At 36.8% G+C, this 72,089-nt stretch overlaps 4 protein-coding genes and 1 long non-coding RNA gene across 12 annotated transcripts; 1 reads left to right on the plus strand and 4 right to left on the minus strand.

Moving 5' to 3' along the window:
* Positions 1-2,833: 2,833 nt before the first annotated feature.
* Positions 2,834-5,648, minus strand: LOC112750805 (uncharacterized). 3 transcript variants are annotated; one of them, XM_072216840.1, is made up of 9 exons: positions 5,510-5,648; positions 5,091-5,406; positions 4,908-4,992; positions 4,685-4,820; positions 4,443-4,606; positions 4,217-4,328; positions 3,620-3,817; positions 3,440-3,506; positions 2,834-3,344 (listed from the first exon to the last, which is right to left on the minus strand). In XM_072216840.1, exons 2-7 carry the CDS (start codon positions 5,179-5,181, stop codon positions 3,722-3,724), a joined length of 684 nt encoding a protein of 227 aa, XP_072072941.1. In that variant the 5' UTR covers positions 5,182-5,406; positions 5,510-5,648; the 3' UTR covers positions 2,834-3,344; positions 3,440-3,506; positions 3,620-3,721. The 3 variants fall into 3 exon arrangements, with proteins under 3 accessions (XP_072072941.1, XP_072072940.1, XP_025655448.2); XM_072216839.1 differs by having other exon boundaries at positions 3,440-3,520; XM_025799663.3 differs by having other exon boundaries at positions 3,440-3,543.
* On the minus strand, positions 5,644-9,630 carry LOC112750803 (2-methylene-furan-3-one reductase). Of its 6 annotated transcripts, none has more exons than XM_072216838.1 (5): positions 9,303-9,630; positions 8,117-8,440; positions 6,522-6,681; positions 5,871-5,932; positions 5,644-5,781 (listed from the first exon to the last, which is right to left on the minus strand). In XM_072216838.1, the coding sequence occupies exons 1-5, from the start codon at positions 9,531-9,533 to the stop codon at positions 5,644-5,646; spliced, it is 915 nt and encodes a 304-aa protein (XP_072072939.1). In that variant the 5' UTR covers positions 9,534-9,630. The 6 variants fall into 6 exon arrangements, with proteins under 6 accessions (XP_072072939.1, XP_025655442.1, XP_025655444.1 ...); XM_025799657.3 differs by having other exon boundaries at positions 5,647-5,781; positions 5,871-5,922; XM_025799659.2 differs by having other exon boundaries at positions 5,647-5,781; positions 5,871-5,957.
* A 5,189-nt stretch (positions 9,631-14,819) lies between these two features.
* Positions 14,820-18,578, minus strand: LOC112747168 (2-methylene-furan-3-one reductase). The gene is made up of 4 exons (XM_025795164.2): positions 18,238-18,578; positions 17,027-17,350; positions 16,477-16,636; positions 14,820-15,449 (listed from the first exon to the last, which is right to left on the minus strand). Exons 1-4 carry the CDS (start codon positions 18,466-18,468, stop codon positions 15,184-15,186), a joined length of 981 nt encoding a protein of 326 aa, XP_025650949.1. The 5' UTR covers positions 18,469-18,578; the 3' UTR covers positions 14,820-15,183.
* LOC140178983 (uncharacterized) lies at positions 15,252-16,744 on the plus strand. Its single transcript, XR_011872298.1, has 2 exons — positions 15,252-15,389; positions 16,546-16,744. It is a non-coding gene; the product is annotated as an uncharacterized lncRNA (long non-coding RNA).
* A 12,740-nt stretch (positions 18,579-31,318) lies between the features above and the next one.
* On the minus strand, positions 31,319-32,614 carry LOC112748973 (uncharacterized). The gene has a single exon (XM_025797235.1). The coding sequence runs from the start codon at positions 32,612-32,614 to the stop codon at positions 31,319-31,321; it is 1,296 nt and encodes a 431-aa protein (XP_025653020.1).
* Positions 32,615-72,089: the final 39,475 nt, after the last annotated feature.

The raw sequence follows: 72,089 nt of genomic DNA on the forward strand, positions 1-72,089 counted from the left end.
TAATATATTAATTAAATTTAGATTGTCTTTAGCATGCAATCAAAATAAAGTTCATCGCCTAAGGGAATTGGAAATGACCAAATAAGACTTTATTCAATTGATAGGTTTTGCCCCACCATCTGAAATATTTTTTCCGTTATTAAATATATTCCTGAAATTATATTATTTGATATTATCCCTGTCAACTAATATGATTACATTAGAGTGTTTATTTTTTATGTTTAATAAATAAAAAACTCAACAATGTATTAAAAATTGTATTAATCTAGTAGGGGTAAGTTCAAATATTTATATATAGTGACTAAGATAAATCTCTTTTGTTATTGCTAAAGATAATTATTGCATACATTTATATCAGACCTATATTTTTATATGTCTCTGATTATGAATTCAACACGTTATACTTAAGATTTTGAGCGTATTGGTAATGATGAGACTTACTTCTATTTAGCTAGGTTTTGATATATGCATTAGTAGGACCTGCATATATAGTATTTTATGCATAAACTTTATATGTAATGACCTAATACAAATATTTCAAAAATCTTAAAAGCCATAAATAATTGCTATAATCCAACGGTCAAAATTGATGTTTTTAAGTGATTGTAGTTATGATCTCTGTTCATTTTACTAATCATGTATGACATTGTTGGTGATGGAAGCTATTAATCAATCCTAACACATTAGTGGTGGGTTCTAAACATTGTAAATGGTTTGATTTTTTGTTTTACTGATGCAAGTTTTTAAAATTCCTCTTGCTTAATAATTAATTACTGGGTGAAATATCTTTGATGAGTGTGCCTTAAGATTTCTTTTCCCGATCTTTTTTGGGCGAATACTCAACCTAGCATTAGTCAATTATCTATCTATCATATCTACCTAGATATCAGTCTTGTGAGAAAAGACAATTAACAATTTGGTATTAAAAATTTTTTGAGTATCCAAAAGAGTGTACGGCGTTTATGTGATATATGCTATGGTCAAAGCGTATTATCCTATTGCTTATCTATCCTATTTACCCGGATCTCAATCTTTTGAAATCACACAATTAGCAATTTGGTGCAAAAAAACTTTACAGTATGAAAAAGGGTGCACAAAGTTTATCTAATATATGCTATAGGTCAAAGTATACCATCTATCTTGGTTTTGATAATGGTATAAAATCTCTAGATAAGATTTTTTCTTGTTATTATACAAATTAGTCAAAAACTTTCTATCCTAGCAGCATGTATGTTTGACAATTCACAAATAAGTTCAACTCCACTTTTGGGAGTTCATTAGGGTGTATTTCATTTTAATTTTTAGGCTATTGATACAGTCTATACAACATATGCTGAAAGTGGAGACTCTTTAGGCCAAAAAAAGCAGACATGTAGGTTTGACATTCTTCGAAAAAGTTCAAATTGACTTTTGAAAGTTAGTTAAGGTGTTTGTCATTTGAAATTATTTCAATATTTTTTGTGTGTTGAAAATGAAAAAAATTCAGAGATCTTTTGTTCTTACCCACAATTTATGCCAACATGTTTCACAATATATTAGGCCTTCTTGATCTTTCAAAAGGAGGTTAGTCCCTCATCGGTGACAATCAGATTTTATATATTAAAATAAAAATAGTATTGCTAAAAATAGATGCCTGCCTCTGTTTCTCTTAGTCTGTGATTGATATCCATATATTTCTTGTTCCAAATAAATCTCTAGCCCCATCCACTGAGGGATTCTATCTAAAAAAATATGAAATAGTTATCCAAAATTTTTTATAACAAAGAAGGTATTTAGATTTCAAGAGACTCACCCATTTACCCTTGTTCTTTTATCCAGATTCCTATTATCTAAAGTCATTACTAATTTATTAAAACATATATTTATTTCTACCAAACCCTATTTTTTTAGTAATACTCTCATTGGGCAAGGTGATGGCATATCATGATCTGTAATAATATTATATGGAATATATTGTATGAATGAATTATATGATGAATCTTCCTTTCTTTTCTCCGAATAAGTTTTCATAAAGTAGTTAAAAGATAGCCCCTTCAATGAGTCAAAGTATTTGAAGATATCTTGCTTCTTAAAACGGATAAAAATTCAAATTTAAAAAAACTGTCCTTCTTGTTATACGGTTTCATGGCAACACCTTCCATGATGTACCATTCTTTCTACAATTTTTAGAAAGTGCTTAGTACCTCTTTTTGGACCAATATATTTTTTTGAATAAAAAAATTCTTATACCGTTATTCAACCATCTATGGATCCAATGTATTTAAATTCATTAATATTTTGAACTTTGATGTCTCATGCTACTTTTCCTTGGTCGAAGCTTCACTTATTGATTCAACCTAGTAGATACAGAAAAAATCTATTATTTGTAGCTATTAGGGACTATATAGCATTGATTTATAATGAATATATTTTTTTAAAATCATATATCAGAATTACTTGTTTATTGCCTCAATAAATTATATAATGAATATTCCTTAATTTTTCTTGAAGTAAGTTTTGATAAAGTTTGGCTAAGTAAGACATTTTGTTTTACTTAATAACTGCAGCAAATAAAATAGGATAACCAAGATTGTCATTGAGCTCCCCTTGTGAGGGCAGATACATCAGTTACAGGTAATAAAATTATTTGACTTATGTTAAAGGTTATTTAGCATGTCCAAAATGTGAAAAGTGGTACTATCTAGTTACAGTCTAAATAAAAAAATCCTTTAAAATTCTATATAGATCCCATTAAGCTAAATGCTTATCCATCACATTTAATTGGATATCAAGCTTGTGAGATTAGAATATTAACAACTATAGTCTAAATTCACAAATATATTGCTAATGAAGCTTAATATAAATACTGCATTGGAATTAAAAATAATATATTGCTACACTGTTCACATGAAAGTCACATATAAAATTTACCTTAAAATGCATTAGCCTAATAATTTCATACCAAAGTCATTCACCATACTTCGAAATAACCAAGTACCATAAATTAGCATACTTATGGCTGAACTAATACAAAAACAAAAGTACTACACATATCAAAATGCAGAAACCTCTAAACATTGTCAATTTGATTCCATAACTGTATCAAAATATAGGAACCAAAATAATCCGCATACCAAACAACATACTAAGATCCAACCATGCTATTAATCATGCATTATGCCTAATTATCACTCCCACTAATTTGCATCTTCTGCCTCTTTCCACCCTTGCGACTGAACTTGTTCGTGGAAAATCTCAATTCATCTTCATTGTCAACATTTATAGGCAAAGACTGTTTCATCCCCATGGTATCTCTTTTAGCTGGGGTTTTCTTTGAGGCTGGTGACACTGTCCTCAATACCATCCTGAGAACAGCAACATTATAATTCCACCTTTATGTATATAAAAAATACTTGTAAAAAAAAGATGCCTTATTAGCAATGATATTATATGAGCTCACCATAGAAAAAATAGAATCAGTATCATTTTGCATATTGGCCAAAACTGCCGACACGTTGATCGAGTCACTGCACCCATTGTCCTATAAATGAGCACACAATAATCCTACTTATACATTATAATATACATGCTAGCATAGTTAATATTCCAATTGTCAAAATGAAATAACTAAAGCACATACAGTTATAGCATCAAAGGGGAGATTATGCACTTCCTTGGGGTGATTCATCTCTATAATCTCCTCATCATCACATATTTTCATGATAGTATAGACCTGGTCATACTATCTAATGTTCGATGATTTAACGTTAATCTTGAAAAGTAACTTCCTACCCATCATGGTTTCCAAAGCCGGGGGGTATCCATCTCCATCAAAAGCCTAGGGTGTTTATAGATATCAATCAATATACTTGTTAAAAAAAAATAAAGATCAACTGCATATCTTACATAATATACTTGATAAAGTTCAACAAACATTTTAAAAAAAACAAAGGGGTTACGCATCTTAAGTATAACTGCATATCTTACAAAATCATATAATGAATTTTCCTTAATTTTTCTTTGAATAAGCATGATAAAGTTTGGCTAAGTTACACATTTTATTTTACTTGATAACTGCAACAAATAAAATAGGATAATCTAAACTGTCATTGAGCTCCACTTGTGAGGGATTGATACATCAGTTACATTGGATAAAATTATTTTACTTACATTGAAGGTTAATTAGCAAGTCGACAATGTGAAAAGTAGTACTATCCAATTATAGTCTAAATAATACCTCGTTCTTGCCCTGGTCAGCTTGCCTCCCGCATAGCTGTACCATTTCCCTATCCCACATTAACAATGTTATGCTACCCGTTCTGTCACATGCCATCACCTCAACTTTGAACCTGAATCAAACACGTCAAAACATCAATGACACGAAGTAGGAACCCAAAATAACATTAATAAACTTGAAACAGAAAACATGCATTTTATAATTTTAACATATATGTCATACACACCTAAGTGATGCAGCTCCATGGGTGTGACCACATCTACCACACTCATATCTGTTTCCAATAGGGGTTTCTACTTTCTTTAGACATTTTCGGCATGATTTGTAATACCAATCATCCTTGCCAGAGTTAATTGAAATTATTGTACCGGCAATCCATATAGGCCCTTCCTGCAAATAATAACATGGAAATGTTAATATATAGCAATGAAAATAGACTAAGTAGATTCTTGTACTAATTGTCCTCGCCTGTGTTGAGCTGATGGCTTCTTCTATAGTTTTAACAGCAACATCTCCCTTTTTTAGCTCGTCGGCACCAGATCGCGGGCCATGGGATGAAACTTGACTAATTCTGGCCGAGTTTGCCGGTTTTTCAGAAAGCCTCCTTCAAAATTAATAAATACCGACATCATAATCTATACACACAAAAATTTTCTTCTCGCATAATCACTCATTGTGGATGTTAACTAACCTGTTATGGAAATCTCTAACCTCTTCCAAATCAGGATTAATACGTAACTTAGAATACTCAAAGTGACTCTGCACTGATGTTTTTTCTATAAGAGAATATAGATTATTGTGAGCTACATGTTCTTGAATTGTTAATGCCATTAATAGTAAGCACAACAACAACCCATTTGGTGTAAACACATACCATTCCACCTGCTCGGTTTAAAGCATTGAGCTATAACTATCAGAGGCTCCACCCTTTCTCCCTCGAGATATGGTAGAATTTGGTCTACCATGTCTCCAAACAACACACACCCAATGCTGTTATTTCTGCATCACAATGTTAGAAGAATAAAAATTTTGTTACTAAGTGCAGTCATAACAAAAGTGAACAAATCAAATTACTATAGAGAAATCTTATTCAAGGTCTTCGATCAAAATAGCCAAACGCTTTGTCTCTCTGCCTTTGCTGGTAATCAACTCTCTTGGATCCTCTTTTTCAACAACTTCACCAATGACATCTACACAACAATGAAAGGTCCAAAACAAATTAATTTGCTCACATGACACGTTTGTTAGATAAATCCACCACTGGTATCATTTTTTTTTTTAAATTTGCATTACCTATGAGTATTGAATCATCGATCTTGTCAACTCGAAGCAACTCCACAATAGGCTTAAAAGAAAATGCCTCTAGAGGAAAACTGGGATGAGGTACCAGAAGAATAGTGGTCTTCTATGAAAAATTGATGGTCCATCTATTTGTAGTTATCTTGATTTTCTCTTTTTTTTTCCACCACTATAAAGTTAGACATCACGTACATGCTAAACTCCAAAATATTACCTCTCCACTTCTTGATCAATGGTTTTGGGATTGAAGCACGGATCCTACAACCCTAGAAATTTTGAAAACAGCATGTCTGTTGTAGAAATACTATTAGAAGCCAGAAAATAATTAGGTATACTATATATCCAACACACTTACTTTGATATCTTGAAGAACCATCTCAATGCCATTGATTTCTTTGTCGTTGAACCTGTTTGGAACTTCCCATAAATGCATAACATAAACCTTGAAATTCCATTGAAGTTTTGTTGGATTAACATCCATTAACATATCATATATTTCTGCCATGTTTATGCAGGTTTGGAACAAAAAAGCTCACTATTTTTGAGTAGAGAACATTCTTAAATAGTTTCAGGGGTAATGGTTGAAGATGTGTCCTGAGCAACATTTTATAGGCAAGTTTGATTTTTGAAGATGAGAACATGTTTTTACCACGGCAGTCCATTATTTAATTCACACAACTGTCTACTATTTAATTTCCACGTGTCAGCCAGTAAAGTTATGCACTTGTCAAGCATTGAGAGCACCACTTGTCGAGCAGCAACCTATCCACTACATTCTTATAATATAGTAATAGATTGTGGTGTTTTTAATCATTGATTGATAAAGTAGTCATTGACATGGGGTCTACAAGAATATTCGATTTTTATTTTTTATCACTAATAAAGATTAACATTTAGCATGATTTTTTAATTAAGAAAACTCCCTCTCATTTCCATACTAATCTATTTAAGTTTTGAATTGCAGTTATTCACTGTTCCATACGGTAGTTAAGTTTAGAGGCCTTACCTACTGTATCGTAGACTAGATCAAACTTTTCTGACAGCTCTTCAAAGTTCTCCTTTGTGTAATCAATAGGGAAGTCAACTCCCAGTTTTCTCAATAATTCGAGTTTTCCAGTGCTTGATGTTGCTGCTATCCTTGATGCGCCATACACATGCTTCGCAAGCTGCACGCAAACGTTATATACGATAGTAATTAATTTACTATTATTAATATGTTTGTTATTAGTTATGGACTGCATCTATAAGTATATACAGGTTTAAATTAATGTTTATGTTAATAAGTGTGGGAATCTTGGTGAAGAAGAAATAGAGAGAGGGAAGAATGGTGAAGAACTCAGAATTCAGAGAGGGGATCGGAGAGTGTGATTATTCATGCATTGATCAAGGGAGGGAATCAGTTTTCTCAATCTCTTTGGGGAGAGGGAGAAGACTTATATACAACCTGAGTCACACACACTTCACATGCATCTAACTAACTTCAACGGTCAAATAACCTTATAACTAACTATTGCTACAAGAGCCTAACTACTTGCTGCTACTGTGACTAACTTATATCAGTCACAGTTTATTTCGGTTTCTGTTATATATACTTATATATCTGTGAATTATTTTCGATTTTGTAAGTTTTCTTAGATTAAAATATTTCATATAAGTGACCAATACATGTCGAATTGAATTATTCATAAAGTGATTCATAATACTTTATTTACTGGAATTGTTTTGATTTATTAAGAACTCAACAAAAGTAGCATATATATATATCTATATATTAAATGAAGGATTGATCACTTTTAAATTAAGATAATAAAATTTATATATGATAAGAGTTACAAATTTAATAATAATTAATTTCTTATTTATTAATTAATTTTCTCACTTTAAAAAAATCTAAAATTTATATAAACATTGGTGGTTATAGTATTGACAAATAAAAAGATATAAAATTCATGAGACAACAAATATAAATTGTTTTAATTTTAGAGAAAGTTTAAAAAATTAGTATTTTTATTAAAATTTGGCCATCACTAAACCAGTAAAAAAAAAGTGAATAATTATTCTTTTTAATTTTAATGCATTATCAGAATAAATCAATTTTACACCTACTTTTAATCATATAAGATCATGTTAATAAAAATAATTATTTTTTAGCATCTCATTTGGTAGATCAATTTTAAACTCTATAGTTAATTATTAGATACACTAACTTTCTCAAAACTTAGTTGTTAATGCATATGAGTATGAGACTACAAGTAAAATAATTAATTATCGGGGAGTGTTAGGTAAACAATGATCATCTTAAATAACATGAACAACTATCAATCAAATAAAAATATATTACATCTTAATTTAATGCTACTAATTAAATTTAAGATTAATTTACTTTTTTAACCTTATTCATTCACATTGTTTACATATTGTTCAAAACTGTTGTTGTTTACACATTGTTTACCATTAGATAAATATATTGTCAAGATTAGTATGAGACTGAATTAACCGAGAGATTAGTACGCATTATGTTTCATGTGAAATTAATATTGTAAAGGTTAGATAAATATATTTGACCGAACTCTTTAATTAATAGTACCATAAAATAATTACCTGAATAACTTGGGTTCCAACACCGCCAGCACCTCCAAGAACAAGAATAGATTTGCCAGCAGAAAAGTCAGCTCTCTCAAGTCCTTCATAAGCAGTCTCAACTGCCGCAGGAAAGCTAGCAGCTTCAACAAAGCTGAGATTTGGAGGCTTGTGAGCCAAAAGCCTCTCCTCAGCAATAGTATACTCGGACAATGTTCCAAGTTTCTTCAGATTTTCTATGCCTCCCTCTTGAATGTCACCGTAAACTTCGTCACCAACCTTAAATTTCGTGACTTGATTTCCCAATTTTACCACTATACCGGCAACATCAAACCCTGGAACAATCTTCACATCATTCCCACCCACAATGCAAACAATTAAGAATGACAACGTTAGTTTGACATATGCATTCAAAATGTGTTCAAAAAAAATAAATATTTGACAAGAAATATATATACAAGAGTGGGATCAAATTGTATAATAAGGAAAATCAAATTAATTGCCTAGTAATATATCTAGCTAGGGAGCATTGGGTATGATCAAACTAGATGAGTGATCTTAATTAAGAACAATGCATATATTAGATATATGGGTTAATGTTGAAAGAGCAATGCTAGGGGATCAGCAACTTTTGTGATTGGTAGCCATCAAATAGCTATCAATGATGATTTAATGGTATGAGATTGGTGTGAGATTTCATTTAATGACTCCCCTTTCTCTGCTGGTTACATGCTGGCCAAAATTCAATAAAATTGCTGACCCCTAAATTTTTTCATGTTGAAATTAGTCTAATCTCTAAAGGATAACGGGAATTAAATTGGTCTTTCTATTAAATTTTTGCTGATGTAATATTGTTTAAGAACGTAAAATCTAGCAGATTTAACCTCCCACGTTAATGAAAAGCTAATAAATAGTCAATTTAACTCATGTTCGTATCTTTTAAAGATCAAATTGAGGTGTTGAGTCCTAAGAGATTAAATAAACATATATATAGGCCTTTAAAGCACCAGTAATGGTTGCTAATAATTGTGTTAATGTGTTATGTAATCTATATTTTTCTATACACTAAAATATGATCCATGTTTTAAAGAAACTAATGTATAATTTTATAAATAGAAAGTGTTATATATAACATCATCTAATTTCGATGGAGGTGAATATAATTTATCCAAAATTAATCAACAAGAGAATATAGAGTAGTACATACAGGAAGAAGTGGATCAGGGTTGTTAATGTCTTTGTAGAAGTCGGTAATTCTTTTATTATCAACTGGATTAAGGGATGCAGCCACAACTTTGATGAGAACTTGGTCCTCATTGAGTTCTGGTATTGGCCAATTTGGATGTACCTTTAGAACATCACCTGGATTCCCATGTTTCGAATAGAACCATGCTTTTGTGTGACTTGGAATGGTGGAATAATCATCTGAAGAAGCCATCACCGATATATATTAATAATTACTTTGGAAGATAGAAGAATAATGAAACAAAACTTTATTAGTTTGATGAGTTTACTTTGTTTGGTTGATGGAGAGAGAGGAGCAAATTGATCGCATATTTATAGTCTGTCGTCATCTGCTTCTTAGCTTGTTAAGTTAAATTCTCCTTTCGAAAAAGTATATAATTGATTAAAAATAGAATTACTAATTAGAAGCTAAAGCAAAATGGTAATATTCATGAAGACGCAGGCAATTACGTCTAGTTTTGAATTTTCAGAAAACACTTTCAGGTGTTTCGAGAAGAGGAATGCTAGGGGCAGCAATTTTTGTGATTTGTAGCCATCAAATAGCCATCAATGATAGTTTTAATGGTGTGAGATTGGTGTGAGATTTTATCCAATGGCTCATTTTTCTTTGCTGGTTACATGTTGGCCAGAATTTAACAAAGTTGCTAGCCCCTAGACTTTTCTGTTATGAGAATATAATGAGTAAAGTACATCAAAATATAAAATTCTAAAGATTTTAACATCAATTTTTGTTTGTAAGTGTAGAAGTTTCAGAAAATCTTTGAAGATTAAATCTAAACTTGTTGCATGCCATTATGTTGAAATAGGAACAATACTTAGCTTGACAAATCAACAAGAAAAAGAAGCAGCCATGTTTGAAAGTACAAACCAAGAATAAATAGTTGAAAAATCGTGTTTATACTAGCTTGGATTGATTAGTACTTGTTTTGTCGATTTTTAATTCGATGGTGGTTCGATTCTAATGGTTTGAGAGTGAAATCTACTCCTCTTTTGCAGGTACCGATTTTTCTATGAATGCATCAAAAGTTTTCGAATTAGACGAGCATTAAAAAGGAAATGAGTTCAAAAGGTGTAAAAGACTGAAAAAATGTAAAATAAAGATTTCGAAAAGTAAAACTTATTAAAATCAAAATGTTTTGCATCGAATTTAAACCAAAGCGATAAAAAGACCTCCAATTAAATCAAAGGACTTTTGACTTGAAAATTAAAGGTACTGAAATGTAAATCTGACAATGAAATTTAAAGATACTTTAAAGATAAATTGAACAAGAAAAGTAAAGTTTGCTGAAATTGTAAATTGAAAAGATAAAGACATGGAAGAAACCCTACAGAAATCGAACTCGATCGCAGACTCAGAAATTCGCTGGGATATGAGTGTGCTTGAGTGTATTTCTGAAGAAAAGTTCTAACCCCTGTGCCGTACTGCTTCCTGTTATTTATAGCCTTCTTTCCATAACTAATCATTAAAGAATTCGTGCCCCTTTGCGTGTAGAGATTAAGATAACCGATAAGTTTGGAAAACTTTAAATTATTGTGATGATCAAACATTGTTAAAAATATTAATTACAAAAATTATTAATTTGATTTTTGCTACAAATTGATTGTTTAATGATTTTATTTAGATGCGTTCTTCGGTGCTTAAATATTTTTGCCGAAATATTGCCGAAAAGATGTGGTAAATTATAATATTGACAAGTGGATATGAAACTGTCAGGGGTAATAGTAAGTTTTGCAGAGTTAACAAAACGGCGTTAACTTGATTTCTTCATTCTCTCTAACCCAGCCACTGTTTACCCAAAACTTTTATTTGCTCCTCCTTCCTTTGTTTGCTGACAATACTTTAATCTGTGTTATTGCATTTCTTTCATTCACGAGTCATTATCCTTTCTCTACTCCTCCATTGAAAGTAAATCGAAGACCCACGAACCGAGGTGTGGCATCTTCTTCTATCACTGTTGGTGTTACGATTGCTCTCACTGTGCCTCCATTGCTGTTGTGGACAGTGACATTGTGGCCCTCCTCTCACACCCCTTTACATTGTTCGCATCCCCCATTGTCTACCTAACAGAACTCATTAATAGTTGATTCTACTTTATGGTGTCATTATTTGTATTATAAAATTTCAGAATTAGCATTAATATGTATGATGATTTGATTTGATTTAGATAGAATCAACCATTAAGAGCAAGATATGAAAGAGATTAATACCGCCAAATAAAAAAGAAAACAATTATGACAATTATGAGAGAGATTAGACAACAAACAATTAGTGTGTATAAAAAAGTATTGATTTGATTATATTTGAAAATATTTAATGAACTAGTAAGGGTAAAATATGAAGAGAATATAGAAATTTGTACTGTTACATAAAGGAAGAAAAGTATCAAGTCTTTATAAAGATTGATTTATTGCAACGACTAACAAAAAACTAGGCTTATGATATAAGAAGAAGAATAAGGTTTCAAGGTTCGGAAAGAAAAAAATTCAGACATCAAAGATAGTACATTGGGTGTCTTCTTTTTCATCTTGATGTATTCAGTTTTGTTTGAGTCTTCCTAATATAAAAGGCTTATGATTCATTGAGAGATTATCTGAAAAAGCCTATGAATGCATAGTCATAAACTAGAAAGAAAATATCATACTTTTTCATATTTAGTTTGTTTTGTTTTTTTTTTTTTTTTTTTTTGTCTTGGCAATTTGGTTTGATCATGGCATTACTTTGTGAAGCACAGAATTATTGCTTCGTTTGTCTTGGTGTAGAACTGATTTGGTTCGATTTGTCTTTGTCTTGGTCTTAGTCTTGGCATTGGTGATTGTAATATCTTGAATTGGATATCGTGAAATTTTGTTGTTATATATTGTTGTGGAGACTAGACATAGACCTCATTGCACTTCGAAATTAAATAAGAATACATATTGATGTCGTTCTCTCTACTCTTTTTTCTTTTATCTTTTATTGTTGGAAGAGAGTAAACCAAAAAAATATGTTGCTTAGCTTGCTCTGTTACATGCTTCAAGTTTTAGAAGAGTATCTTGATTCAAATTTCCTCCCTTTCTCAAAGTCTGTAAAATCTTCAAAAAGATGGAAAAAATAAAATAATGAAAATAAGGAAGGAAAAAATACGAGATCAAAGAAAAAGAAAAAACAAAACAAAAAAAGTTTGAAGAAAACAAAAATAAAGAAAAAAGAAAAAAATTTAAAAAAACCACAAGAAAAAGAAAAAAAATAATAATAAAATAAAAATATAAAAGAGAGGAGAGGGAGACCGCCGTCTTGCAAGAATGCAAGGTTAGCGGCCACAACGTTTCTTTAAAGTAACAACAAAGATAAAAAAAAAGAGAGAGAACAAGTTAAAACTCTAGCTAAAAAAAGAGAATGGATGAAATGACCTAATAAGTCCAAAAATATAGTTCTTATACAAAAAGTTTTGAAATTTTAAAACATGTTTTTCTTTTCTCTTTTCTAATACAAAAAGATTTGAATTCTTTAAACAAAATATTTTTTATTACAAAATATCTTTAAATTTTGTGATATACAATTATTTTGCTACAAAATACATTAAATTTTGTGATAAATATTTTTTTGTTACAAAACATTATGTACGTCTTAAAAAAATAATATTTTATTATAAAATTTTTTTGTTTTAAAATATTTTAAATTTTTACAATAAATTAACTTTTTGTTATAAAGTATTTTGAACTTTTGTATTAGAACAACTTATTGTTACAAAAAACAATACATTTTGTAAAAAAAAAAAAATCGCTACAGAAACTTGAAAACTTGAAATAAATTTTCATGTTGTTACAAAAAAATATTTTGCAACAATGACAAAATTTTATTAAAACAGCAATATTTTGTAACAATTTTAGAATATAATGCAACAGTTTTGTTACAAATACTGTTTTCTTCTGGTAGGATGTTAAAGTTTAGTTCCATAGGTAAGTACACATTCTTCTTGTTCCAAACTTCCAATACTCAACACACTACACAACGTGTATCTTATTAATTAATTGGGTTAAGTACGGTTTTGGTCTCTAAAGTTGACCGTGAAAATCGAAACCGTTCCTCATCTAATTTTGGATTTAGAATCGTCCTTAACGTTTTTTTTCGTATTAAAATTGTCTTTTTTAATAAATTTTTTTAAATGACAAAAATACCCCCTTTATTTCTACCATTTCATTCTTCTTGTTCTTCTTCTTCTTCCATTAACAAATTCTTCAATTTCTTCTTCCATTAACAAATTCTTCAATTACAGATTCAGAACAATTTCAGAAGAATAAATTCTTCTTCCATTAACAAAACTCAAAATTTTAAAATTTTAAATACAGTTAACAAAATCCAATTACAAGAATTAAAAATATCCAAATTCATCTTCAATTACAAAAATAAAAAATCTATAAATTTAGGAAAATAAGAAACAGATTAGGAAACAAGAACAGATTAGGAAAATAAGAAATAAGAACAGATTAGGAAAATCCAGAACAACATCAAATTCAATGGCAAAAGAAAAAATAGAAGAATCAGAAACAGATGCAGAAAAAGAAACAAATTCAATAACAAATTCAACAGATGCAGAAGAAGAAGCAAAATTCAAATGCAACAGCAAAAACAGATGCAGAAACAACAAATTTAATAGCAAATTCAACAGCAAATTCAACAGCAAATTTTTCAGCAAAAACAGCAAATTCAACGACAAAATTCAACAGCAAAATTAGAAACAGATGCAGAAGAAGAAGCAGATGCAAAATCCGAAGCAGAAGAAGAAGCCGAAGAAGAAGGAGATGCAGATGCAAATGCAGAAATAGAATCAGAAGCAGATGCAGGAGAAGAAGCAGATGCGGAAGCCGAAGCAGACCCACTCGCGCATCTCCTCTTTTCGCTGTTCTGCTTCCCCGACGGCAGCTCGTGGGCGAATCGGCGGTGACGACTTAGCGGCGTGGTCTCCCTCCAAGGCCCGATGACGACGCGACGGCGGCGGCGAGCCCTAGCAACGCCGGCATCTCCTTTCCCTCTTCTCTTCTCCCCATGTCGCAGCCCCTCTCTCGTTTCTTCTTTTTTTTCTTTCTTTTGGGTTTCCTGACGGCGACGGCGGCTTCAAGCTTCGCCGCCGACGCCGTCCCCCCTCCCCCCTTCCCCCTCTTCCTTGCCCTTTTTCCTCCTCCCCCCTCCCCTTTTCCTTTCTCCCCTCCCCTGCGTTCTTTTCCTTTTTTTTAATTTTACTTATTTTTATTTATTAGAATAGGAGTATTTTTGTAATTAAAAAAATTATTAAAAATGACGATTTTAATACGAAAAAAAATGTTAAGAACGATTCTAAATCGAAAATTAGATGAGAAATGATTTTGATTTTCACGTTTGACTTTAGGGACTAAAATTGTACTTAATCCTAATTAGTTCTATAAACTAGACCAGGAATTATTTATGAACATACACATGAATATTGGTCATCATCACCAATCATTATCGTTCAGCAGAAGATAGAATTAATTATCGGCATACATAGAAACAGATAACATAGAAAATGATGACAAGGTCTTATGACACAATAATAATACAAGCCTCAATTATTTACTACCACACACATCCTTAAATATATTAATCCACCGTATTAGGATGTTGACCCTATTTACATTTATTCTATTAATCATGTTAAGTATACACTAAAATTAATTATTAAAATCAGTCAATAATATAAAATATATATTAAAATATAAATACATATTAAAAATAATTTAAATAATATATATATATATATATATATATATATTAGTAACTGATTTTAATAGTTAATTTTAAAGTACATATAATATTTTTAATATATATTAAGTAGTAATAATAATATTCATGGGATGGGATAAACGACCACCTTTCCTGTGGCTTTTGCAGTTTGAATGTAAGAAAGAGCATGAATGACTTGAGAAAATGGCACTGGAGTGAGAGGATCCAGAACTGGCTTGACCTTGCCGCTCTCAAAGAAAGGCCTTAATTTGTCTAAGATAGATCCTTTGGAAGTGAGAACGAAAAAGATAGCTGGTGGAACTCCAGGAGGTACTATTGTCACTACTTTCCCACCTTCTTTTACACCTTTCAAGGCTCTTTCAGTTTGCCCTGTTTGCATTGTTTTGGTTATTACAATTACAAAATCACTACTATTTAGAAAGAAAAACAATTGAAAAACACACTAGTACACTACCACTAAGAAATGAACATTCTTAATCATCACAAAAAAGAAAAAAAAAAACATTTTATACAATAATTAGTTATAAAATGAAATTATCTCGTAGTATATTTTTTCAGTCAATAATTGTTAAAAATTTAACAATAATTTATTATTGATATTTAGTAATTATTGGTGGCAAAAAAGTATTCATTAAAATGTTGTCAAAATCTTTTAACTGATCTTAAAAAAATATATACAAACTTTTATATATATAATAAGTTTCACAAATATAATTTGTATATTAAAATTAACTACTAAAATTAGTTATTATGTATTTGTGTATAAATATATATTATTTAATTTATTTTTAATATATAATTTATATTTTAATATATATTTAATACTAATAACAAATTTTAATAATTAATTTTATTATACATTTAATATGGTATTGGTTTTAACTAAAAAATATTTATTTATTTTTTCATGTTAGTACGTGTACTTCGCTATATTAAATTGTGGTATTTTTAATCATTGATAAATAAAGTAGTCATTGTCATGGACTTCACAAAAATATTAAAATTTTATATAGAAGAGTATATATTTAAATAAATTTTTAAAAAGATTTTGAATAAGACATTTTTTGTTTTTAAAAAATTTTATTATATTAAAATTTTTACATTTTATAAAAATAAGATATATAAATTTTTTAATTTTTTTTTAAAAATTTATTTATTTAAATAAAAACAATAAAATTGACTAAAATAAAAATTTATACATCTTGTTTTCGTAAAGTTCAAAACTTTAACATAATAAAATTTTATGAAAAACAAAAATATTCAATACAAAATTTTTTAAAAATCTATTTGAATATATATTCTTTTATCTATAATAAAAATTCACATTTAGCATATTTTTTAATTAAGAAAACTCATTCCCACTCCTCCCCACTGTGGTTAACTTTGAAGACCTTACCAACTGTATCGTAGACTAGATCAAACTTTTCTGACAGCTCCTCAAAGTTCTCCTTTGTGTAATCAATAGGAAAGTCAACTCCCAGTTTTCTTAAGAATTCAAGTTTTCCAGTGCTTGATGTTGCTGCTATCCTTGATGCGCCCCACACATGCTTCGCAAGCTGCACACAAATAAATGTTTGTAATTAATTAATTTACTGTTATTAATTCGGTGAATTCTATGATTTTTATTTAATTTAATTTTTAAAATAAATTTCACATATTAAAAATTATTTATTTTTATATTTTTTAAATTAAATATTAATTTTTAATTTTTTTAACAAATTAGACAATATAACAATCATCTAAAATTTTATAATAGACACGTATATGTGTAGATTAGATCTAATGAGATTATTAATATGGTTTACCTAAACAATTAGAACCACCAGTAAAGTGGTTACCTAAACAGTAAAATTTTATAAAAATGTTTCATGTGAAATTAATATTGTAAAGGTTAGATAAATATATTTGACCGAACTCTTTAATTAATAGTACCATAAAATAATTACCTGAATAACTTGGGTTCCAACACCGCCAGCACCTCCAAGAACAAGAATAGATTTGCCAGCAGAAAAGTCAGCTCTCTCAAGTCCTTCATAAGCAGTCTCAACTGCCGCAGGAAAGCTAGCAGCTTCAACAAAGCTGAGATTTGGAGGCTTGTGAGCCAAAAGCCTCTCTTCAGCAATAGTATACTCTGACAATGTTCCAAGAATCTTAAGGTTTTGTATGCCATCCTCGTTAATGTCGCCGTAAACTTCATCACCAACTTTAAATTTCTTGACTTGAACACCCACTTTCACCACTATACCTGCAACATCAAGCCCTGGAACAATCTTCACATCATTCCCACCCACAGTGCAAACAATTATGAATGGAAAAAGTTAGTTTAATTTTATATATGCATGCATGAAAAAAGCATATATAGAAAAAGTGAAAAAATAAATATTTGACAAGAAATATGTATACAAGAGTGCGATCAAATCAAATTGTATAAAAAAAATTCGTACAATGTACAAGCATCTTATTTTAATGCACAGAATCCAAAAAAAATTACACTAAAAAAGTATAATATATGCAACCCAATCTAATAATTATATCAATGACTATTTTTACCATTTGAACATGTGATCTTAAGATTAAATTATATGTATATCAAGAAAAATTACATTTAACTATCTAAAAATATTGGTGGGTTCTCACATACTAAGTGAGAAAGTACATAAAAGACATCTCTGCACATTTTGAATATGTATAAGAGTAATCACCGGAAAATTAAAATTAGGGATTATCGGGTATGATCAAACTAGAAGTGTGTGTGATCTTAAGGACAATATATACCTTTAAAAAATATGAGTCAAATTGTTTTTTCTATTAAATTTTTACTAACGTAATAAAATATAGGCTTACCTTGCATGTTAGTCAAAAATTAACGGACAAACAATTCGACTCATGTTGATATTTTTTAAGGATTAAATTGAAGTGTTGAATCTTTGAAAGACCAAATTAACTTATATATGTTAAAACACCAAATTGAACATTAATACAAATTATTTATCTCACTTTAATTTTTAATACTCCCCAAATTGACCAAATTAAGTGCCATGCATGTAATCTATAGCTTTTTTATAAATAGAAAGTGTCATATATAATATCATCTAATTTCGATGAAGGTGAATATAATTTAGCCTAAATGAACAAGGGAATATAGAGTAGTGCATACAGGGAGATGAGGATCAGGAGTGTAAATGTCCTTGTAGAAGTCAGTGATTCTTTTATTATCAACTGGATTAAGTGATGCAGCCACAACTTTGATGAGCACTTGGTCCTCTTTGAGTTCTGGTATTGGCCAATTTGGATGTATCTTTAGAACATCACCTGGATTCCCATGCTCTGAATAGAACCATGCTTTTGTGTGACTTGGAATGGTGGAATCATCTGATGAAGCCATCATAGATATATATTAATTACTTTGGAAGATAGAAGAATGATGAAACACAACTTTGATTTGATGGGTTTACTTTGTTAGGTTGATGGAGATGGAGAGCAAATTTATCACATATTTATAGCCTGTCATCTGATCCTTGTTAAATTAAAACGAGGAAATATAGAGAGCTAATGGAGTATGAGTATGAGGAGACTATGCCATTTGAACTATAACTCATTGGCTTTAAATTTGGAAAGATAGGAGACTCGAACCCGCAACCTCTTAATTGAGTATGGGGAGTCTATGCCATTTGAGCTATTACTCATTGGCTAAATTTGGAAAGATAGGAAACTCGAACCCGCAACCTCTTAATTGAGTACGAGGAGTCTATGCCATTTGACTTTCTATTAGCTTTCTAGCAACATTCAATTAAAATTACCCATCGAAAAAGGACATAATTGATTAAAATTAAAATAGAATAATTAAGTAGAAGCTAAAGCAAAAGAGCGATACTACATGTATAACCAACAAAACATTTATTATTTTGAACTATTTAGTCAACAAATATATTTTTATATATAATGTCTAAAAAATACGGTAATGGTTAAATCGTAATTTATTAAATTGTCATGTTTGCATGTCAAATATATTTTGGACACAATATTTATTCAACATTTATCTGACATATGTATTTTTTGTCTAACTGTATTTTAATAAAAAAATATTTTTTGAACATATTTAGACACACTTAAATACTATCATAAATCAGTGTGTTTAATCTTATAAAAATAATATATATTGTTATTTATTAAAACAAAAAATCATTTTAAATATGTTATATAATTAAAAATAATTGAAAATATTTTACTTTATATTTTAAATACTTTAAGACAATAAAAATAATTAAAAATTAATTTATGTTTTGATATTAATAAAATATTAAAATATTATTATAATTTATCTTAAAAACATTTTAATCATATATATAGTGTTCTTGTATCTTAAAATATATCTCATATTATATAGTATTTTGTGTCCGCACCAATATCCATAACTATTGATAAAAAAAAATGTTAATTTCCACCCTAAAATTTCTTAAACCAAAATAATTTGCATCAAGACGCAGGCGCTTACGTCAAGTTTTGAATTTGTTCGGTAGGCCGGGTACCGGACAGTTCGGGTTAAGACCCTGAGGTCAACGTTTCGGATGGTGGAGAGACTCGTCTGGTCGCGGTTTCCTGGTCCCGAGAGAGCGAGATCCCGAGCACTTTGGATGGAGAGGGGGATGCCACCTGCAAAGACACTCCGACGCCCTTGTCAGAATATGTGCAGGCGGAGAGGAAATGGTGTGTGAGTGTCACGTACCTTGGGGGGAGAGCCAGTCTCCCCTTATATACATGTCAGTAGTGGGCCCTTCCAGTGAGCAGGCCCATACCCCCAAAGGTGTTGTCCCACGGCTGTGTGTGAGCCGTACGGGACGCGTGTCCGGGTCGGGCGGAGGACGCACCATTGGGCCGGCGGGAACTCGGGTCGGGTTGACCCGCGTGAGTTTTGGGCCAGGCCGTAACAGTGCCCCCGACGCGTCAGCGATGGCCGTGGGGGCCATTGGTGGCGCGTGATGTTTACACTCGTACGTTGTCGCTGGGTCGGCAGATCGTGGGAGGGACGCGTCTCTTGTGCGCGTGTCTCTTGATCTGCTGTGGCATCTGTTTGCCGTTTCGTTCTCCGCGCTGGGCATTTAATGCTCATAATGATTTGAAAAAACCCGTGCGCAAAGACTATCTTGCCCCTGCTTCTTTTCGCGCTTTTTTGGGGGTGGTTTTTAAACAGTTTTTCTTCCTATCCACCCCCCACTCTTATCATTTCTAACTTCTTCTCTCCCTAACATCCAAAGCTTCCTGCGCGAACTCCTTCCTGCTTCAACTTCCAGCCCAGATTTCCTTCATCGTTCCAGGTAACCTTCTGGTTTCTTTCTTCTGGTTTCTACGCTATGCTCTGTTGTTGTGTGATTTGTTGTTTGCATCTATTGCATGGCTGGTTTTATTTTCGTTAAGAGGTTTTTCCAGTGTTGGGATAGGTGGGTTAGGGAAGGGGTACCATTCCAGGATAGGCTTTTTTGGGTGGTTTGTGAGGTAGGCGTAGTTTTTAGCCGTATCTGGTCACGTTTGAGTTGAAAAGGCATAGTTTCTGAGTTTTTTCGGGCTCCCGACCTCATAGACTAATGGAGTGGTACCCCGCTGTAGGTATGCCTTGCGTCGTCTCCCGGTCTTCCGGATCCGCTGCGGCTTACGACCCGTATGCTTGGGTGACTGACGATATAAGGAGTTCACCCAACCAGATGGACTTGGAGGAATTGACGGAGTTCCGGCAAGCCGGTTACCTGTGTGGGGGTACTGACGAGGAGACCAACTACGAGGCCATTGTCCCGCTTCCTCACGAGCGTATTTATGAGCTCAATTTTCATTCTCCTCGCGTCCCCGATTGGATCTGGTTTTACAAGTCCATGTTCACACAAGTCGGTGTTCGGATCCCGTTCTCCGATTTTCAAATGGCGCTGCTGAACCGGATATCCGTCTGTCCGTCTCAACTTCATCCGAACAGCTGGGCTTCGATCCGCTGCTTCGAGATGGTCTGTGAGTACTTAGAGCTACCGGCGTCGGTAGACGTTTTTCTCTTTTATTTCAACCTTACCAACCCCTCCAAACAGGGGAAAGTAAGAAAAGGGTTTCTTTCTTTCCGTGCTGCCCAGGGTAGGAAGATTTTTAGCCTTTTTGAGGATTCCTACCATGGTTTTAAAGATAAGTATTTCGAGGTTCGTCCCGTTAAGGGTCGCCATCCCTTCTGGTTGTCGTTAGAGGGGGAGCGCCTTATCCAGACTTACTGGAGCTTTGGCGCGGGGTCGAATCCTTTTGTGAAAGTGTCGTACAAGAGGTTGTCGGCTGTAGATAAACAGATAGCGAACGTTCTTCTTGCTATCTTTGAAAAGAATCCCGTGAACCCCCACCTTCTCATGGGTGAACGGGAGGCCGGCCGGAGCTATATTCGTGAGTTGCTTTTCTCGTTTGCATATGTTTCTTGCTTTTTATGTTTGTGACGGCTAACGTTCTTGTTGTTTATCGCAGTGGAAATGTCTGCCACCGTGACTGGTCTTGAGAATTTGATGAAGACCTTTTTTGATGCTAGTGATGATGAGAATGCCGAGGAGAAGGACGCCGGCAAGTCGGAGGGTCCGTCAGGGGAGAAGGAGGGTCAAGCTTCCCCTGCTCGGGATGCCGAAGCGTCGGGCAAGCAGGGTTTAGGGGGTCAGGCTTCCCCTTTTCATGAGGAGGGACCTGCCGACGGGCAGGCGACTCTCACCCCCCAACCGGATAGCGACGTGGAGCTTATCCACACTCCTAAGAAGCGAAAGATGTCTTCTAGCCCGGAAGGGGTCCTTACCGTAATGGAGAGGAATTTTGACGCTTCTAAGTTCATTGACTCCCAACTGATACCGGGGACAGAAGAGCATTTTCATGCAACCGAGCTGTCCGGGCAGGCGAGGTGGATGTATCGCACCTTGCTTCGTGGGGCCGTGATAGCTCGGAAGGCCGAGTTTGAGTTATCCGGTATGGAGGCGCTTCGGAGGAAGCTTGAGTCTTCTGTTAAGGCGAATAATGATTTTAAGGCTCAAGTTGAACTCCTCCAGGGTCAGCTGTCCGAAATGGGGGGAAAACTTAATGCTGCTGAGGAGAAGTCCTCGTTTGTTGCGGAGAGGTTGAAGGCGTCCGATGAGACCGTGGCCCGGCTTGTTGAGCGTGAGATGACATTGGAAGGTCAACTGAACGCCGCCCAGGGTCGGGTTGTCGCGTTGGAAGGGGAACGGGAGCAGGCTATCTCGGAGGCGAAGGCCGCTAAGGCAGAGGCCGTTGAGCTTAAGAAGAAGCTTAAGGTGGCCAAGGAACAAGGGAAGAATGCCATATTGATGACCGAGGACGCCCTGAAAGCTCAGCTGAAGATTGCTGCTCCTGATTTCGAGACGTCGTCAATTGGTGTTTTCAAGACTATCCAAGACAGGAAAATTGTTGATATGCCGAGGAAATGAAGCCTCGTAACTTAGGATATTTTGTAGCGCATTTGCTGAACACCCTGTTGACACTTTGTCGTTTTATTTTTCTTGAACAATTTACTTGTCTGTTCCGTATGTTGACGCTTTATGAGTTATCGTCGTTTGATTGTTATGATTTTTGCTTGTCTCATTATTTTGTCGTGTTGCCGTTACCGTGTCACCGTTTACTCTGGGCGGGCTTACTTCTTGTGCTCGTCTCGCCGTTTTCGCATTTGGTAGCAGTTCGGACCGATTCGGTCGCGTAGTCGTCGAGTTGGTTAAGGCTTATGAGCCGTCTGGCTCCCGGGGTGATCAGTCCCGGGGTGCCGTTTTAGGTTTTGGTCGTGAGAAATAGACATGAAGTAAGAAAGTTTTAACAATTAAGAAATTTGAACAAGTGAAAACTATTCGTCAGTTGGGCAAGTATTTGATAAAGTAAGCAAACAAGATGAATTAATCATGTGGACAGGGGAAATATTAACTACTTGGCTAGACTCCCTGTTCGGTGAGCCGGTGGATCAGGAGTAGAACCTCCTTAGGTTACTTGCGTTCCATATTTTGGGTATTTCCTTGCCGTCAAGTTTTTCGAGTTTGTAAGCGCCCTTGCCGAGTATCTCCCTTACCCTGTAGGGACCTTCCCAATTTGCCGCCAGCTTGCCTTCCCCTGGGGTAGGGACGCCGATGTCGTTGCGTCGCAGGACGAGGTCCCCTTCTTCGAAGTCTCGTTTGAGGACTTTTGCGTTGTAACGCAGGGCTATTCTTTGTTTCAGCGCCGTTTCTGTTAGGTGAGCCATTTCCCTTGTTTCCTCGATCAGGTCTTTCTCAACCGCTTCGCTCATGCCCGCGAGTAGTAGTCGGGGACTTGGTTCGCCGATTTCGACTGGTATTACCGCGTCGACCCCGTATGTTAGGCGAAAGGGGGTTTCCCCTGTGGCACTTTGCTCGGTTGTCCTGTAGGACCATAAGACGGAGGGGAGTTCGTCGGCCCAGTTTCCCTTCTTACCGTCTAGGCGCTTCTTTAGACCAAGAAGGATGACTTTGTTTGCAGCCTCTACCTGCCCGTTTGTTTGGGGGTGTTCTACTGAGGAGAACTTTTGCTTTATCCCCAGGCCAGAGAGGAATTCCATGAACTTCTTGTCGGTGAACTGGGTCCCATTGTCCGAGATAACGACCTCTGGGATGCCGAAACGGGTTATCACTTGCCTCCACATGAACTTCCGGCAGTTGGAGGACGATATCGTGGCTAGTGGTTCAGCCTCCACCCATTTGGTATAGTAGTCAATGGCTACAATGAGGTATTTGACTTGTCCTGGGCCGACCGGAAAGGGTCCCAGGAGGTCGACTCCCCATTGCGCAAAAGGACGTGTAGTCGTTAGCGAGCTTAGCTCGGAGGCTGGTGCCTTGTGGAAGTTGGCGTTTTGTTGACACTGTGTGCATTTTGTGACAAATTCCTTTGAGTCTTTCATCATTGTTGGCCAGTAGTATCCTGCTCGGATGAGCTTCCTTGCTAGGGCTTTGCCCCCGATGTGATGTCCGCAGCATCCTTCATGGACTTCTCTAAGCACGTAGTCCGTTTGGTCGGGGTGCAAGCACTTCAATAGGGGCTGGCTGAGTCCCTTCTTGAATAGTTGTCCCTGTATGATTGCGTATCTGGCCGCCTCCCTTCTTAAAGCTTTGGCCGCCTTCTCATCTTCAGGCAGCTTGCCGAGTTCCAGGAAGTTGGTAATGGGGTCCAGCCATGAGGGGCTCGACTCCATCAGGTGGAGGGCGACCGTTGGTTCCTTCACCATGCCCTGGATGAGTGACCGGTTGTCCGATCCTGGCTTTGTGCTCGCAAGCTTCGACAAAAGGTCTGCTCGTGTGTTCTTTTCTCTTGGGACGTGTTGGATGATGACCTCCTGGAACTGGCTCGTCATTTGCCTAACCTTTTCCAAGTACTTTTGGAGGAGGGGGTCCCGGGCTTGGTAGCTTCCGTTTATCTGTGAGGTGACGACTTGGGAGTCACTGCATACTTCGACCCTCGTCGCCCCGACTTCCCGAGCCAGCGTTAGTCCGCCTAGGAGAGCCTCATATTCTGCTTGGTTGTTCGACACGGGGAACTCGAACTTGGTCGATTGCTCATAGATGACCCCTGCTGGGCTTTCCAAGATGACCCCTGCTCCTCCGGACATTTGGTTGGAGGCTCCGTCCACATGGAGCCTCCACCGTGTGCCCGTTTCCTCGGGAGGGTCGCCCGTTACCTCCACCAGGAAGTCTGCCATTGCTTGTGCCTTGATTGCGTGTCGAGGCTCATACTGTATGTCATATTGTGAGAGCTCGATGGCCCAGGTCATCATCCTACCAGCCAGATCAGGTTTTTGTAGTATTTGCCGAATCGCCTGATCTGTCCTCACAACTATACGATGACTCTGGAAGTATTGTCTTAACCTTCGGGAGGATACTAGGAGCGCCAGCGCCAGTCTTTCCAGTTTGCTGTACCTCAGCTCTGGTCCCTGGAGTGCCCTGCTCACGAAGTAGACGGGCTGTTGTGTCCTTGCTTCTTCTGTAACGAGGACCGCGGCAAGCGCTTCCTCGGTTACTGACAGGTAGAGGTAGAGCGGTTCTCCAGCTCTGGGTTTCCCGAGGACTGGTGGTGCCGCCAAGATTTGCTTGAAGTGGTTGAATGCCTCTTCGCACGCTGGTGTCCATTCGAACGTCATTCCCTTTCTCATCAAATTGAAGAAAGGTAGGGCCCTTGCTGCCGATGCGCCGAGGAAGCGGGACAAAGCTGTCAATTTCCCAGCAAGCCTCTGGACGTCTTTGATGCAACCCGGACTCTTCATTTGGAGGACCGCTTGGCATTTTTCGGGATTGGCTTCCACTCCTCTTTGAGTGATCATGAAGCCCAGGAACTTTCCGGCCTCCATGGCGAACGCGCATTTGAGCGGATTGAGCCTCATGCCGTGTTGTCGTAGGGACGAGAAAACGTCGTTAAGGTCGCTCAGGAGATCATCAGGTCGGGCGGTCTTTGCGAGTATGTCATCTACATAGATTTCCACTGTTTTGCCCAGGAGTTCGCTGAATATCTTATTCATCAGCCTTTGGTATGTGGCTCCTGCATTCTTTAGACCAAATGGCATTACCTTGTAACAATAGATGCCCCCTGGCGTTATGAACGCCGTTTTTTCCTCGTCGGGTCGGTGCATTGGTATCTGATTGTACCCTGAGTAGGCATCCATGAAGCTCAGGTATCTGTACCCTGCCGCCGCGTCGACAAGCGCATCAATATTAGGTAGGGGGTAGCAATCCTTGGGACAAGCCTTGTTGAGGTCAGAGTAGTCCACGCACATTCTCCACCTCCCGTTGTGTTTTTTGACTAGAACCACATTTGACAACCAGGTCGAGTAATCCAGTTCCCGGATGAATCCCGCTTCTAAGAGGCTGGCCGTTTGCTTGGCTACTTCGTCCGCCCTTTCCTGCGATATTTTCCTCCTTTTTTGGGCCACTGGTTTGGCTCCTGCCTTTACGGCCAGGTGATGCGACATGAGCTTGGGGTCTATTCCCGGCATGTCGGCAGGTGTCCAGGCAAAGAGATCGGCATTAGCCCTGATCATCTCCATCAAAGGCTCCTTTATTCCGTGCGGGAGGTTTCTGTTTATGAATGTGAATTTATCGTCCTCCTCGCCGACTCTGAATTTTTCCAAGTCTCCTTCTGGCTCTGGCCTGGGCTTGTCGTCTACCCTGGCGTCCAGGTCGGCCAGGAAAACCCCTGACGCTTCCTTGGATTTTTTCCTGAGGGAAAGGCTGGCGTGGTCGCAAGCGACCGCCGTTTCCAAGTCGCCCCGGAGGGATCCCACGGATCCGTCATCGGCGATGAACTTCATCACCAGTAGTTTCGTACTGATAGCTGCCCCTAGGTCGTTGATGGTCTTTCTCCCCAGGATGATGTTATAAGCCGTCGAATCTCGTAATATTACAAAGTCTGCCATGATTGTCCTCCGTCTTTGCCCTTGTCCCATAGAGGTCGGGAGTGTGATGATTCCGTCTGGCTTGATGAAGTGGTCTCCTAACCCTACCACACCGTGCTGGTGGGTCGTCAGGTCGGAATCTCTCAATCCCAGGGCGTCGAAAACGTTTCGGAACATGATGTTTGAGTCTGCCCCCGTGTCTACCAGGATTCGTTTGACGAGGCCAGTTCCGACCCTAGCCGTAATGACCATGGGGGGACTTTCCGGCACCTCGTCAAACCATTGGTCCTCCGGGCTGAAAGAGATAGGTGGGAGACCTTTAAGACTTCTAACAGGTGAGGTGGAGATCGCTAGGACCTTGGCATCTTTCTTCTGTGCCGATTTCGACCTCGGGGCGGTATTCCTGGCCGTCACCACGTTTACCACCGTGAGGCCGTGGTCGTCACCCTCTGGTTCTTGTCGTCGTCTTGTGGGTCGGGATCTGTGTTCGTTGTCGTTGTCCCGGTTGCGTCTCCTTGGTTCCCTTATAAGGTGGGAGAAGTCGGCGAGTTTGCCGTCCCTGATAGCTTGCTCGAGGGCATCCTTTAAGTCAAAGCAGTCTTGGGTCTTGTGTTCGTAACCCTTGTGATACTCGCAGTAGAGGTTCTTGTTTCCTCCCGTCCTGTCCTTCAGTGGTCGGGGCTTCGACAGTATCCCCTTTTCTGCTATTTGTTGGTAAACTTCAGTGATTGATGCCGTGAGGGGGGTGTAGTTGGTGAACTTCCCAACTCGGGGGAATGGTTTGGGTGGTTTGCTTGGGCCGCCGTCCCTGGCGTGTTCCTTTGGTCTTTCTCTGGCTTCGAAGTGCCGGGATTGGTTGTAGGCGGGCTGCCGTTTATTGGCAGCCACAACCCGGCTAACTTCCTCGTCATTAATGTATTCTTTGGCCACGCATTGGATTTCTTGCATCGTCCAGACGGGCTTTGTGGTGAGGTGTTTCCTGAAGTCGTCATTCGAGAGCCCGTTCGTTAAGCACAAACTTGCCACTGAGTCCGCCAGACCGTCAATTTCCAAGCACTCGTCATTAAAACGGTCCAGGTACTTCCTGGTCGGCTCTCCGAGTCTCTGTGTCACCCCCAGCAAATTGATTGGGTGTTTGGCTTTGACGATCCTGGTTGTGAACTGAGCCAAGAAGGCGCGGCTGATGTCGGAAAATTGGGTCACCGAGCCTTGCGGAAGGTTGTTAAACCACCGTATTGCTGGGCCCGCTAAGGTGACTGGGAAGGCGCGGCATCTGACCTCGTCTCCCACCCCTTCTAGGTTCATCCTGGCCTCAAAGGCCGTCAAGTGTTCCAGGGGGTCTTGCGTTCCGTCATATTTCATGTCTGTCGGTTTGTCGAAGTGTTTTGGTAGCCGGACCTCGAGTACAGAGCGGTGGAAAGGGGTCGCTCCTATTATGACGGGTCCTCGGGCAGTTCTTCTCGACTCATTGTTCTCGCGGTGGGCTTCCTCGTCGCCCCTGTTCGACGCGCGCCGCCTTTCGTGTCGGGCGTAGATGATGGGGTCGCGACTTCTCCTTCTGGGGCGTACTCGCCCCCCAGTGCTCTCCGACTCGTACTGGGGGCTCGGCGTGCGTCTTGAGCGGCTCCTCGAACGGGAACGGGTGGGACTCCGTTCCGGGGAGCGTTGATCGCGCTCTCTTTCTGCTAGTCGGCGCTCTAAGTCCTGCATTCTATGGCGTAGTTCTTGCATTATCCTGGCGTGGTTATCACCCGTCCCCCCGAAGGGGCGTCTCTCGTGAGTTTGTGTCGCATCCCTCGGGGGCGACCGTTGCTGTTTCCGGGATTCCGTCGCGACGGCGCCTCCCCCGAGTATGGGAGGCGCTACCTCGGAACCTGTCCCAGTCTGGACCAGCACGAAATCCATGAACGTTGTGTCCCCACAGATGGCGCCAATGTTCGGTACGCCGGGTACCGGACAGTTCGGGTTAAGACCCTGAGGTCAACGTTTCGGATGGTGGAGAGACTCGTCTGGTCGCGGTTTCCTGGTCCCGAGAGAGCGAGATCCCGAGCACTTTGGATGGAGAGGGGGATGCCACCTGCAAAGACACTCCAACGCCCTTGTCAGAATATGTGCAGGCAGAGAGGAAATGGTGTGTGAGTGTCACGTACCTTGGGGGGAGAGCCAGTCTCCCCTTATATACATGTCAGTAGTGGGCCCTTCCAGTGAGCAGGCCAATACCCCCAAAGGTGTTGTCCCACGGCTGTGTGTGAGCCGTACGGGACGCGTGTCTGGGTCGGGCGGAGGACGCACCATTGGGCCGGCGGGAACTCGGGTCGGGTTGACCCGCGTGAGTTTTGGGCCAGGCCGTAACAGAATTCTTTAGAAAAAAGCGCTTCCAATTAAGTTTCAAACGGTTCCAAGAATGAATAAAGTACATCAAGAGAAAAACCACCAAATAATAGAGTTCTAAACACTTATTTGGGGTCTTTCAACCAAATAAAAATAAAAAAAATAAATGAGACTTTTTTTTTTGAAACAAAAGAAGCTCAACACAGTAAAGTGGAGCAAAAGATCCTAACAGCAAGTGCTACATAGAATTACATAAATCATGTCAACTGCCTAAAGGATCACTATCGGCCCATTCTTTGTAGCTCATAAACGTCCTCCTTATTACACTCTCAACACCTGCTTCCTTATGATTGAAGATCCTAGCATTACGTTCCACCCAAATATTCCAGATCACTGTGAAGAAGCTAATCAGCCACGTTTTCTGCTCTTGTTTTTGCTTATGCCTACCAGTCCAACTCTCAAATAGTTCCCTAATAGTACCAGGAATAACCCACGCCTCACCAAAACTCCTCAACCAACTGCACCACACCTGCCATGTTAGATCACATAAAAGGAATAAATGTTTGACTGATTCTATCTCCTTCTTACACAGAACACAGATATTATCACTGGGAATAATAACGCCTAGCCTACTCAATCTTTCCTTGGTATTCACTCGACCAACCAGCACAAACCATCCAAATAGCTCAATTCTTGAAGGTACCACACCTCGCCAGACTGCACTTGTAAAGCTGTAACTCATTATCTCATCTGATAGAGTCTCTGATTGAAGTACCTGCATAACAGATCTGGTAGAAAACACCCCTTTACTATCAAACCTCCACGCCATATTATCCTCTGTACCATCTGCCAACTTCACCGGCCTTAACCTCTCATGAAACTGGTGGAGAAGTTCTATCTCCCATTTGGAACAGTTCCCTTCACCACTGGAGATTCCAAATCCACTCGAGCCCATCCCAAAACCCACAAACCCCTATCATAGCTCCTTGTTGGTTCGAAATAGCATAAAGTCTTGGAAAAGCCACTTTCAGGGGTCCACCTTGCAGCCAATTATCCTCCCAAAACCGAGTCCTCCTTCCGTTACCTACCTCCATCGCCATACCAGTAAGCATTTTGTCTTTTATCCTATGTTCTATGATGTTCAATTGGCAAATGTCTTTCCAGGGCCCTCCTCTAACCGGTAGCTGCTGATTTACGAGCATTATATCAGGGTTCAGGTTGTTACATGAGCAAACAATCTTCTTCCACAATGGACACTCCTCCTCTGAAAACCTCCACCACCACTTAAACAAGAGCGCTGTGTTTCGAATCAATGCATCCCCAACCCCCAATCCCCCAGCTTTTTTCGGCGCCTGGACCAGCTCCCACTTAACTAATGGGACACCCTCATTACCATCCCCCTTACACCACATAAATCTCCTTTGCAAAGATATCAGCTTGTCCGCAACCGCCTTCGGCATCTTGTACAGACTAAGGTAATATATCGGAAGGCTATTCAGCACTGATTTTATAAGCACGAGCTTACCCGCTTTGTTTAAGACCTTTGCTTTCCACAGGCTAAGTTTCTCTTCCACCTTATCTATTATCGGTTTTCAAGTCTTCACCAAACGCGGATTTGCCCCCAAAGAAATTCTGAGATACCTTACTGGTAATACCGCTTGCTGGCATCCCAGCAGACCACACGCATGATCTATCCAATCCTGCTCACAATTCACCGCTATCAGATTTGACTTATCAAAATTGATACTCAATCCCGACATCAGCTCAAAACACTGTAGCAGTCTCTTATAATTCACAATTGTCTCTGTTACTGGGGGGCAAAACAATATCGTATCATCTGCAAATTGTAAATGCGACAATGCGATATGCTCTCCTCCCACCAGCAGTGGTTCAATGCGGCCGTTTTTGACAGCTTCTCCCAGCATCCGATGCAACACATCAACTACTAGCACAAACAGAAATGGAGAGAGAGGATCCCCTTGTCGGAGTCCTCGCTCCATCTTAAACGGCTTGGATGGCGACCCATTTACCAGTACCGACATAGTGGCCGTAGTAAGACACTCCTTTACCCAATTCCTCCAACGCTGTCCAAATCCCATTTTCTCTAACACTATATCCACGAAGCTCCATCTGACTCTATCATAAGCTTTATGAAAATCCAACTTAATAATTGCCGCTTCCTTTCTTCGTGACTTCAGCCAATGGACCGTCTCGCAGGCGATAAGAGCACCGTCATGAATCTTTCTGCCTTTCACAAAAGCAATCTGAGTCTCACCCACCAAGCCTGGCATAACCGATCTCATTCTCCTCACCAGCACCTTTGAAACCACTTTATACACACAACCTACCAAGCTAATCGGCCGGAAATCCTTGATCTCTTTTGCCCCCACAAACTTTGGGGCCAGCGTCACCCAAGTTAAGTTTACATCGTTAGGTAGCTTAGCCCTTTCGAAGAAGTCCATCACTACCTCAGTGAACTCCTGACCAATCTCTTCCCAGCATTTCTTGATGAAATTCATATTGTACCCATCACTCCTGGGGCCTTAGAAGATTCACAATCCCATACTGCCTCTCTTATCTGCTCCATAGTAGGTAGAACCTCTAAAGCGTCTGCCTCCTCTCTACCAATTTGCTTCAACAACCCATCCCGAACACCAATCCTAGGGGCAAACTCCTGTCGATACAACTCCTTATAGAATCCCCGTATTGCATGCTTTATTCTGACCTGGTTCCTTACCAGCCTCCCATGGATCATCAGAGCATCAATCCTGTTATTGCGCCTTCTAGATGAGGCAATATTGTGAAAATATCGGGTATTCTTGTCCATATCCCTAGCATGTTTGGACCAAGACAACTGCTTCCAATGGATTTCCTTCCTAGCGTACCACTTTCCGCAAAATCTCACCAACGCCTTCCGTCTAGCCTCCGTTGTACCGTCATAGATCCCCTCACTAACTTGATCATCCAGTTTCCTAATCTCATCCTCAAACTTCATAAGTCTATTATCCATATCACCAAAATTATCCTTGTGCCATTGCCTCAAAGGTGTTGTCAAGGCCTTCAGTTTACCAAGGAATGGAGTCCCTCCCAGCTTTCGCCATTCATTTTTTACCGTCCTTAGAAAACCCTCATGAGTAAACCAGGAATCCAAGCTCCTGAACGGTCTAGGACCCCCTCTTATCATTGTATCCTCCACAATCAACGGGCAATGATCAGACAAGCCCCTTGGACCACCTCTCAGCCTAATGTCATGGAATTCTTCCACCCATTCAATATTAACCAGCACCCTATCTATTCTGCTACAAGACTGCCCCCTGAACCATGTGTACTTCCTATCAGTAAGGGGTAAATCCACTAGCTGCATGTCTTGAACCCAACTTTTAAACTCTTTCGCTGATACCGATAGACTCATAGCCCCTTTGCGATCCTCAACTTGTAAAATCTCATTAAAGTCCCCCAACAAACAGAACGGAACCTGGCACAATCCTGCAATATAACTCAATTCCTCCCACACCACCCGCTTTTCTTCCCTCCCATGTGCCCCGTACACCAAACAATAGGCACACTTAAAGTTATTCTTTGTTAACACACCTTCTATGCACAACCACCTCTCCCCCTTATAACAATTACTCTGTTGAAATATCATATCATCCCACATCAACAAAAGTCCACCAGCCGCCCCAACAGATTCCACAAACTCCCACCCTACAGTACTACTTCCCCATATCCTAGCAACCTCATATTTCGATATAACCTCCCTTTTTGTTTCAATCAAGCCTAACATATTCACATTGTATTTCTTCTTTAACATTTTTATCATACTCAGTTTTCCGTCTCCCCCCAATCCCCTAATATTCCAACAACTCACAATCATTTAATCAATTTATTACTCACCTTACATTTGTTTTTTGGACGACTCCTTCTTGCCTTTTCTTTTTGTTTCGCCAGTTTTCGCTTATTAAATGAGACTTAATATATAATGAAATATAGGATTTATTTTATTTAAATTAGATAAATATTTTATTTATTATTATATATAATATGTGAAGTATTTATCGATTTAAATAGGCATTTCACATCTCGAATACATTTAAGAATAGAAAAACTAAAGTCATATATCTCGAGTTTTATGGATCCGAGATGTATAATATTTTTGTAAAATAATATCTCGAGTGTATCAAAAAATTTTTTTCAGGTTATCTACACATATTTCGCGTATTGAGCAATTGAGATATATTCATAATTTTTTTAGACTCAATGCGTTCGAGATGTATACAAAATTAAAATGAATTTTTTGATCTAAATAGTTACGTCCAAACAATTTTAGCTGTAAAAGAAGCTTGAAGCCTCATAATTAACTCATCCCAATTCATTTACGTATTATATTCTCTTGTCTCTGTATTGATGGATATAACTAGTAGTGAGTTTTTTTTGTAGTTGTTTACTCAAATAGAATCATAAAAAATAGTGAAAAAATACTGATATTTTAGTACAGTTCTCCAAACCTCACAAATGGTGAAGACATTTCGGACTTATTTAGAAAGTTTTAAAAGTAATTTTTTTTGAGTTTTTAACTTATAAAAATTAGTAGTATTAATATTTGGTGTAATTTTTAAAATTAAATTGTAATTTTTTAAGAAGTTATTTAGAAGTTTATAGAGAAGTTAAAAAAATAACTTCTCTCATAATGCTATTATTTTTTATCATATTTCTATAAAATAAATACTTTTAAAACTAAAAATTTAAATACAAAATAACTTATTTATAAGTTACTTTTAATATAATTATTTATTATTTAAATTATTTTTTCAAGAGTAACTTAATTAAATTGTTTACCCGAGACTGCACCTTACATATAGAGATACTTGTACATATTTCAAGTGCTATGGGTGAATAAACTCAATACTTATCTCGAATACATAATATTTAATAATGACCTTTAAAATATCTCGGATGGTTGGCGCCGTTATCGGGGATCTTGGAAGTCATCCCATCATCATGGCGGACAACCTTGACAACGACCACAACTCTGGTTTGGAAGAAAGAACTCCGCTTAAAAATACGAAGGTCACATCAAAGGATGCACCCCAAAACAAGGGGGATAAACAACCTTCCAACACAGAAATTTTGAAAGCTATCCAAAAACAACAGGATCGTCTCAAACAGCTCGAACAGGAGGCTGAAAGAGACCTCCGAAGAAAAGCTAGACGTCGCCGAGAGCTAGAGGACAAGCTCGCAAAACTCGAAGCCGACCTCAAGACCAGAACCACTCATTCCCAACCATGAGGATAACTCCCACAAAGATCAAGACCCATTCACCAAAGAGATCATGAAAGTTAAAGTACCAAAGGACTTCAAAGCTCCTGACATGACCCCGTACGACGGCACATCAGATCCAAGCCATCACCTCAGCAATTTCAGAAGCAGAATGTATCTCACTGACGCCTCGGACGACATTCGATGCAAAACCTTCCCGACTACCCTAACGAAGACAGTAATAAAGTGGTTCGACAGTTTGCCTCCAAGATCCATCACAAGTTTTGACGACCTTGCTAAAAAGTTCCTCGCCAGGTTCTCCATCCAGAAGGATAAAGCAAACACGCTCCAAGCTTGCTGGAAATTAAACAAGGAGATCAGGAAAGCCTTCGCAGCTACATGGAAAGATTTAACAAAGCATTCCTTGACATACAAAGTCTTCCAACAGAAGCGGTCATCATGGGACTCATCAATGGCCTAAGAGAAGGACCTTTCAGCCACTCAATATCCAAGAAGTACCCAACATCTCTTAATGAGGTTCAAGAAAGGGCGAAAAAATATATCAATATGGAGGAGAACTCCCGATTGGGAGACAGTTCAAAAATCGGATTCTCCTAACCCACCATGGGACAAGGATAAAGAGTCCAAAAATCTGCTGGATTCTTTAGCCACAACACTCCCTCCACTACTCGTACACTACTGGCTAACTTTATGAATATTAATCATATTAGGGCTCAGGATAAATATCTTGGTTTGCCTTCTATAGTCTCTAAATCGAAAAAGGCTTCTTTTAGTATGATCAAAGAAAAGGTTCGGAAAAGAATCCAAGGATGAAAGCGCAATCTTCTATCATCAGGTGGTAGACACGTATTGCTTAAGGCAGTGGGAGAAGCTATTCCTATTTATACATTGTCTTGCTTTAAGTTGCCTGATGGTGTAATTTCGGAAATTCACTCTCTACTTTCTCAGTTATGGTAGGGACAAAAAGGTTCTGAAAGGAAGATGGCTTGGATTAGCTGGGACACTATGACTCGCCCACGAAAAGAAGGAGGCCTTGGATTTAAAGATCTCAGAATCCAAAATCTTGCGCTTTTAAGCAAACAGTTTTGGCGACTCGTAACACAGCCTACTTCCTTATTATCCAAAATCCTAAGAGGTAAATACTTTAGCAATGGTAATGCTATAACGGCAGAAATTGGAGTCTTACCTTCTTGGAGATGGAGGAGCATATTGGAAGGCCGAAAGATTGTTGAAAGAGGTCTTAATTGGGCTGTGGGTACTGGAGAGAATATCCGAACCTTTGAGGATCCTTGGCTGCCTCCTCCGTATCCTTTAATGATTTCTGACATGCCAAAAAGACATGCTATTTCTGAGTTGGTTCCAAGAGTTAAAGATCTAATTACTGAAGATAGGAACGAATTGGAATCAGAATCTCATTCAAGAATTATTTCCCCAAGACGTTGCAAACAGGATTATTTTGTCAGTTAAAATTCAGCAGAGTAGGGACAAATTGCAATGGGATTGAACAAATCCAAGCAATATGATACAACTTCAGGTTACAGAATTGGCTATTTATTTTACCATCCGCCTCTGGAGCTTTGTCCTAATTATATGCAGCAGAAAAGCCATGGATTGATCTATGGAAGTTGAACTTGCCTCACAAAATTAAGCTATTTATCTGGAAAGCTCTACATGGCTGGCTTCCGGTGCTTGCTCAGATTCATCACCGCATCCCATCTATATCACCAATATGCCCCTACTGTCATGAAGCGACCGAAACAGTCACTCATTGTTTGATCGATTGCTCTAGAATTAAAGATGTATGGTCTCAGAGTTATTTTCGTGACTGTCTTTCCCCTCAGAGTCCTAATAACTTTTGGACATGGTGGACTGCATCAACAGAGATGCTTAACCCGTTGAAGAATGCTGACCGTAATCCTCAATTGCTTGCCATCATTTGCTGGAACTGTTGGAAAGCTCGCAACCAGTTGATTTTTGAAGGTTCTACTTCAATGCCGTCTGCCATTCTAGCAAGCTCTGTCAAGTTGCTCCGTGAAATCCAAAGAACTCCTAATTTAGGTCGTCATCTCCATGAGGCAAGCTCTTAGTTGCATTCAATTTGATTTATCATTCTTTCTTCTTTAAGATTTTTTTTCTTTTTTCGACCATGCACCGTTGGATAAATACTTTCAGTGTAATGTTTTTGGAAAATTCCCACCTTTCATTATGCTGTCCTACTTTTGGACATCTTCGTATTCCATTTTTCAATAAGTAATGAAATATAACCTATTATCTTGGAAAAAAAAATCTCGTATGGACTTAGAATCTGTTGAATCACATTCTTTATTATTTATTTCGGGTGTACAATATCTAAAATTTAGCTAAAATTAAGCCGGATTTACAGTACTTAAATGTGACACGTTGTATATAATAATAAATATTTTACACTTTACACATTCTCATAATATAATATTTAATTAATTCATAAAAAAAATCATGAAATATATTATCTGTCTTTTTATTACATAGATGATGATAAAACTTAAATCTAAAATTTCATGCACGCATATTATTTAAATCTGATCTCTCACTAGCTACAAATATTGCTATTGCATTTATTTAAACTTATATACACGACAAAATTTATTTCTTCAAAGTAAATAATTATTCATTAGAAAACTTTGATAATAAATATTTTGTTATTATTAAGTGCCAATGGAAGAGAGCCCGAGAGGGTACAAACTACAAAATAGGAAAATTACATACGATATCCATGATGAAAAATTATTATTTAATTCAAATTTAATTTGGCTATTCAAACTAGCCTATCAAACTCCCTACATTTTTGGACGGCTATGGTTAGAACCACGTCATGGAATTCATAATAAGAAAATTTTGGCATAACATTTTCGCACACCCACTTTTATCATCAATTCATCACGGCATAATAACATACATAATAAGTAATGTTATAGAGTACCTTTTTCAGCTAATATTTTTAAATATTTTATTTTTTTTAAATTATAAAATTTAAATCTTAAATTATTAATAACTCTGAATCTTAAATTATAAACTTTGAATCTTAAATCCTATAAAAATACAACTTTTTTAGAATTAAAAAGCAAAATTAAAATAACTAAAACTTATTAGCTTCTTATATTTTCTCTAAAATAATAATAATAATAATAATAATAATAATAATAATAATAATAATAATAAAGAAAAACTCAACATAATAAAGAGAAAAATCTAATCTTATTGAAAGGCCAAATAGTTGTCGCCACTCGATATTAATTAATTGAAAAAGTATTATTAATTAAAGTATTAATTAAATTTCTTAAAAAATATTATTAATTAAAGTTTAATTAAATTTTTGAAATATAAGAAAAAATTTTTAAAATCAAAGAAGTAATTTTTTAATAACTAATATAGAAATTTTTGGAAAAATGTGGAAACCTTTTAAAGATATGAATTTTTTTTTAAGCATAAAAATTATGTATAAATAATAAAATACAAAGAAGAAAGAAAAAAAAAAGAGAGAGAAGAATCGGAAAAGGAAAAAAGAGAAACACATGGAAGAAGATGGAAAGAATAAGAAGAAGTATCAGAAAGGAAAAAGAAGGGGAAAAATTGCTAATCAGAGAAGGAAAAAATGTAGATTAAATTAAATTCTTTTTTTTTTCTTTTTTAGGTTTTTTAAAACACTAATTAAAAGATAACTGTCCATTACAGATAGTATAAAAAAAGGGTCAACTACCCCGACCTAGCCGCCTCTATTAAAAACTCAAATCTTATCTAGAATTAAACAACATACAAGAATCTTAATTGTAACTAATTTTTATTTATGTAATTAAGTACTATATATATATATATATATATATATCCGTAGCTAGATAGCTAGAAAAAGGTAAATTAGCTTTCCCTGCTGCTAATCAATCAACGAACACTATTACCTAATCAATAAATCTAACCGCAATCATCCAATCTCTGCTAATCAACCAACCACATTATTCCTTAACCAATCTAACAGCAGTCATCAAAGACAAAGACAAATACGTGGCCTAAATAAAATAATATAGATGGCGTGACATCTAAACAAATGCCTTGGATTATATCGCTTCCAACCTCGTATAATATAACATACGACCGTTGAATTAAAATGACACTCTTATAAAATAACTAAATAAATAAATAAATAAATAAGAGGTAACAAATATAAAATAAAGAAATATAAAGAGAGAGAGAAGTATTGTAAGTTTGTAACACAAGGAAGAGAGAGAATTGTTTATTGTTTGTTGTTGTGTAAAAAGTCTTTACTTATGTCCTTATTTATACATGTGCAAGGCTTTACTTTTTCAAATTATATTAAATACAGTCATCTTTGAGAATGGGTATCCACATAAGATGTGATAAAGCATTCTTATCACAACACTTCCCCTTAGATGACTATTTAGGATTATTGCTTCATTAAAACCTTACTAAAGAAAACCCAATGGGAAAAAAACTTTAGTGAAGGAAAAATAGTACAAGATCTTTTGTGATGGGGACTGCCTCATTAAAAATCTTGTCAAGAAAAATCCAATGGAAAAAAAACCTGACCAAGAAAAAAAGAGTACAGTCTCCCCCTTTTGTCGACATCATTTAATGTCTTGAAATCGGCGCATCCCAATCTCATGTACCAATCTTTTAAAGGAGGATTTTGGGAGTGACTTTGTGAATAAATCTGCCAGATTGTCACTTGAACGGATCTGTTGGATATCAATTGTCCCTTGATTTTGAAGATCATAAGTGAAGAAAAATTTGGTAAAAATATGCTTTGTTCTATTGCCTTTTATGTATCCACCTTTAAGTTGAGCAACGCATGCTGTATTATCTTCAAACAGGATAGTTGGAGCTATCTTATGATCAATCAGTCCACATGATGACAGAATATATTGAATCAGACTCCTCAGCCAAAAACACTCGCGACTAGCTTCATGAATTGCCAATATTTCAGCATGATTAGAGGAGGTTGCTACTATCGTCTGTTTCGTGGACCTCCATGATATAGCTGTACCACCATATGTGAACAGGTATCTTGTTTGAGATCTCCCTTTATGTGGATCAGACAAGTATCCGGCATCTGCATAGCCAACTAGTTGTGACTTGGATCCATAGGGATAAAACAATCCCATATCAACCGTTCCATGAAGATATCGAAAAATTTGTTTGATTCCACTCCAATGTCTTCTGATTGGAAAGGAACTATATCTTGCTAGTAATTCACCACGAATGATATGTCAGGTCGCGTATTATTAGCAAGATACATTAGCGCTCCAATGGCACTAAGATATGGTACTTCAGGACCAAGGATATCTTCATTCTCTTCTTTAGGACGGAATTGATCCTTTTCCACATCTAAAGATCTTATAATCATTGGGGTACTTAATGGATGTGACTTATCCATATAAAATCTTTTCAAGATCTTTTCTGTGTATGTTGTTTGGTGAATAAAGATCCCATTTTTTGTATGCTCGATCTGCAGACCGAGACAAAATTTAGTTTTTCCAAGATCTTTCATCTCAAACTCTTCTTTTAGAGTTTTTATAATTGTTAGAATCTCTTCAGGAGTCCCAATGATATTTAAATCATCAACGTACACAGCAATTATAATGAATCCAGATGCAGATTTCTTTATGAAAACACATGGACAGATATCATCATTCTTGAATCCATTTTTGGCCAGATACTCAGTAAGACGATTATACTACATTCGTCCAGATTGCTTTAGACCATATAAAGATCTTTGCAATTTAACTGAGTATAACCCTTGCGAATATTCACTGGATGGTTTAGATATCTGTAGTCCTTCAGGGACTTTCATATAGATATCCCGATCTAATGAGCCGTATAAGTAGGCTGTTACCACATCCATTAAATGCATATGCAGTTTATAATATGCAGATAAACTGAACAAATAACGCAATGTTATCGCATCCACTACAGGGGAATACGTTTCTTCATAATTTATACCGGGCCTTTGTGAAAAACCTTGTGCCACAAGTCGGGTTTTATAGCGCACAACTTCATTTTTCTCATTTCGTTTTCTCACAAATACCCATCGGTATCCAATAGGTTTTACATCTTCAGGTGTACGGACTACAGGTCCAAAGACTTCACGTTTTGCAAGTAAGTCTAATTCAGCCTTCATGGCTTCTTTCCATTTTGGTCAATCATTCCTTTGTCGACATTCTTCGACTGATCTTGGCTCAAGATCCTTACTTTCATGCATGATATTTAATGCCACATCATATGCAAATATTTCATTGATAATTGTCTTATTTCGGTCCCATTTCTTTCCTGTAAAGACATAATTTATCGAGATCTCGTCATTTTCACAATTTTCAAGTACCTAAACGTCTTCTGGCGTTAAAATTATATCAGAATTTTAGACAACTGCAGGTGTCTTTACTGTATCTTTTTCAACAGAAATAGTATTTACCTCTTTTCTCTTTCGAGAATTTTTATCTTTGGAACCAACAGGCCTGCCACGCTTCTGGCGTGTATTTGCTTCAGTGGCTATTTGTCCTACTGGGACATCAATTCGAATTGGGGCATTTTTCGCCCTGCCACGCTTTTGGCGTGAATTTGCTTCAGTTGCTACTTGTCCTATTGGGAGATCAATTCGAATTGGGGCATTTTCCGCTGGTATATAAGATTTGGTTATCCTCTTTGTATCAGAAAATGCATTAGGTAATTCATTTGCTATTCTTTGCAAATGTATAATCTTTTGAACTTCTACTTCACATTGCCCTGATCGAGGATCTAAATGCATCAAGGATGATGCATTCCAATTAAGTTCCTTTTCAGGAAGCTTATTCTCTCCCCCTAATGTTGGAAATTTTGATTCATCAAAATGACAATCCACAAACCGGGCTTTAAATACATTTTCGGTTTGTATCTCAAGATACCTCACTATAGAGGGAGAATCATATCCAACATATATCTCCAATTTTCTTTGGGGTCCCATTTTAGTGCGATTAGGTGGTGCAATGGGAACATATATTGCACACCCAAATATTCTTAAATGGGAAACATTTGGCTACTGGCCAAAAGTAAATTGCATAGGAGAGAACTGATGTAACTCGTTGGCCTCAAACGAATAAGTGCTGCGGCATGTAAAATAGCATGCCCCAAACCGAGGTTAGGAGATTTGTTATCATAAGCAAGGGTCTAGCAATTAATTAGAGGCGCTTAATAAGTGATTCAGCTAACCCATTTTGTGTGTGAACATAAGCTACTGGATATTCAATACTTATTCCATTAGCCATACAATAAGCATCAAAAGCTTGGGAAGTAAATTCACTAGCATTATCAAGACGAATCGTTTTGATTAGATTTTCTAAAAGTTGTACTTTTAATCGAATAATTTGAGTCAGTAATCTCGCAAACGTCAGGTTGCGAGAAGATAATAAGCACACATGTGACCATCTCGAAGATGCGTCTATTAGGACCATAAAATATCTAAAAGATCCACATAGTGGATGAATAGGTCCACATATATCACATTGAATCCTTTCTAGAAATTCAGGGGACTCAAATCCAACCTTTACTGGTGATGGCCTTAAAATTAACTTCCCTTGAGAACATGCAGCACAACAAAATTCACTAGTTTTAAGAATCTTCTGGTTCTTTAGTGAATGTCCATGGGAGTTTTCAATAATTCTCCGCATCATGGTTGTTCCCGGATGACCCAATCGGTTGTGCCAAGTTATGAATTTATTTGGGTTAGTAAACTTCTGGTTTACAGTAGCATGTGATTCAATTGCACTAATTTGGTATAATATAACCCAGATAAAAGTGAGGGCAACTTTTCTAATATAACCCTTTTATTTGAATCATGAGTTATGATACATAAGTACTCATGATTTTCCTCATTCATAGTCTCAATATGATATCCATTTTGGCGAATATCTTTAAAACTCAACAAGTTTCTTCGAGACTTGGTAGATAACAGTGCATTATTTATTATAAATTTTGTTCCTCTGGAAAACAAAATTATAGCTCTTCCGGAGCTTTCTATCACATTGCCTGAGCCAATAATAGTATTAACATACTCTTCTTTTGGCACAAGATGGGTAAAATATATAGTACTTTTAAGAATAGTGTGCGAACTTGCACTATCCGCAAGACAAATATCTTCAGAATATGTCCTTGCCATTTTTCTTCAAAGACAAATGATAATAATAATAATAAAATGAGTAGAAGTACATGCACAATAAAATTATTCACATGAATACTTAACAAACACACATATTAAACTATTCCATCATTGATCAAATAGCCAATATTTCTTTCAGGATCCTCAAAGAAATTAGATACATCATAATAAGTGGTGGAATTTTCATAATTTGAAATAAAATTTATTTCCTTTTCTTTGTCATCAATTTTCAAGGATGCTTGATAAAGATCAACTAGGTGCCTTAGGGTACGACAGGTACGTGACCAATGGCCCTTTTCACCACAACGGAAGTATTTATCCTCAATTGATTTACTTTGCCCATTGTTTCTTTCTTTATCCCACTTCTGGTGAGATCCTTTCTTGTGAACATAATTCATTTTCCTTCCATAATTTTTCTTGTTATTAAAATCTTGCCATTTACCTCTTCTGGGGTTATAATTTGCCACATTTGCTTCAGAAAATGGGGCGGCGCCAGCTGGGCGTGCTTCATGATTTTTTAAGAGCAACTCATTGTTGCGTTTAGCAACAAGAAAGCAAGAAATTAGCTCAGAATATTTTTTAAATCCTTTTTCTCAATTGCTACTGCAGGAGTACATTCGAGGCATGGAAGGTCGAGAAAGTTTTCTCTAACATATCGGGCTTGAGGAGGTATCACCGTCTTTTGATGATTGTACCTTTCTTCAAGGTCTTTCCACAGATCTGCAGGATCTTTTAATGTGAGATATTCATTTTTCAATCATACGTCAAGATGACGATGAAGGAAAATTATGGCCTTGGCTTTATCCTTCTGAGATACATTATTTTTAGCCTTAATGGTATCTCCAAGATCCATTAAATCAAGATGGATTTTAACATCTAGTATTCATGATAAATAATTATTTTCAGATATATCAAGAGCATTATATTCAAGATGAAAGAGTTTCGACATAATAAAAATTTGTTACCTGAGTCTTCCTAAAATTTCGTTAGAGTTTTGTGCTGATAACGTGTTATAAAATAACTAAATAAATAAATAAGAAAGAGATAACAAATATTAAATAAAGAAATATAAAGAGAGAGAAGTATTGCAACGTAAGGGAGAGAGAGAATTGTTTATTGCTTGTTGTTGTGTAAAAAGCCTCAGCCTATGCCTCTATTTATACATGTGCAAGGCTTTACTTTTTCAAACTATATTAAATACAATCATCCTTGAGAATGGGCATCTACATAAGATGTGATAAAGCATTCTTATCACAACAGACACAAATAATAAATAGTATAATCTTTTTATTTTTATTTAAAAATTTTAGATTTGAATTTTATTTTAATATAAAATTATAATTAAATAATTATATAAAATTATATTTATTATTTTATTATAATAAATATTTTTAATTTAATTTTTGCTTAATTAAATATTTTTTGAGTTTCAATAATTCATTAAGTAATTTGTATATACATATTATATACTTTGAATATTTATTAAAAAAGAGTAAAGTATCGTTTTTGTTCCAATGTTGGGGTAAATTCTATTTGTGTCCCTAACGTTTAAATCGTCCTATTTGTATCCCTAACATTTGTAAAAGTAATTCAATGTTATCCTGCCGTTAATTACACATCATGAGCGCTTTAGTTTAAGTTTTAAAAATCTCTTCTTGAAGTTAGAATACAAATGTATGGGATAGAATCGATGATCTACTCCGAAAAATAGCTCATCAAATGTTGAAACTAATTCCTACAACATTTACATAATTCAATTTTCTAGGGACATAATTGAATCTAAACACAAATAGTGGGTATAATATTAAAATCAAACACATCCAAGTGAGACCTGCTAATTGAGAATGAATACATCCAAGTGAGAATAATTCAAAAATATAATCTGATTTGTTAGTATAATTGATAGTAGGATAACATTGAATCACTTTTATAAACGTTAAGGATACAAATAGGATGATTTAAATGTTAGGGACACAAATAGGACTTACCCCAAACGTTTGGAACAAAAACGATACTTTACTCTATTAAAAAATATTATATAATCATAAAAAAATGTGAAAAAATAGTAAAGCTAATTTTAGAAAATATATAAATAAATAATAACTAAATAAAATGAAACGTAATAAACAATCTTAGTTTATAACCTTAGAATTTTAATGGTTGAAAAAGAGAAGAATTATATACCTCTAATTAACGGATGGTTCATATTAAAGAGACTCGCCTATAAATTGAGTTTTTTCTTTAATTCATTTCAATCAAGTCATCCAGATAGAATAATATAATATTTCTTTGAGTAGTTTTCTCCTATATAAAGTACCAGACAAATGACACAGCAAAATATAGAGATGAAAAATTAGAAATTAGTATAAAATATGAAAACAATTAAATAACTTTCTTTGAGAATTGTAACTTCTCTCTATCACAAGGAGACTACAATAACACTCTCTCTTGACAAAAGGAGAACACACTTCTCTCAACATATATAGGAGAAAACTACTCAAAGAAATATTATATTATTCTATCTGGATGACTTGATTGAAATGAATTAAAGAAAAAACTCAATTTATAGGTGAGTCTCTTCAATATGAACCATCCGTTAATTAGAGGTATATAATTCTTCTCTTTTTCAACCATTAAAATTCTAAGGTTATAAACTAAGATTGTTTATTACCTTTCATTTTATTTAGTTATTATTTATTTATATATTTTTTAAAATTAGCTTTACTATTTTTTCACAATCTCCCACTTAAAGCTAATTTTGATAAATTTTTAAAATTCATGTTGCTCATGTATTCCATAGGCCGTATGAGGATCTACACCATTCAAATTTTTCTGTGTTGATTGGTTTTTTCATGGCATCAGCTAGGTTATCTTTCGTGTGAATCTTCTGCATATCAACACTTCCTTCTTCTACTACTTCCCGAATAAAGTGATATTGTACTCCAATGTGTTTTGTTCTTGAATGAAAGGCATGATTCCTTGCAATGTGCAAGGCACTCTGACTGTCACAATACATAGAAATTTTTTGTTGTTTGTGCCCGAGTTCTTCTATCAATCTTTGGATCCAAATAGCTTCCTTGCATGCTTGTGTAGCTGCCATATATTCAGCTTCTGTAGTAGATAAAGCTACAACAGTTTGTAATTTAGATAGCCAGCTCACAGCTCCTCCTGCAAGCATGAAAACATATCCTGTAGTAGATTTTCGTTTATCAAGATCACCTGCAAAATCTGAGTCAACATATCCATTGACAATGAATTCTGATCCTCCAAAACATAATGCAACATTCGAGGTCCCTTTGATGTATCTCAAGATCCTCTTAACAATATTCCAATGCTCTTTACCCGGATCTGCCATAAATTGACTTACCACCACAACTGTTTGAGCAATATCTGGCCTTGTACAGATCATGGCATATATAAGGCTTCCCACCGCTGATGCATACGGTATTCGAGACATTTTCATCATCTCTGCTTCACTACTAGGGCACATACTTGAGGATAATTTGAAATTCATAGGAAGTGGGGTTGAAATTGGCTTACATTCTTGCATATTGAAGCGTTGCAAGATTTTCTTCAAATAATTCTTTTGCGATAGCCAAATCTTCCTATCTTTTTTGTCTCGGTGAATTTGCATCCCTAAAATCTTGTTTGCTGGTCCCAAGTCTTTCATATCAAACTCCCTAGCCAACTGTGCCTTCAATTCTTGGATTTGATCTTTGTTGGGACCTACCACCAACATGTCATCCACATACAACAGCAGAATGATGAAATCATTATCACCAGACCTCTTGTAATAAGTACAATGATCTGAACTAAGTCTGTTGTATCCAAGGCTAATAATGAAAGAATCAAATCTCTTGTACCAACACCTTGGTACCTGCTTTAGACCGTACAGAGATTTAGTTAACCTGCAAACCAAGTTTTATTTTTCTTGTTCTTCAAAACCTTCTGGTTGGAGCATATATATCTCTTCTTCAAGTTCTCCATGAAGAAAAGCAGTCTTTACATCTAATTGCTCTAGATGTAAATCAAATGCAGCACACATAGCCAAAACTACTCTAATAGTAGTTAGTCTCACCACTGGAGAAAATATTTTATTGAAGTCAACACCTTCTTTCTGAGCATATCCCTTGACAACCAATCTTGCACGATATCGTTCCACCTAATCATTACTATCTCGTTTGATCTTGTAAACCCATTTGTTACCAATGGCTTTCCGACCTACTGGAAGTTCAACAAGTTTTCAGGTATGGTTTCTATGTAATGCCTCAATTTCTTCTTGCATTGCTGTCATCCACATAGAAGCGTCTGGATTGCGCATAGCCTCCATAAAATTTGTTGGTTCTACATCTTCTGTCAAAAGACAATATGCATCATGGTTTGTCAAAACATAATTTGAGTGTCATGATGGTATTCTTCTTTGTTGAGTGGATCAACGAACTTCTATGTCATTGGCCTCTGCTTCTTGTTCTTCGTGCTGTGGTTCTGCTTCAGAAAGATCACCTTCTCTGCATTTTTCATCTATTTGAACAGTGGTTATCTCTTTAACAGTGCTGTCATTTTCTTGTTCCTTTTGCAATTCATCTTCTGCAAATATCACATCTCTACTGACAACTACCTTGCGGGCAGTGGGATCCCACAAGCGATACCCCTTAACTCCGTCAGCATAACCCAAGAATATACATTTTCTAGACTTTGGGTCCAGCTTTGTTCTTTCCTGGGAACTGAAAATTACGTACACAGGACAACCAAATATATGTAAAGAAGAATAATTAGGTGGCTTACCTTGCCACATCTCCATTGGTGTCTTCAACCCAATTGCAGTTGATGGTGACCGATTTATCACATAATAGGCGGTTTTAACAGCTTCTGTCCAAAAAGACTTAGCTAAACCTGAAGTTTGTAACATAGCTCATGCACTTTCTCGGAGAGTCCTTGATGAGCGGATATTTTATACGCTTTTTGGGGTTAATTTCATATAGATTTTAGTATGTTTTAGTTGGTTTTTAGTTTGTTTTCATTAGTTTCTAGACAAAATCCACATTTCTGGACTTTACTATGAGTTTGTGTGTTTTTCTGTAATTTCAGGTATTTTCTGACTGAAATTGAGGGAGCTGAGCAAAAATCTGATTCAGGCTGAAAAAGGACTACTTATGCTATTGGATTCTGACATCCCCGCACTCAAAATGGATTTTCTGGAGCTATAGAAGTCCAAATGGCACGCTTCTAATTGCGTTGGAAAGTAGACATCTAGGGATTTCCAACAATATATAATAGTCTATACTTTGCTCAAGGATAGACGATGTAAACTGGCATTCAACGCCAGTTCTCTGCCCAATTCTGGCGTCCAGCGCCAGAAATAAGTTAAAAGTTGGAGTTCAACGCCAGAAAAGGATCCAAAACTGGCGTTGAACGCTCAAAACAGCCCCAGACACGTGAGAAGCTTTAGTCTCAGCCCCAGCACACACCAAGTGGGCCCCAGAAGTGGATTTCTGCACTATCTGTTACAGTTTACTCATTTTCTGTAAACCTAGGTTACTAGTTTAGTATTTAAACAACTTTTAGAGATTTATTTTGTATCTCATGATATTTTAGATCTGAAATTTGTACTCTTTGACGGCATGAGTCTCTAAACTCCATTGTTGGGGGTGAGGAGCTCTGCTGTGTCTCGATGAATTAATGCAAGTATTTCTGTTTTCCATTCAAACATGCGTGTTCCTACCTAAGATATCCATTCGCGCCTAACTATGGAGAAGGTGATGATCAGTGACACTCATCACCTTCCTCAATCCATGAATGTGTGTCTGACAATCACCTCCGTTCTACATCAGATTGAATGAATGTCTCTTAGATTCCTTAATCAGAATCTCCGTGGTATAAGCTAGATTGATGGCGGCATTCATGAGAATCCGGAAAGTTTAAACCTTGTTTGTGGTATTCCGAGTAGGATTCTGGGATTGGATGGCTGTGATGAACTTTAAACTCGCGAGTGCTGGGCGTAGTGACAGACGCAAAAGGATAGTAAATCCTATTCCGGTACGACTGAGAACCTGCAGATGATTAGCCGTGCGGTGACAGCGTACCTGGACCCTTTTCACTGGAAGGATGGATGGTAGCCATTGACAACGGTGATCCACCTACACATAGCTTGCCATAGGAGGACGTGCGTGCGTGAAGCAGAAGACAGAGGAAAGCAGAGATCCTGAAGACAAAGCATCTCCAAAACTCCAACATATTCTCCATTACTGCATAACAAGTAACCTTAATCCATGCTCTCTTGTTTATTCGCAATTCAACTGATAAATATAATTGAATTCCTGACTAAGAATTGCAAGATAACCATAGATTGCTTCAAACCAACAATCTCCGTGGGATTCGACCCTTACTCACGTAAGGTATTACTTGGATGACCCAGTGCACTTGCTGGTTAGTGGTACGAGTGTGAAAAGTGTGATTCACAATTCGTGCACCAAGTTTTTGGCGCCGTTGCCGGGGATTGTTCGAGTTTGAACAACTGACGGTGAATCTTGTGCTTAGATTAGGAAATTTTTGTCTTTTGAGTCAGAGTCTTTTGTTTTCTTTTCAAAAATTTTTCAAAAATAATAATTTCTCTATTAAATTTTGTGCCAAACTCTAAGTTTGGTGTTTTCTTATTGATTCCCCTTTGGTTTTTGAAAATTTTAGTTTAATTTTCTAAAAATTTTAAGTTTGGTGTGTTTATGTGAGTCTTCAAAGTGTTCTTGAGTTTTCCTTGTGTCCTGATCTTAAAATTTTTAAGTTTGGTGTTCCTTGGTGTTTTTTCTTCAAAATTTTCAAAAACAAGGAGCATTAGATCTAAAAATTTTAAATCTTGTGCTATCTTATTGTTTTTCTCTCTCCTCTTTAAATTCAAAAATATATTTTCTCTCTACTTTAAGGCAAATTTTCGAAAATTACCTTTAAAATTCAGATTTTTATTTCAAAATTTAAAACCTTTTTCAAAAATCATCATATCCTTTTCAAAACTTCCTAACCACCTTCTCTCTCTCCTCATTTTTTTCGAAAATTTTTAACCATTTTTATTTATTTTATTTTAATTTATTTCATTTTCGAAATAAATAAATAAATAAAAATAAATTTTTTTATTTTACATCATCTCCCTTTCTTCATCATGGATCTAAGTGGAAATGAACAGTCCAGGAGGACTCTGGGGTCATATGCTAACCCCTCTACTGCTTCATATGGGAGTAGTATCTGCATACCCTCCATTGGAGTCAGTAGCTTTAAGTTGAATTCTCAGCTCATTATCATGGTGCAGCAAAGCTGTCAGTATTCCGGTCTTCCACAGGAAGAACCTACAGAGTTTCTGGCACAGTTTTTACAAATTGCTGACACAGTACATGATAAGGAGGTAGATCAGGATGTCTACAGACTATTACTGTTTCCATTTGCTGTAAAAGACCAAGCCAAGAGATGGTTAAATAACCAACCTAAGGCTAGCATAAGGACATGGAAACAGCTGACAGAAAAATTCCTGAATCAATACTTTCCTCCAAAACGGATGACACAGCTAAGGCTGGACATCCAAGGCTTTAAACAAGGAGATAATGAATCTCTTTATGATGCCTGGGAGAGATACAGAGAGATGCTACAAAAATGCCCCTCTGAAATGTTTTCAGAGTGGGTTCAGTTAGACATCTTCTATTATGGGCTTATAGAAAGAGCTCAGATCTATTTAGATTGCTCAGCTGGTGGATCTATCCACATGAGAAAGACAATTGAAGAAGCTCAAGAGCTCATTGATACAGTTGCCAGAAATCAGCATCTATACCTAAGCAGTGACCCTTCCATGAAAGAAGAGGCTAAAACAGTAACTGCTGAACTCAGTCCTGCAGAGCAAGCTGCTGAATTCAATCAGCAATTGGATTTTCTAACAAAGCAGTTAGCTGAATTCAAGGATAAACTACAAGAGACAAGGATGGCTAATATAAATGTGGAAGAACAATTGAAGCAAACAAGGCAGCAGCTGTCAAGACAAATAATAGAAGAATGCCAAGCAGTTCAATTAAGAAGTGGGAAAACATTAAATACCCTACCTCAAGGCAGCAAAGAGCTAAGAAATGAGCAAACCACCCAAAATTCACCTGAGGACAGTAAGAGCCCAGGGAAAAGTAATTCTGGCGCTAAAACGCCAGAAATCTGGTGGAAGGCTGGCGCTGAACGCCCAGACCATGCCCAAGACTGGCGTTCAACGCCAGTAACAAACAAGGATTGGCGTTCAACGCCAGAAACAAGCAAGGATCTGGAGTTGAACGCCCAAAATGGGCAGGATCTGGCGTTGAACGCCCAAAAGGGGCAAAGTTCTGGCGTTCAGACGCCAGGAACAGACAAGGAGTTGGCATCTAACGTCACTCCAGTTTCTAGCTCTGGCACTCAATTGCCAGTGAGGGATCAGACACACACAAGTGCTGATGACAACCCCTCTAAAAAGGCTTCTTCAACCACTTCTGTAGGCAATAAACCTACAGCAACTAAGGTTGAGGAATATAAAGCCAAGATACCTTATCCTCAAAAACTCCGGAAAGAGGAGCAGGATAAGCAATTTGCTCACTTTGCAGATTATCTCAGGACTCTTGAAATAAAGATTCCATTTGCAGAGGCACTTGAGCAAATACCTTCTTATGCCAAGTTCATGAAAGAGATCTTGAGTCATAAAAAGGATTGGAGAGAAATAGAAAGAGTTCTCCTCACTGAAGAATGCAGTGCAGTCATTCTAAAAAGCTTTCCTGAAAAGCTTAAAGACCCTGGGAGTTTTCTGATACCATGCATATTAGAAGGTAAGTGCACCAAGACAGCTTTATGCGATCTTGGGGCAAGTATCAACCTAATACCTGCATCCACTATCAGAAAGCTTGGCTTAACTGAAGAAGTTAAACCAACCCGGGTATGTCTCCAACTTGCTGATGGCTCCATTAAATATCCATCAGGCGTGATTGAAGACATGATTGTCAGAGTTGGGCCATTCGCCTTTCCCACTGACTTTGTAGTGCTGGAAATGGAGGAGCACAAGAGTGCTACTCTCATTCTAGGAAGACCCTTCCTAGCAACTGGACGAACCCTCATTGATGTCCAACAAGGGGAAATAACCCTGAGAGTCAATGATGATGAGTTTAAGTTGAATGTTGTCAAAGCCATGCAGCATCCAGACACATCAAAAGACTGCATGAAAGTTGATCTTATTGACTCTTTAGTGGAAGAGATCAACATGGCTGAGAGTCTCGAATCAGAGCTGGAAGACATCTTTTAAGATGTTCAGCCTGATTTGGAGGATTCAGAGGAGATGAAAGAGCCTCTGAAATTTCCTCTGGAAGAGGAAAAACCTCCTAAACCCGAGCTCAAACCATTACCACCATCCCTGAAATATGTATTTCTGGGAGAAGGTGACACTTTTCCAGTGATCATAAGCTCTGCTTTAAATTCACAGGAAGAGGAAGCACTTATTCAAGTGCTAAGGACACACAAGACAGCTCTTGGGTGGTCCATAGGTGACCTTAAGGGCACAAGCCCAGCTAGATGCATGCACAAAATCTTATTGGAGGATAATGCTAAACCAGTGGTTCAACCACAGAGGCGGCTAAATCCAGTCATGAAGAAAGTGGTGCAGAAAGAGGTCACCAAATTACTAGAGGCTGGGATTATTTATCCTATCTCTGATAGCCCCTGAGTGAGCCCTGTCCAAATCGTCCCAAAAAAGGGAGGCATGACAGTGATTCATAATGAAAAAAATGAACTGGTTCCTACAAGAACAGTTACAGGGTGGCGCATGTGTATTGACTACAGAAGGCTCAATACAGCCACCAGAAAGGATCATTTTCCTTTACCATTCATAGACCAGATGCTAGAAAGACTGGCAGGTCATGATTATTACTGCTTTTTGGATGGCTACTCAGGCTATAACCAGATTGCAGTAGATCCCCAGGATCAAGAGAAAACAGCATTCACATGTCCATCTGGAGTGTTTGCTTATAGAAGGATGCCATTTGGGCTGTGTAATGCGCCTGCAACCTTCCAGAGATGCATGCTCTCTATTTTCTCTGATATGGTAGAAAAATTTCTGGAAGTCTTCATGGATGACTTCTCAGTATATGGAGACTCATTCAGCTCCTGTCTTGATCACCTGAAACTTGTTCTGAAGAGATGCCAAGAGACCAACCTAGTTTTAAACTGGGAAAAATGTCACTTCATGGTGACTGAAGGGATTGTCCTTGGGCATAAAATCTCAAACAAGGGAATAGAGGTGGATCAAGCAAAAATAGAGGTAATTGAAAAATTACCACCACCTGCCAATGTTAAGGCAATCAGAAGCTTTCTGGGGCATGCAGGATTCTATAGGAGGTTTATAAAGGATTTTTCAAAAATCGCAAAACCTCTAAGCAATCTGCTAGCTGCTGACACGCCATTTGTATTTGACACAGAGTGTCTGCAGGCGTTTGAAACGCTGAAAGCTAAGCTGGTCACAGCACCAGTTATTTCTGCACCAGACTGGACATTACCATTTGAGCTAATGTGTGATGCCAGTGATCACGCCATTGGTGCAGTATTGGGACAGAGGCATGACAAGCTTCTGCACGTCATTTATTATGCTAGTCGCATTTTAAATGATGCCCAAAAAAATTACACAACCACAGAAAAAGAATTACTTGCAGTGGTTTATGCCATTGACAAGTTCAGATCATACTTAGTAGGATCAAAAGTGATTGTGTATACTGACCATGCTGCTCTTAAATATCTACTCACAAAGCAAGATTCAAAACCCAGGCTCATCAGATGGGTGTTGCTTCTGCAAGAGTTTGATATAGAAATAAGAGACAGAAAAGGGACAGAGAACCAAGTGGCTGATCATCTGTCCCGGATAGAGCCAGTAGAAGGGACGCCCCTCCTCTCTCTTGAGATCTCTGAGACTTTTCCAGATGAGCATTTATTTGCCATTCAGGAAACACCATGGTTTACCGATATTGCAAACTATAAAGCTGCAAGGTTCAAACCCAAAGAGTACAACAGGCAACAAAAGAAAAAATTAATCACTGATGCAAAGTACTACTTGTGGGATGAACCCTATCTCTTTAAGAGATGTGCAGACGGAATAATTTGTAGGTGTGTTCCTAGAGAAGAAGCACAGAGGATCCTATGGCATTGCCATGGATCTCAATATGGAGGCCGTTTCGGAGGTGAGCGAACAGCCACCAAGGTCCTCCAATGTGGCTTCTATTGGCCCACACTCCATAGAGATTCCCGAGAGTTTGTACGTAACTGTGACAGTTGCCAAAGAGCTGGTAATCTGCCTCATGGCTACGCCATGCCTCAACAAGGAATCCTGGAGATTAAGTTGTTTGACGTATGGGGAATTGACTTCATGGGACCTTTCCCACCATCATTCTCAAACACTTATATTCTGGTGGCAGTTGACTATGTATCAAAATGGGTTGAGGCCATTGCCACACCCACCAATGATACTAAAACAGTGCTGAAGTTCCTCCAGAAACATATCTTTAGCAGGTTTGGTGTCCCTAGAGTACTGATCAGTGATGGGGGCACTCACTTCTGCAATAAACAGCTTTACTCTGCCATGGTTCGGTATGGGATTCGCCATAAGGTGGCTACTCCATATCATCCACAAACAAATGGGAAAGCTGAAGTCTCTAACAGAGAATTAAAAAGAATCCTAGAACGGACAGTAAGTACCCGTAGAAAAGATTGGGCACGGAGCTTGGATGATGCTCTGTGGGCTTACAGAACAGCATTCAAGACCCCTATAGGGACCTCTCCATACCAACTTGTGTATGGTAAGGCATGTCACCTGCCCGTAGAACTGGAACATAAAGCCTACTGGGTAACCAGATTCCTAAACTTTGATGCCAAATTAGCAGGAGAAAAAAGATTGCTCCAGCTAAATGAGCTAGAGGAATTCAGATTCACTGCTTTCGAAAATGCCAAGCTTTATAAAGAGAAATAAAAAAAGTGGCATGATAGAAAGTTGTCATCCAAAATCTTTGAACTAAGACAGAAGGTTCTGCTGTTTAACTCTAGACTCAGGCTATTCCCCGGGAAACTAAAATCCCGGTGGAGGAGACCATATGTGATTAAAAGTGTATCACCATATGGTTATGTGGAGCTTCAAGATATTGATTCTGATAAAAAGTTCATTGTCAATGGACAGAGAATCAAGCACTATCTTGAAGGCAATGTTGAGCAAGAGTGCTCAAGGCTGAAGCTAGATTAAAAGCTCAGCAAGGTCCAGCTAAAGACAATAAAGAAGCGCTTGCTGGGAGGCAACCCAGCCATGGGGCATCAATCCTCTAAGCATTTTGCCCTATTTTTATTTTTATTTGTTTATATACAGTTCATTGAAACTAAGGTAATGAATCAATTGCATAAATTCACAGGGTTACAGAAGGAATCTGCACACAAAACAGAGAAAAAGAGCTTACTGGCAAGAAAATACCAGTAAGAGCCTATTTTGGGCGTTCAGCACCCAAAAGGGGCAGCCAGTGGGCGCTGAACGCCAGTAAGGATAGCAATCTGGCGTTCAACGCCAGAAAAGGGCAACAACTGGGCGTTGAACGCCCAAAACAGGCAGTGTTTAGGCGTTCAAACGCCAGGATGATGGGGAGGAGGTAATTTCGTTTTTCTTCATATTTTTCATTCTAATTTTAATTCCCATGTTTCAAATCATGATTTCTTGCATAAACATGTTAAGAACCCTGATTTCTAAAATCCCTAATTTCTAAAAATCCTACTTTAAAAATATCAAATGTATCTTAATCCATAAGCACAATTCCTCTTTTTCAATCCAATTCAACTCTTTTTCAAAAATCTTTTCAACTCATCAATATCTTTTTCAAATCTCCAAATTATCTTTTTCGAAATCTAGATTTATCTTTTTCAAAAATCTTTCATATCTTTTCAATTTTAAACTATATCCTCTCTTATCATATCTTCTATCTTATCTTTTCCAAATCAATCTTTTTTTATCATATCTTTTCTAAATTTTCGAACCCACCTTCCTTCCCCCTCCATCAACGATTGTACCTAGCTCTCCTTCTATCCCTCTCCTTTCTTTTCTTTTGCTTGAGGACAAGCAAACCTCTAAGTTTGGTGTGTTTATCCGAGATCACTAAGATCCTGGCTCCTAAGGGAAAACAAACCACTTCAAGAGGCAAGAAAGAGAGCGTTCCAAAACCACTTTGGAATCAAGGGAATTTCTTATCTAAAGAACATTCAGACCATTATTACAAAATAATGGGTCTAAGATCAGTGATCCCGGAAGTTAGATTCGATCTGAAAGAAGACGAATATCCGGAGATCCAGGAGCAAATTCGAATCAGGAACTGGGAGGTCCTAGCTAATCCTGAGACGAAAGTGGGAAGGAATATGGTCCAGGAGTTCTATGCTAACATGTGGCAGACAGACAAGCAAAAACTATCTGGAACTGCTTTCTATGAATATCGGACCGTGGTCAGAGGAAAGATTGTTCATACCAACCCTGACAAGATCAGGGAGATCTTAAAGCTACCTCAGCTGAAAGATGATCCAGACTCTTTCAACAGGAGAATGATGAGAACAGACAAGGGTCTGGATAAGATTCTAGAGGATATATGTATCCCTGGAGCCAGGTGGACCACCAGCACGAAGGGTGTCCCAAATCAACTCAAAAGAGAAGATCTCAAACCAGTCGCCAGAGGATGGCTGGATTTCATTGGGCATTCTCTGCTGCCCACCAGCAACCGTTCTGAGGTCACTGTTAAAAGAGCAGTGATGATCCATTGCATCATGATGGGAAAAGAAGTGGAAGTTCATCAACTGATTTCAACTGAATTCTACAAAATTGCTAATAAAAATTCTAAAGAGGCCAGGTTGGCTTACCCAAGCTTGATTTCTCTGCTCTGCAAGGATGCTGGGGTAAGGATGGGAATAACTGAGTATATCTCAATTGAGAAACCAATCACCAAAGCATCAATGGAAAAACAACAAGCGCAAGATGACCCCATCAAGAAGAAAACACAGGAATTTCTCCCAGAAATCCCTCAATCTGAATATTGGGAGTATCTTGAAACATCAGTTACCAAGATACAAGAAGCTATGGAACAAATAATAAAGGAACAAAAGGAACACAGTCAAATTCTTTGCTATTTGATTAAAGAACAGGAAGAGCAAGGGCGTGACTTGAGGGAATTGAAGCGCCAGAAGTTATCCCTTGAAGGACCAAGCACCCCACAGATCCGAGGAACATCCACTTCCCAGAACAAAGGTTGTTAAATTCCAATTTCTGCTTTAACTCTGTGATAGTTGTCGTTATAAGAGTTTACCTTAGGAGTCATATAGTAGTAATTAGTGTCTATTTTGATTTTACCTCCAATTAAGTTATAGTCTATTTTTCTCATCATCAGCAAACATGAATAAAATAGTAGATCTTTTGAATAAGAGGCAATAAAATTCGAGTTTTTTTTTATATAAGAAAAATTCTAATTAGTAACATGTGGTGGCAATGCTTTCTGTCTTCTGAATGAATGCTTGAACAGTGCATATGTCTTTTGAATTTGTTGTTTAAGACTGTTAAATATGTTGGCTCTTGAAAGAATGATGAACATGAGACATGTTATTGATAATCTGAAAAATCATAAAAATGATTCTTGAAGCAAGAAAAAGCAGCAAAGAACAAAGCTTGCAGAAAAAAAAAGAGAAGAGAAAGCAAGCAGAAAAAGCCAATAGCCCTTAAAACCAAAAGGCAAGGGTAATAAAAAGGATCCCAAGGCTTTGAGCATCAGTGGATAGGAGGGCCTAAAGGAATAAAATCCTGGCCTAAGTGGCTAAACCAAGCTGTCCCTAGCCATGTGCTTGTGGCGTGAAGGTGTCAAGTGAAAACTTGAGACTAAGCGGTTAAAGTCAAGGTCCAAAGCAAAAAGAAGAGTGTGCTTAAGAACCCTGGACACCTCTAATTGGGGACTTCAGCAAAGCTGAGTCACAATCTGAAAAGGTTCACCCAATTATGTGTCTGTGGCATTTATGTATCTGGTGGTAATACTGGAAAACAAAGTGCTTAGGGCCACGGCCAAGACTCATAAAGTAGCTGTGTTCGAGAATCATCATACTGAAATAGGAAAATTAATAACACTATCTGAATTCTAAGTTCCTATAGATGCCAATCACTCTGAGCTTCAATGGATAAAGTGAGATGCCAAAACTGTTCGGAAGCAAAAAGCTACTAGTCCCGCTCATCTAATTAGAATCTGAGCTTCACTCAAAAACTATGAGATATTATTGCTTCTTGACTTATTAGTCTTCTATTTTATTTGTCTAGTTGCTTGAGGACAAGCAACAGTTCAAGTTTGGTGTTGTGATGAGTGGATATTTTATACGCTTTTTGGGCTTAATTTCATATAGATTTTAGTATGTTTTAGTTGGTTTTTAGTTTGTTTTCATTAGTTTCTAGGCAAAATCCACATTTCTGGACTTTACTATGAGTTTGTGTGTTTTTTTGTAATTTCAGGTATTTTCTGACTGAAATTGAGGGAGCTGAGCAAAAATCTGATTCAGGCTGAAAAAGGACTGCTTATGCTATTGGATTCTGACCTCCCTGTACTCAAAATGAATTTTCTGGAGCTACAGAAGTCCAAATGGCGCGCTTCTAATTGCGTTGAAAAGTAGACATCCAGGGCTTTCCAGAAATATATAATAGTCCATACTTTGCTCAAGGATAGATGACGTAAATTGGTGTTCACGCCAGTTTTCTGCCCAATTCTGGCGTCTAGCGCCAGAAATAAGTTAAAAGTTGGAGTTCAACGCCAGAAAAGGATCCAAAATTGGCGTTGAACGCCCAAAACAGCCCCAGACACGTGAGAAGCTTTAGTCTCAGCCCCAGCACACACCAAGTGGGCCCCAGAAATAGATTTCTGCACTATCTGTTACAGTTTACTCATTTTCTGTAAACCTAGGTTACTAGTTTAGTATTTAAACAACTTTTAGAGATTTATTTTGTATCTCATGACATTTTAGATCTGAACTTTGTACTCTTTGACGGCATGAGTCTCTAAACTCCATTGTTGGGGGTGAGGAGCTCTGCTGTGTCTCGATGAATTAATGCAAGTATTTCTGTTTTCCATTCAAACATGCGTGTTCCTACCTAAGATATCCATTCGCGCCTAACTATGGAGAAGGTGATGATCAGTGACACTCATCACCTTCCTCAATCCATGAACGTGTGTCTGACAATCACCTCCGTTCTACATCAAATTGAATGAATATCTCTTAGATTCCTTAATCAGAATCTCCGTGGTATAAGCTAGATTGATGGCGGCATTCATGAGAATCTGAAAAGTCTAAACCTTGTCTGTGGTATTCCGAGTAGGATTCTGGGATTGGATGGCTGTGACGAACTTCAAACTCGCGAGTGCTGGGCGTAGTGACAGACGCAAAAGGATAGTAAATCCTATTCCGGTACGACTGAGAACCTGCAGATGATTAGCCGTGCGGTGACAGCGCACCTGGACCCTTTTCACTGGAAGGATGGATGGTAGCCATTGACAACGGTGATCCACCTAGGAGGACGTGCGTGCGTGAAGCAGAAGACAGAGGAAAGCAGAGATCCTGAAGACAAAGCATCTCCAAAACTCCAACATATTCTCCATTACTGCATAACAAGTAATCTTAATCCATGCTCTCTTGTTTATTCGCAATTCAACTGATAAATATAATTGACTTCCTGACTAAGAATTGCAAGATAACCATAGATTGCTTCAAGCCAACAATCTCCGTGGGATTCGACCCTTACTCACGTAAGGTATTACTTGGACGACCCAGTGCACTTGCTGGTTAGTGGTACGAGTGTGAAAAGTGTGATTCACAATTCGTGCACCAGTCCTATTCATTCGCTCTGCTACACCATTTTGCTGAGGCGTGTATGCAACTGTGAATTGCCGTTGAATACCTGCTTGCTTGCAAAATGTTAGAAAATCACCATCGACATATTCTCCTCCATTATCTGTCCTTAAACACTTGATCTTCTTTCCAGATTCAAGTTCTAACTTTGCTTTGAACTCTTTGAACATCACAAACACGTCTGACTTCTTCTTGATCGGGTACACCCATAGCCTCCTAGAGTAATCATCAATAAATGATACAAGATATTTTGCTCCTCCTAGGGACATCTCCGGCGATTCCCACACATCAGAATGAATCAACTCCAATATGTGCTTGCTCCGAGCAGTTGATCTACCAAACGTCAATCTATGTTGTTTGCTTGTAACGCAGTGCTTACAAAATGGTAAGTTTACCGATTTGAGCCCGGGAATGAGATTACGTTCTACAAGAATCTTCAAGCCTCGTTTTGACATGTGGCCTAGTTTGCAATGCCATATCATCGTCATTTCTTCTTGGCTTGTTGAAGCAACTGATGCCTCTGCCTCTTGCAAAGTATCTCCCACAAGCATGTATAGATTTGCTGCAATCTTTTCTGCTTTTATTACCACAAGAGCTCCTTTAACAACTTTCAAGATCCCACCTTCAATATGGGTCTTGCAGCCAAGTTCATCCAATTGCCCAATTGACAACAAATTTTTCTTCAAGCCATTCACATGTCTTACCCCTTGAAGTGAACGAATAGAACCATCAAACATTTTTATTTTGACAGTACCCATTCCAACAATTTCTAAGGCATGATCGTTTCCCATAAACACCGATCCTTCCGAGACAGGTTCATATGTACAAAACCAATCACGATGAGGAGTCATGTGCCATGTTGCTCCTGAATCAACAATCCAAACATCAGTGAGCTGTTTGCTACCTTTAGAACCAATTGTTGCTTCGCCATACAGGATTTCTCCATCATCAGAGGTGCTCGCAACACATCCTTGAGAACTTGATCCTTCTGGAATCTTCTCTATACTCTTCTTATTCCAACAATCTTTCTTAAAGTGCCCTCTCTTTTCACAATTGTATCATTTGACCTGCTTCTTACTTTGTGACTTTGGTCTACTTTGACTGCCACTGAAACCACGCTCCATTGATCTCCCTCTTGTCATCAACAAAGCTTCTGCTTGTTTTGAGCTTTCTAATCTATCTTCCTTATTCTTGCGCCTAGATTCTTCTTCAAGAACCGCAGCAGCCATGTCATCAAAAGAAAGATAATCAGTCAAAACATTATTAGTTAAGTTAATGATAAGTTGATCATATGAATCTGGTAGACTTTGAAGTAAGAGCTCTGCACGTTCATTTTCCGCTATGGTATATTCCAACGATGAAAGTTGGAAAAATAGCGTATTTAGATTGTTGATGTGATCCGTTGCCGAAGTGGACTCACTCATTCGAAGAGTATAAATAAAATCTCCTCTTCAAGAATATCTTGTTGTGAAGTGACTTGACTTCATATAATTTGGTGAGAGCATCCCAAATTTCCTTTGCTATCTTTTTCTCTGCTACACTTGATAAAACTGAATCAGCTAGTGCCAAGTGTAAGTTTGCAACAGCATTGTTGTCCATCTCCTTCCATTTTTCATTTGTAATTCCACTGGGTCTACCTTCAATTGCTGTCACGCAATTGTCTTTTCTCATAATGGCTTTTATCTTTAATTTTCATATGGAAAAATTACTCCTACTGAATTTTGGAATTTCATACTTTGCTGTCATTTTTTTTAGACGGTAACTCGCAGCGAAAAAAAAAAAGAAAATTAATCAGCAACCTTAGGCTCTGATACCACTGTAAGGTACCAGACAAATGACACAGCAAAATATAGAGATGAAAAATTAGAAATTTGTATAAAATATGGAAACAATTGAATAACTTTCTTTGAGAATTACAACTTCTATCTATCACAAGGAGACTACAATAACACTCTCTCTTGACAAAAGGAGAACACACTTCTCTCAATATATATAGAGAGAAGTTGTAATTCTCAAAGAAAGTTATTCAATTGTTTCTATATTTTATACAAATTTCTAATTTTTCATCTCTATATTTTGCTGTGTCATTTGTCTGGTACCTAACAAAAAATATGTTATAATTAATAAAAGAACATTTTTGTCTTTCTTAATTTGTATATTTAAGAAAATATGTTCATTTTAACAATTGAATATAATTTAAAATAAATTATTCATTTGGAAAAATGAGTACAAAACTAAAATCAAATTAAATAAATATAAAATTATTTAATTGAAAATTTTATATAGAATATATATATTGATTAACATATAATATCTAATGAAACTGTTTAGTTTGGTAGCAAAATCTTGCATCCTAAATTGAATGGATCTTCGAAACGATTTTATGAATGAGCTCTTTTAAAATGATCAATAATTAATTTAATTTGCTATGCTAATTTTATAAATTCTTTTTTTTGGGTATCAATCTTTTAGTCTAACACTTCTAGGAGAAATTTTATTCTTTTTGGTCATGTTTTAGATCATCTTCTTAAAATTATTTATACACAAAAAATTACATACTTTTAGTATATTAATCACAAATCAAATTGACTAGATTATCAGTTTGCTAGTACCAGTTAAATCAATCAGTCCGGTTTAATTTTGATAACACTATACACAATACAAATTATTTATATAAAAAATTAAATATATATCAATAAAGATGTAATAATCATATGTACGTATAACTACTCTTATTCATTTATAATTTAAGTAAATATATTATTATATTAACTTTTAAGTATATAAAAAATATACACATAATTTTCAATTGCCATAAAATTTTAGAGATAATATGTAAACATTAAAATACTAATTTACTACTATTGCCAAATTTATTACTAAAATAATATCAGTTTCAAGTTGTTGATCCATATGTTATCATTTTTTATAGTAGCGATTTATTTTTTTGTGACGAACTTACTTAGAACGAATCACATATGACATATACGCTATGCATATTTAGAATTAGAAGAGTCCATTGGCGATGTATTATGGGTTTTAGGGAGGTTGAATTGAGAAGTAGAGAGAACACAAACAGTGAAAAAATGAATGCGAGAGACCAGATGATGAGAATGATTCATTTCCTTACGTACGTTTAAATACCAGCCTTATATACGCTGCCACTCTAGTGCAGTAACTACTAAGTGGCAGTTGTAACAATCATAACAGAAAGTAATAAGTTAATTTTCCTATTCACAACACTAACCGATCCTAGCACTAACCACTATCTAAACTAGCACTAGTGTGGATAGTGGTCCTCACTCTCCATAATTGCTCCAAACATACAAAAAATATTTGAGATAGATTATGGAATTTAATAAATTTAGTTTGATTAATTTAAACTTATTTAAGATTGATTATAATTTGTAATGTGATGACTTTAATTATGTCTGAAATTTGCTGATCCTTTTAGTACTTTGTATTTTATTTTCATAGTTCTTCAAAAATTATATTTCAGACAAGAGGGATGTTATTAAAGAAGTCATAAGGTATCAAATTTGGGATGGAAGGGCGGGAGAGGATAGGACGAGATAAAACAGGTAAGATTTTGTAATGTACTTGCGAGTCTAAGTTTGGAGAGAGAAATAAAATATATGTAGAAGTATTGGGGTGCATAATAGGACTGGCAGTTAATTTTCGGGACGAGTGTTGGTATACAATATACTTGATCTTAGCACAAATTGCTTACTTGAACATTGTCTTCTTTGTCTATTAGCGTGAAGTGACTAGATCTTTGAAACAATTTGTTATTTGAATTTGCGAATGAATTACGCATCTAAAACCAAAAGCTTGATGAGTGATTTAGATTACAAGTTCCTAATCATGAATCAAATATGTAATCATGAGAAATACTTCATTGTTGAAAAAATTTTCTAAATCTAATAGATTTGAACTTATAAAGTAATAATCTTATTTGAAGCTTGCCATTATGCATAGACTTACTGTTCAAACTACAATCTCTGCCCTTACAAAGCAATATGCTCTCCAATGGAGTTTTCTCTCATTTTAAGCAACATTAGCAATTTAATTTCCTTGAACATGGCAAAAAATAACTTTAATGGACTTAGTCCACTGTCGTTTGAAAAAAGATTAAACTGATACGAAACTAAAGATAAATAAAAAGACAATCATTAAAATTGAAAAAAAAAAGATAAATTAAAATTAAAAAAGAAATGCTAAAATTGAATGGAAAAGAATCATTCTAATTTTTTTTTATATAATAAGAGAGGGACTCACTCAACCTTACTTATCTATACCATAGTTTGTGATAAATTGAAATTGAATCGAATAGAATAATCATTCTTCCTAACGAAAAGAGAATTATTTTACTTTTTAGCCAATTTTTTAATGTAATAAGAATGATTCACTCGATCTCACCTGTACACACCACAATTAGGACAAACTGAAATTGAACTGAAGGAATCTGTTTACTTTATGTACATTTTTTTCGTGTAACAAGAGAGGGACTCACTAAATCTCACATGTCAACATTATAGTTTCATCATGAAATAAAAAAGGACATTCATCCCTCTAGCATCTTTGTTTGACGACTACAAGGTAACGTTTGGAAGAGAGATAGTGACTGAGAGACGGGAACTTAAAAAAGTCTTAGTATTGTGTTTGGCATAGTAGTGTACATTACTGAATTTTATCTCAGTATCCTGTTTGGTTTGAATTAAAACTAGATATTGAAATTGTTAAATTTACAATTATACCCTTAAATTTTGTATGCAACCCTAATCCCAAATCCAGATTTCAGTTTTTCAGAAATGTCGCCCTAACCCACTCTAGCTATAACCACTCTAGACCTCTTCTTGTCTCTTCTCCCCAAATCTTCCGGTCTTCTCCGTCGCCGGTAGAAACGCCGAATACTACAGAGCAACAACGGCGCGCCTGTCTCCAGCGGTTGACAATTGCGTCTTGAAGCCTGTAAGGTCCCACATCGGTTGGGGAGGGGAACGAAGCATGCCTTATAAGGGTGTGGATACCTCTCCCTAGTATGACGTGTTTTGACGAGTGAGTGTGGGGGGCTTCGACTATCATCCCTATCGTCAAAGGCAAAACCATGAGGTCTTGTGTGCCAAAGCAGACAATATCGTGCTAGCAGGTGGTCTGAGCTGTTACAGATGGTATCAGAGCCGGAGCCCGGATCGATATGCCAGCGAGAGTGCTGGGCTCCTTTAAGGAGGTGGATTGTAAGGTCCCACATCGGTTGGAGAGGGGAACGAAGCATGCCTTATAAGGGTGTGGATACCTCTCCCTAGTATGACGCGTTTTGACGAGTGAGTGTGGGGGCTTCAGCTATCTTGTGTGCCAAAGCAGACAATATCGTGCTAGCGGGTGGTCTGGGCTGTTACAAAGCCTCTGACGGTCCTTTCATTGCTGCGGATTGCGTGCTTCCGGGTCTGTACCGCCACCGTCTCGGAGCTGTGTCTCTTGTCTCTCAACAGACCCGGTAAGTTCATGAAGTACAATATTAATATCTGGTTTGGCATCTGTTGACTTAATCTGATTTGGTATATTGAGTCTTGATTCTGAACATGCATTCTACAACACATTTTTCTTAAATTCAATTCCTGATAATGCCACCTAACCAAATGAAGAAGGTATAGAGATAGAGTTATGTTTGTAGTTAATAACTTATTGGAATCTGCTGTATTTGCGTTTTTGAATCTCTTTTTTTGTTTTTTCAAGTTCAGAATTGCTTATAATTTTAAAATTATTTTAGAAAATTGAAATGGTTATTTTCCTAATTTGCCTTTGTCTGCTAATTTATTTGCATCTTCACATGAATCTATGACCTTTTGTGGTCCTTAATACAATAAAATTGGAGAATTGGGGTTGGTAGAAAACTGTTTAAGTTGATTTGGTTCAGGTGTTGATGTTGTGTGAAAATTAAATACTACTACTGCTTTTGTCCCATTCCCCTTTGAATTCTCTTTTTCTTTTCTTTTCTTTTATGGCATTCTATTATCATATCTCTAGTTGCAATGATTGAAATAATTAAACTGCCTCAGTTCTTGACTTTAAATTTTCTTTAGCCTGAGAAATTATAACTGAATTACTTTCTTGCTTAATTTTTCATCAGTTACAACTTATGGTTACTTTATATTATTATCAATTGATAAGTTACCAATCAGTAACTACCCGAAGGTTCATAAAACAAGTGACTAGCTCACTTAATTGAATTGATCCTAACCTAGTATTTAATATTTTATAGAATAACGAATCTGGTTAACTTTCCAAAACTTATTAAATCCAAAATTAGTTTATATGACCTGTAATAATCAATATGATTTAGTGAGTTAAAATTATAATATATGACCTGGTGTGCTATATTAATTTGGGAATGTATTTTTACTATTGTCTAATATACTAGGAGTGTGAAAATTTATTGAAAAAACTAGAGGCACCAACATTTGATTTTAAATACGACAAAGAATCTTTTTCTTGGAGATATCTTGAATTGGAAAATTTGTTTTGATTAGATTCATTAAATAATTTTATTTCGACTAGTTGATTCATTCTTATGTTGTGTTACTATTTTGTTGTTAACCTGGTAAATGATTTTTGCTTACTGTTAAATGTATAGCATGGTTAACAATGGTTCCACAAGTAGAAGATCTACAAGTAGTTCGTACAATAGCGACAACGTAACGGGAGAACATTTTTGTGAGTGTGGTTTAAGAGCACCGTTACAAGTCTCGAATAGCATGGCCAACCCGGGTAGAAATTATTACGCGTGTCTTGTAAGGCGATGTGGATGGTTTAGATGGGCAGGTCCAAGTATCCAACATTCTGACATTGGAGATGATCGCTCTTGTCAACTGAATTCTAATTTGAAGGCGAGCGAACGAGTGGAAAATCTTCATACTGATGTTGTGTATTTGAAATTGTTAGCGTTCCTTCAACTTCTTGTTTCTATAGTCTGTGTTGTCTTGGTCATTTTATTGTTGTGTAAGTTGTAGTTTGACATTTGAACTCAAATAGGCAAATGAAAAATTGTAATAACAAGTTTGAGAACATGTTTCAATATTTTTTATTGTTAATTATAAAATGAGTACAGGTTCAACATCTCTTCTTCTCTTTGTCACTGTAGTCTTTTTTACTTCACTACTGCTCTCACTTATATTCTTTTCATATAACAAATAAAAAAATGTGGTGGTACTATAAAAATTCTCTTCCAAAAAAGTTGCTAGCTTTCCGTGAATATTTGATTGACACAAACCAATCTAAGGACAGCATATATGGGATTATATGAATTGAGCCATGAAACATTTTATGCCTGTCCTCGCTTGTAATTTTAATACTATTTTCCAATATTGATATAGTTGAATAAGTTTGAATTCAGGAAAAAAAAATGGTGTTAAGAAATTGCCCTTTCATCATTTCAAAAAATTTGATCAAACCCATTTAGGTTTTGTAACTGCCATGGCTCTATCCCTACCAAATATACCCTCCAGCTGGTGAAATAGAGGAAATATCTTGTCAGGACTATAGAACTTGGTTGGATGTGCCTGTGAAAATATAAACCAAATTTAACAAAATTTTGATGAAGTTCCTGCTGAAAAACTAGTTACAATAATGAAGTTTCGAATAATTTAATAATGCCACAACTACATTCTCAAATTAGAGGGAAACATGCAAAGGAAAACGGGATGAACAAGTTTAGGATAAGCAACTTGTGGATAAGCCAAGTCTAAAGTTCTCTATACCAAAAGAATACTAGCATAATTATTGATCATAGATTGAATTATTAAAGCATTATTCAACTAGACTTGTTCAAGAGGTTCAAAGTGGCTCAGACTCAATATAAACTGTATAGTTCTATACAAATTGTAATATGGTATATTAAAAAGTAGGAATCACACTCACCTTCAACCATGCATCAAGGACATTTTTGCTGTTAACCTCGACACATTATTTTTCATGGTTCCAGCCAAATCCACTACATCCAAGCATGTCAGCGGCATACTGATACTTCTCCTTCAATCGCTTGTGCTTATTCTTGCAGTGCTTCGCGGTCAGGGTACAACTGGGGAAGGCCTCCAGCATCTTCAGAGCCAGTTTTTCGAATGTTTCGGGTTTAAATTGCCCACAGTCAGCCCTCTAACCGTCCACCACAAACTTCTCCATGAAGCCAACAAAAGCGTTAGTCTCTTCATCACTCCACATGCGCTTGTTCTCCATTTTTACCTACCAAAATTAAGATAATTAAAACTGTGCATAAATGATCTAAATTACAATTAATTAACATAAAACAGGTAGTTGCCATTACAAATGAAACAGCAAAAAAAATACAAATAGTAAAAATAATAAAATAGGTAGTTGCCATTACAAAAAATAATAAAACAGCAAACAATAACACAAATAGGTAGTTGCCATTACAAATAAAGATGTGCTATTACAATGTTTTCCGTCTCAACAAGTCATACAAATTAAAATGCAGCCACTACAATAATACTCAATCGATTACGGTGTTTTTTACACTACTCTTACAACACTACTCCATACGACTTGTACGCCAATCTTCATATATCTCAGTTGCTATGTTGTCTCGCCAGTGAGTCCATTCGTTCGTGTTTTCAACCACATCAATCATTCCATCCTGTTTTTCGTCTCCATCAGGCATAAATTCATCTAATATGCTACCTTCCTCCTCCAGATCCATATCCATACTCTTTCGAATGAAATTTTGCAGCAAACAACAGGCAATAATTATCTGAGATTGTGTCTTTTGAGGGTAAAAGTTAAGGCTTCTTAAGATAGACCACCTCTTCTTCAGCAAACCAAAAGCATTGCTCAATGATATTCCTTGCGGAAGAATGAATCCTATTAAAATATTTTTGGAAATTGCACGGTGCACGTGCTCCATGAGCACACTCTCTTGATATCGAGTGCCTCTATATGGTGCGAGAAACCCCAGACCATTTGTGTAACCAGCATCAACTAAATAGTAATTATCCATAGACAAGTAAAGCAAATAAGGTAAGACATTGGCTATCGTGAACTCAAGCTAATTGTATAGGCTTAACTCCAAAGATGCCATCATTACCGTGGGGTATCTTAAGACTATTACGACGAGTTATTGCATCTCGAAGTACCCGTGAATCAAATGTTGATCCCTCCCATCCACTAAGTACATAGACAAAACCCATCTCCCGGTTACACACTCCTAAGATATTGGTGTAGATTTTACCCTTTCTTGTTCGGTATCTTGCCTTCTCAGACTCGGGGACTGTCACCTCTATATAGGTGCTATCTAATACTCCCAAGCAACCCTATCATCCATAGAAAGTTATGATACTCAAATATAGAATCCTTCAGAAAAATATGAATCATACACAACATTGAATAAGCTCTACCTTAAACCTTGCTTCTCTATGTGGAGTCAAGACAATCCTCTTTAACTGGTGTAGCCTTGGCAAAAAAATGCTTTGAATCTATATTACAGCCTTCAAAAATTTATTAAAATACTTACTAACTGTCTCGTCGGACCTACAAAATCTAACCTACAGACTACGATTTTTTTTGTGATGCACTAAGATAATTAAGAAAGTCGCAACCTGCTCCGGCAGGCTTACATGACCATCCTCTGTAAGTCCTCCTTGAACTTGGAGCAACTCACACAAATTAGCAAAGGCATTTGTGTTCATTCTCAACTCCCAGATACAATTCCTATCACCCTCACCAACAACACGCTCTAAAGTCTCACGTCTAATTTTACTATTCATTCTTCCGCCTAACGACAATTGGCCACTAGTTCTATCCCTAAAGAAAACAAATAGTGTAAGCACAAAGACCAACATAAAATCTTCATGGTTGGATCTCATCTCTTCATAAAAAGACACGCATCGCTTAATAATTTTCGACCGCTCCATTTCTTCCTAGCAAAGTCATTACATCAAAAAATACATAAACATTCAAAGAAATTTAACACTACTTGATGCAAATCTGCTATATCTTCTTAGAACCAAAAACAAGATCAAGAAACTGGAACCAAAAGACAGTTAACACTACCTAGGTCTAATCATATATATTGAAGTTTCTCAAACTTAAGAATCTGATGCTCTTCTTTGGAACCTTAATTAAGAAACCTAGTTGATTTAATTGGAAACTTAAAATGAATTAATTAATTAAGCATCCATAATTACCATATCAAATGCGAGTTTCTGCTACAAGGTTGGCTGATTATTAAAAGAGGCAAATTAAAGTAAAGGCACCACTCACATATGAATTATTAAGATTGGAGTGTCGAATAGAAGCATTATACATACAGGGATTCAAATTTGTCACATGTGACCAAAATTTGTCATAATAGAGTATATATATAAAGAGAGTATAATATAATAATTAATAAACCGAATTGATCTTGTACTTAACAAAACTGCATATATGAAGTTTGGTAATATAGAAAACTTAAAATTTATATATATACCAACCTTAAAAAAAATTCTTGTCACCTGTTTCTACTGAAGTTTACTTCTCAATTTTAAGTTAGTTTCAAGAAAATCAAAGTCTTCCAAAAGCTGGAGTGCCACTACTCTTTAAACTATAACTAAGCTAACAAATTTCTCATCAATACGATTTTAGAAATCACAGTGAGTGCGCTAGTTATAGCCACAACAATCATACATTTCACAAAATAATTTACACATTTTCACATCAAACAGACGTAAATTAGGCAAACAAAGCATCCCATATTTCAGAATCAAAAGATGCATAAGAATGAAAACCAAAAAAATCAAGCATGACCAAAACCAATTCATAAGAAGTACATCACAAACGAAATTAAAGAAACAAGGCATGAAAACATATACGCAGCTATACATCAGAACAAAGAACCAAATCAAATTGAAGAGAGAAAAAGCTAGATTCTTTCTATGCATCTAGTTGAACAACGAACGAAATCCACAGAACATAACTCGCGACATAAAAAATCAACCCAAATCAGTAATGAAATTTGACCACAACTAACCTAGGTTACACAAACTGTGACGACAACAACGAAATCTGATGAACTCGACAGCAACAGGGGAGACTCTCTCAACTGGGTTCCTCAGACGTTATCCTGTGAAGGAGCAAATGAAAACATGAGAACTTGCAGCCTAGGAAGAGGAACTTCAACTGCGACTCACTTACCTTGCGGTGGTTACGACGGCAGCAACGACGGGGCTATGCTGACACTGGCAACGCAGAGGCTGGAAACCACACTTTGAAGCACGAATGAGAAGATGGAGTGAGGAGGCTGCTCACACTGAAGCCCTAATTTGATTTGAAGAAAGGGTAAAGCTGACATTAGTTTATTACAATAGGGGTATTTTAGGTACATAAATATTATTAAAGTTTCTGTCTTTATCTTTAAAATTCTCAGTCTCCAGTGTCCTATATTTTTGGAGGTACTGAAATACTGAAATTTTTGAGACAGAGGCACAAACTTAAGTACCAATCTCTACCTCAACAAACATAATACTGAGTTCTTGTCCCCCAATTTTAGTTCCAGTCTCTGCAAACAAACGCTACCTAAGAGACTGAGAAGGAGAGATAGAGACTGAAATAAGTCTCAATATTTTATTTGGTATAAAGTGGGAGGCAGAGACTGAAATAAGAATGAAGCTCTAATTTAATTTGTACAAAGGATAAATTTGAAATTAATTAATTGAAATAGAGGTATTTTAGGTATAAAATATTATTAAAATTTCAATCTTCGTCCCCAAAATTTTCAGTCTCCTGTGTCCCCACTTTTTGGAGGTATTGAAATACTGAAATTTTAGACACAGAGACTAAAATTGTACCAGTCTCTGAGCCAACAAACATGATACTGAATTTCAGCCTCCTAGTCTTTATTCCAGTACGTCAAAACAAACACTACCCAATAGTTTAGGAGGTATTTATACACCTCATATTAGATTAAAGATAAAAGCTCTAAATGTAAACCCTGTGAAATTAGCGAATAATTAATCAATAAATTAATTTTTAATAAAAGAAATTAGAAATGTGAATTTTATAGTTTAATAGGATAGAGCTAATTAAAACAAGAATTTTGACACTAATTTTAAAGAATTTGGCCCAAAATGGGCCTAAGGCCCAATTCAACCCAGCCACTTAAACAAACACAGCTCCCCTTTTTCCCCTTCATCCTCATTTACATTGGAAACATTTTGGAAAAGGGGGAGGAACGTGTGACAACTTCAAACCCTTGTCCTCAATTCAATTTGCTCTAACTTTAAATTCGGAGCTCTGATTGATGAGCCATTTGTGGCCACGCGTTCGTCTCAGAGTTTCTTCAATTCTATCTGAACAAAGTGGTAAGTCTTTCTCAAATTTGTGCCCAGTTCTCCGTGCCCCCTTTCTCCACGAAATTTGTTTAGGTTTTGAGTGATTTTGATGATTTTGGTGGTTTAGGTGCAGTCTAACATTGGATAATTGTTGGATTATACTCCAATCATCAATGGGTAAGGTAAGGAAACTCTAAACCCTTGTAGTTGTCCAATTTTGTGTACCTTAGTGCTAACTTAGTGAATTGTATGAATTGGATTGAATTTTTATTAATTTGGAGTTTGAATTGGTGAACTGGAGCTCTTGGAACAAACCCTTAGTGGCTGGAATCATTGGAGTTAATTGGGAATCCTGAAGCTTGAATTTTGGTATTTTTGAGCTTAGGGACGAACCGGCCAAGGTATGGTTTTGGTTTCTCGTATCTAATATGTAAGGTTTTGTGAAAACTTAGGATAGACGACTTAAGGTAAATTGAAATGCATGTTTGATGTATGTTTAGTGGTTTAGTAATGCTATGTGTGTTAAGATTGTATGTGGATAATTGGATATGTTGTTGGGTGTTTTGATTGTAGGGAATGGTTGGAGTGTTAATGTG

Source organism: Arachis hypogaea, chromosome 15, assembly GCF_003086295.3.
Source record: "Arachis hypogaea cultivar Tifrunner chromosome 15, arahy.Tifrunner.gnm2.J5K5, whole genome shotgun sequence".
NCBI lineage: Eukaryota > Viridiplantae > Streptophyta > Magnoliopsida > Fabales > Fabaceae > Arachis > Arachis hypogaea.

Bases quoted from the DNA above. Each gene is read 5' to 3' on its own strand.
- LOC112750805 (XM_072216840.1), bottom strand. From the start codon at position 5,181: ATGGTAGACCAAATTCTACCATATCTCGAGGGAGAAAGGGTGGAGCCT. The intron at 4,821-4,907 runs GTTAGTTAACAT...TTAATTTTGAAG, and splicing joins GTTAGAGATTTCCATAACAG to GAGGCTTTCTGAAAAACCGG. The intron at 4,607-4,684 runs GCGAGGACAATT...TATTATTTGCAG, and splicing joins AAGCCATCAGCTCAACACAG to GAAGGGCCTATATGGATTGC.
- LOC112750803 (XM_072216838.1), bottom strand. From the start codon at position 9,533: ATGGCTTCTTCAGATGATTATTCCACCATTCCAAGTCACACAAAAGCA. The intron at 6,682-8,116 runs GTAATTATTTTA...GTTTGCGTGCAG, and splicing joins TTGGAACCCAAGTTATTCAG to CTTGCGAAGCATGTGTATGG. The intron at 5,782-5,870 runs GTAAGTGTGTTG...CAAAATTTCTAG, and splicing joins TGGTTCTTCAAGATATCAAA to GGTTGTAGGATCCGTGCTTC.
- LOC112747168 (XM_025795164.2), bottom strand. From the start codon at position 18,468: ATGATGGCTTCATCAGATGATTCCACCATTCCAAGTCACACAAAAGCA. The intron at 17,351-18,237 runs GTATGCACTACT...AATGATGTGAAG, and splicing joins CTCCTGATCCTCATCTCCCT to ATTGTTCCAGGGCTTGATGT. The intron at 15,450-16,476 runs GTAAGGTCTTCA...CAATGCAAACAG, and splicing joins TCTAGTCTACGATACAGTTG to GGCAAACTGAAAGAGCCTTG.
- LOC112748973 (XM_025797235.1), bottom strand. From the start codon at position 32,614: ATGTTAAAGAAGAAATACAATGTGAATATGTTAGGCTTGATTGAAACA.